The sequence below is a fragment of the Triticum aestivum genome, chromosome 5D (genome assembly GCF_018294505.1).
Source record: "Triticum aestivum cultivar Chinese Spring chromosome 5D, IWGSC CS RefSeq v2.1, whole genome shotgun sequence".
NCBI classification, from domain to species: Eukaryota; Viridiplantae; Streptophyta; class Magnoliopsida; order Poales; family Poaceae; genus Triticum; species Triticum aestivum.
The window spans coordinates 447,426,298-447,496,462 of record NC_057808.1 but is presented as its reverse complement, the minus strand read 5'-3'; the positions used below and the strand labels follow the sequence as shown (position 1 = coordinate 447,496,462).

The 70,165-nt window shown below is 47.4% G+C and overlaps 5 protein-coding genes across 7 annotated transcripts; 1 reads left to right on the top strand and 4 right to left on the bottom strand.

Annotated features, from left to right (window-relative positions):
• Positions 1 to 12,338: 12,338 nt before the first annotated feature.
• On the bottom strand, positions 12,339 to 14,047 carry LOC123122602 (hydrophobic protein OSR8). Its single transcript, XM_044542825.1, has 2 exons — positions 13,747 to 14,047; positions 12,339 to 12,791 (listed from the first exon to the last, which is right to left on the bottom strand). Exons 1-2 carry the CDS (start codon positions 13,834 to 13,836, stop codon positions 12,666 to 12,668), a joined length of 216 nt encoding a protein of 71 aa, XP_044398760.1. The 5' UTR covers positions 13,837 to 14,047; the 3' UTR covers positions 12,339 to 12,665.
• Positions 14,048 to 23,009: 8,962 nt separating this feature from the next.
• Positions 23,010 to 29,147, top strand: LOC123122600 (probable protein phosphatase 2C 70). 3 transcript variants are annotated; one of them, XM_044542822.1, is made up of 12 exons: positions 23,014 to 23,297; positions 23,457 to 23,601; positions 24,628 to 24,691; positions 25,481 to 25,589; positions 25,682 to 25,835; positions 26,418 to 26,543; positions 26,624 to 26,747; positions 26,828 to 26,904; positions 26,984 to 27,036; positions 28,357 to 28,411; positions 28,500 to 28,726; positions 28,843 to 29,147. In XM_044542822.1, exons 2-12 carry the CDS (start codon positions 23,485 to 23,487, stop codon positions 28,880 to 28,882), a joined length of 1,146 nt encoding a protein of 381 aa, XP_044398757.1. In that variant the 5' UTR covers positions 23,014 to 23,297; positions 23,457 to 23,484; the 3' UTR covers positions 28,883 to 29,147. The 3 variants fall into 3 exon arrangements, with proteins under 3 accessions (XP_044398758.1, XP_044398757.1, XP_044398756.1); XM_044542823.1 differs by having other exon boundaries at positions 23,010 to 23,601; positions 28,808 to 29,147; XM_044542821.1 differs by having other exon boundaries at positions 23,014 to 23,601.
• On the bottom strand, positions 29,015 to 30,091 carry LOC123122601 (mavicyanin). Its single transcript, XM_044542824.1, has 2 exons — positions 29,834 to 30,091; positions 29,015 to 29,689 (listed from the first exon to the last, which is right to left on the bottom strand). The coding sequence occupies exons 1-2, from the start codon at positions 30,003 to 30,005 to the stop codon at positions 29,334 to 29,336; spliced, it is 528 nt and encodes a 175-aa protein (XP_044398759.1). The 5' UTR covers positions 30,006 to 30,091; the 3' UTR covers positions 29,015 to 29,333.
• A 2,232-nt stretch (positions 30,092 to 32,323) lies between these two features.
• LOC123122598 (transmembrane 9 superfamily member 9) lies at positions 32,324 to 36,102 on the bottom strand. The gene is made up of 7 exons (XM_044542820.1): positions 35,863 to 36,102; positions 34,743 to 34,907; positions 34,539 to 34,648; positions 34,356 to 34,461; positions 34,155 to 34,267; positions 33,901 to 34,054; positions 32,324 to 33,797 (listed from the first exon to the last, which is right to left on the bottom strand). The coding sequence occupies exons 1-7, from the start codon at positions 35,983 to 35,985 to the stop codon at positions 32,640 to 32,642; spliced, it is 1,929 nt and encodes a 642-aa protein (XP_044398755.1). The 5' UTR covers positions 35,986 to 36,102; the 3' UTR covers positions 32,324 to 32,639.
• Positions 36,103 to 44,395: 8,293 nt separating this feature from the next.
• Positions 44,396 to 46,862, bottom strand: LOC100037548 (serpin 1). The gene is made up of 2 exons (NM_001405077.1): positions 46,378 to 46,862; positions 44,396 to 45,355 (listed from the first exon to the last, which is right to left on the bottom strand). Exons 1-2 carry the CDS (start codon positions 46,786 to 46,788, stop codon positions 44,567 to 44,569), a joined length of 1,200 nt encoding a protein of 399 aa, NP_001392006.1. The 5' UTR covers positions 46,789 to 46,862; the 3' UTR covers positions 44,396 to 44,566.
• Positions 46,863 to 70,165: the final 23,303 nt, after the last annotated feature.

Here is a 70,165-nt window from a genome sequence, read left to right as displayed (position 1 = left end):
GGCGCAGCTCCGAGGAGAGGGTCGCAGGCGACCTGCACCTCATCGTCCTTGTGGATCGAAATGGAACGTACGGACAAGTCCCCGAGGGAGAGGATTGCTCTTCACTCGGAGATTTTTAAACTTAGGCGAGTACAGGACTGCAGCTAAGCCTCCGAGTGAGAGGGTTGCTCTTCACTCGGTAGGATTTTTAAAACTTTGGCGAGTACGGAACTGCAGCTCAACCCCCGAGTGAGAGGGTTGCTCTTCACTCGGTAGGATTTTTTTTAAACTTAGGCGAGTACGGAACTGCAGCTAAGCCTCCGAGTGAGAGGGTTGCTCATCACTCGGTAGGATTTTTAAAACTTAGGCGAGTACGGGACTGCAGCTAAGCCCCCGAGTGAGAGGGTTGCTCTTCACTTGGTAAGATTTTTCAAACTTAGGCGAGTACGGGACTGCAGCTAAGCCCCCGAGTGAGAGGGTTGCTCTTCACTTGGTAGGATTTTTCAAACTTAGGCGAATCAGGTTCGCAGCTAAGCCCCCGACTGGGAGGATTGCTCTCCACTCGAAGTAGTTTTTGAGACTTAGGCGAATCAGGTTCGCAGCTAAGACACCCACTGGGGGATTTGGACACATGCATTGACAGGACAACAATCATTAAGATATTACAAAAATCTTGTCTTTGATAAGCAAACTGAACGATTCTTATTACAACTCGTCGACTCGAGTGTTTAAGTGTAAAAATGGCGGAGCAACTCTGCATTCCAAGCTGGTGGCTTGTCCTTCTTCTGTTCCACATTGTAGAGGTGATATGCTCCGTTGTGGAGCACCTTGGTGATGATGAAGGGACCTTCCCAAGCAGGAGCAAGCTTGTGGGGCCGTTGCTGATCCACTCGGAGCACAAGGTCTCCTTCCTGAAATGCTCGACCTCGCACGTTTCTGGCATGGAATCGACGGAGGTCTTGCTGATAAATGGTCGACCGGATCATAGCCATCTCTCTTTCTTCTTCCAGAAGGTCAAAAGCATCTTGTCGAGCTTGTTCTTGCTTCAGCTTCTGAAAAAAGTTCTACTCGGGGCGCGTTGTGAAGCAAATCACTCGGCGGCACAGCTTCAGCCCCATAGACCATGAAGAAAGGGGTCCGACCAGTCGACCAATTTGGTGTTGTTCTCAATCCCCAAAGGACTGATGGTAACTCGTCCACCCAAGCACCAGCCGCATGCTTGAGGTCACGCATCAACCGGGATTTCAGCCCCTGGAGGATCAAACCATTTGCTCTCTCTGCCTGCCCATTCGACTGTGGATGCGCGACAGACGCGTGGTCGACCCGAGTTCCTTGGCAGGCGCAGAATGCTCTGAACTCATCAGAATCAAAGTTGGAGCCATTATCCATGATAATACTGTGAGGGACTCCATATCTGAACGTCAGCTCTCTGATAAAACTGATGGCAGTGGCTAAATCGAGATTCTTGATGGGCTTGGCTTCGATCCATTTAGTGAACTTGTCAACTGCTACAAGCAAATGAGTGAAACCACTTCTACCGGTCCTCAGGGGTCCAACCATATCCAATCCCCAAACAGCAAATGGCCAGACGAGTGGAATGGTCTTCAAGGCTGATGCAGGCTTGTGGGACATGTTGGAGTAGAACTGACAACCTTCACATTTGTCGACTATATATTTTGCCATCTCGTTTGCTCGTGGCCAATAGAATTCCGCTCGGTATGCTTTGGACACGATGGTCCGAGAGGACGCATGGTGACCACAGGTCCCCGAGTGGATATCATTGAGGATCATTCGACCTTCTTCTCGCGTGATGCATTGCTGAGCAATTCCAGTAACACTCTCTCTGAAAAGTTGTCCACCTATCACGGTGAAGGCTTTGGATCGACGGACAACCTGATGGGCCTCATCTTCATCTTCCAGGAGTTCCTTTCTGAGCAGGTATGCAATATAGGGCACCGTCCAATCGGGGGTGACGACCAATACCTCCATGATGAGGTCGACCACGGCTGGATTTCAACTTCAGTCGGATCAGTAGAACTTTTTGGTTGCGGGGGCTCTTCTGTGAAAGGATCCTCTTGAACTGACGGTGTGTGAAGATGCTCCAAGAACACATTGCTGGGAATGGGCTCCCGCTTAGAACCTATTTTTGCTAAGTCATCAGCTGCTTGATTCTTCAGTCGGGGTATATGGTGGAGCTCTAACCCTTCAAACTTCTTTCTAACTTTCTCACTGCATTGCAATAGCCAGTCATAGCTGGGGTCCTGATGTCCCACTCTTTCATCACTTGATTGACCACTAAATCTGAGTCGTCGTAAACCATTAGGCGATGGACGCCGAGTGAAATGGCCATACGCAACCCATACAGAAGTGCCTCATATTCAACTTCATTGTTGGAGGAATCAAAGTGAATCTGGAGAACGTAACTGAGCTGTTCACCTCGTGGGGATACCAGGACTACCCCAGCACCAGAACCATTCAGCATCTTGGATCCATCAAAGAACATAGTCCAATGCTCCGAGTGAATCTGAGTTGGTTGTTGCTGCTCAACCCACTCCACGAGGAAATCTGCTATTGCTTGGGACATGATTGCTTTCTTTGCCTCAAACTTGATATCCGACGGAAGGAGTTCAATCGCCCATTTTGCCACTCGACCAGTTGCATCTCTGTTGTTCAGAATTTCTGACAATGGAGCGTCGCTGACGACTATAATCGAATGATCTGAGAAGTAATGTGCAACCTTCTTTGTGGTCAAGTAAATTCCATAAACAAGCTTTTGATAATGCCGATATCTCTGCTTGGATGGAGTCAAGACTTCAGAAATATAGTACACTGGGCGCTGAACCTTGTAGGCTTTACCTTCTTCTTCCCGCTCGACCGTGAGTACTGTACTAACAACTTGTCCAGTGGCTACAATATAAAGCAGTAAAGGCTCTTTGCTGATTGGGGCAGCGAGCACCGGCTGGGTGGAAAGCAGGGCTTTGAGCTCTACAAACGTTGCGTCAGCTTCAGGGGTCCACTCGAACTTATCAGATTTCTTCATCAGTCAGTAAAGAGGCAATGCCTTTTCACCGAGACGAGAGATGAATCGACTCAAAGTGGACAAACAACCAGTAAGCTTCTAAACGTATTGCACACGCATAGGGCGTTTCATTCGGAGGACTGCACCAACTTTCTCTGGGTTTGCATCGACCCCTCGTTCGGAAACGAGGAAACCGGGTAACTTTCCACCTGGGACTCCGAATGTGCACTTTGACAGATTAAGCTTGATATCATATCTTCTCAAATTGGCAAAGGTTTCAGCGAGGTCAGTCAGCAGGTCAGAACCTTTACGTGACTTGACCACGATGTCATCTGATACGTCTCCAACGTATCTATAATTTTTGATTGTTCCATGCTATGTTATATTCTGTTTTGGATGTTTAATGGGCTTTATTACAGACTTTTATATTATTTTTGGGACTAACCTATTAACCAAAGGCCCAGTGCAAATTGCTGTTTTTTTGCCTATTTCAGTGTTTCGCAAAAAAGGAATATCAAACGGAATCCAAACGGAATGAAACCTTCGCGAGGATCTTTCTTGGAACAAACGCAACCCAGGAGACTTGGAGTGGAAGTCTGGAACTCCGCGAGGAAGCCACGAGGCAGGAGGGCGCCCCCCCCCCCCACCCTCGTGGGCCCCTCGTAGCCCCACCGACCTACTTCTTTCGCCCATATATACTCTTATACCCTGAAAACATCCAGGGGAGCCACGAAACCACTTTTCCACCGCCGCAACCTTCTGTACCCGTGAGATTCCATCTTGGGGCCTTTTCCGGCGCTCCGCCGAAGGGGGAATCGATCACGGAGGGCTTCTACATCAACACCATAGCCTCTCCGATGATGTGTGAGTAGTTTACCACAGACCTTCGGGTCCATAGTTATTAGCTAGATGGCTTCTTCTCTCTCTTTGGTTCTCAATACAAAGTTCTCCTCGATGTTCTTGGAGATCTATTCGATGTAATACTTTTTGCGGTGTGTTTGTCGAGATCCGATGAATTGTGGGTTTATGATCAAGATTATCTATGAACAATATTTGATTCTTCTCTAAATTCTTATATGTATGATTTGATATCTTTGCAAGTCTCTTCGAATTATTAATTTGGTTTGGCCTACTAGATTGATCTTTCTTGCAATGGGAGAAGTGCTTAGCTTTGGGTTCAATCTTGCGGTGTCCTTTCCCAGTGACAGTAGGGGCAGCAAGGCACGTATTGTATTGTTGCCATCATGGATAAAAAGATGGGGTTTCTATCATATTGCTTGAGTTTATCCCTCTACATCATGTCATCTTGTCTAATGCGTTACTCTGTTCTTATGAACTTAATACTCTAGATGCATGCTGGATAGCGGTCAATGCGTGGAGTAATAGTAGTAGATGCAGAATCGTTTCGGTCTACTTGACACAAACGTGATACCTATATTCATGATCATGCCTAGATATTCTCATAACTATGCGCTTTTCTATCAATTGCTCGGCAGTAATTTGTTCACCCACCGTAATGTATGCTATCATGAGAGAAGCCACTAGTGAAACCTATGGCCCCCGGGTCTATTTTACATCATATTAGTTTCCCGTCAACTAGCTATTTCTGTCGCCGTTTATTTTGCAATCTTTACTTTTCAATCTATACAACAAAAATACCAAAAATATTTATCTTATTATCTTTATCAGATCTCACTTTTGCAAGTGGCCGTGAAGGGATTGACAACCCCTTTATCGCATTGGTTGCAAGGTTCTTGATTGTTTGTGCAGGTACTAGGCGATTTGCGTGTAGTCTCCTACTGGATTGATACCTTGGTTCTCAAAAACTGAGGGAAATACTTACGCTACTTTGCTGCATCACCCTTTCCTCTTCAAGGGAAAACCAACGCATGCTCAAGAGGTAGCATCATCCATGTATGCTTCCACATTCCGACTGATTTGAGTGAGCATGCACTTCTGTATCATGCGCATGAATGTGGCGCCAGCATTCTTGAGACCAAAAGGCATGGTAACATAGCAAAAACACCCGAATGGGGTGATGAAAGCTATTTTTATTTCGTCGGGTCCATACAGTCGGATCTGATGGTACCCGGAATAAGTGTGTAAAAAGGACAAGCACTCGCATCCCGCAGTCGAGTCGACAATTTGATCGATGCGGGGTAGAGGGAAATGATCTTTCGGGCAGGCCCGATTGATATGCTTGAAGTCGATGCACATAGGAACTGAATCATCTTTCTTGGGGACCATGACAACATTGGCGAGCCGCTCGGAGTGGTATATCTCGTGGATAAACTCAGCTGCTAGAAGCCGAGCCTCCTCTTCACCAATTGCCTTCCTCTTCTCCACGGCGGACCGACGGAGATGCTCTTTGACAGGTTTTGCTTTCAGGTCGACTCACAAACGGTGCTCAGCCAGTCCCCTGGGTACACCTGACATGTCAGAAGGCTTCCATGCAAAGATGTCTCAGTTCTCACGGAGGAACTGGATGAGCGCTTCTTCCTATTTGCTGTCGAGTGTTGTTGAAATATGAGTCGGAGCAACATTGGGATCGGTCGGGTGAATGTGAACTGGCTTCGTTTCACCAGACGACGGAAATGCAAATTCTGAAGCAGGCTTCTTGGCACATAACAAATCACTCGGATTTGAGTTCTTCTGATATTCTTGCATTTCCACTGTTGCCATCTGTTCATCAGCGATCTTTGAGCCCCTCTGGAGGCACTCTTCCGCTCTCTGCCGATTACCAGTGACTGTGATTACGCCCTTGGGACCATGCATCTTTAGCTTGAGGTATAAGTAACATGGTCGAGCCATGAAACGGGCATATGCAGGTCTGCCCAGAATAGCATGATAGGCACTGTGAAAATCCACAACTTCAAATGTCAACTTTTCTTTGCGGTAATTTTTTGAATCACCGAAAGCCACGTCAAGAGTGATCTGGCGGAGTGAATCGGCTTTCTTCCCAGGGATGACACAGTGGAACCGCATGTTGCTCTCACTGAGCTTGGACATCGGAATGCACATCCCCCTGAGGATCTCAGCATACAAAATATTCAAACTGCTGCCACCATCCATCAGTACTTTGGTCAGTCGGGTGCCCCCAACGACTGGGTCGACCACCAACGCTTGCCTCCCGGGGGTGGCTACGTGTGCTGGGTGATCGGACTGCTCAAATGTGATAGGAGTCTTTGACCACTTCAAATATGTCATTGTTGCCGGAGCAACCATGTCCACCTCTCTATTTATGACTTTCAGTCGACTTTTGCTCTCGACGTCAGCAAAAATCACTAAGGTGGAATTGACATTGGGGAAACCATCATCCTCCTCTTTGTCTTCATCCTTATCGGATTCTTTTTCTTTCTCACTGGGTTGTTTCTCTCGAAACTGCTGGATAAGGAGTCGACATTGTCGAGTGGTATGCTTGGGATAAATCAGATTTCCCTCTTCATCTTTCTTGGTGTGAATGTGACATGGCAAATCCAACACATCATTTCCTGCTTGATCTTTTACCTTCTTGGGGATCCAGGGCCCCTTAGGCTTTCCCTTGAATTTTCCTTGGGTCACAACTGCAGCCTCTCCAGGACCCGCGGGCTTGGCTTTGCGCTTCTGCTTCCGATTGGAATTATCTCCTCCGGTATCCTGGCCGACTGGTTTGCTCTTGCCACTGCGGAGTCGGTCTTCTTCTTCGCCGTTAGCGTACCGAGTGGCTATTTCTATCATTCGGGTCAGGGTCATGTCTCCTGTCCGACCGAATTTCAGGTTAAGCTCTCTATACCGAACGCCCTCCTTCAAGGCGCAAACTGCTTGGTGCTGAGACACATTCTCCACTGTGTGATGCAAAGTGGTCCACCTCTGGATGTAATCCCTCAAAGTTTCATTCGGTTTTTGTACGCAATGCTGTAGTTCTGCCAACCCTGCAGCTCGTTTGCATGTGCCCTCAAATGTCCTGACAAACACTCGGGCCAACTCTTCCCAACCGAATATACTGCCTGGAGTCAACTGATTCAGCCATGCTCTGGCCGAACCCTCTAACATAAGGGGAAGATGCTTCATGGCTACCTCATCATTATCACCACCGATTTGTACGGCCACTCGGTAATCCTCCAGCCAAGTGTCAGGCTTCGACTCACCGGTGAACTTGCTCACTCCCGTTGCCAACCTGAAATTGGGAGGAATCTCAGCGGCTCTAATAGCTCTGCTGAAACACTCAGGTTCGGAGACATGAACTCTGCTGCCAGTCGGGCGGTCTCTGTCGAGTCCTTCCCTGTGTGCTCTGTTCCTGTCGACCAGACCTTGAACGAGGATCGACCCCGCATCAAACCCTGGCTCTCTTGGGTCGACTAGGACCCTTCTCTCATCGCTGTACGAGCGCCTGTCATCATATTTCCGGGGCACATACGGTCCGCCCCTCGGAGGGGCGTAGGCACTCGGGGGCGGTCATCACGGCCGAGTCGATGATCATACTGCTCGTGATTCCGACCCAAATACTGCTCTTGGCGATGCCCATGTCCCTCACACCGCGGGGCGATCTTGGGTTGTGAGCCGACTGAACTGTGTCAGCCACCACAGATCTGCTATGGATCCTGTTGCGAGACTAAGAAACGGCTGTGTTTTGCTCTCCTGCTGCCCGGAGCAGTGCCCGGATCTGCATCAAACCTCTTCCAGCCTCTGATTGGGACGGCTGAATCGACTCTGCTATTCGGGCTGCAGCTGTAAGGTTCTGAATCGGAGTGCGGTATACCTGAGGTTCGGGCGGGAACAGTTGTCGTTGTCGTCGACTGGACTCAGGGATCTGCCGTCGAGCGCGTTCGTCGAGTGCATGCCGAAGGCTCTCCAGCCGAGTGCGCTCAGCCAAAGTGGCCAGGCGCGCAGACTCCAAGGCCCGAGCCTCAAAGGTCTCTCCGATGATGGGAGTGTGGAGCGCCTCCACGTTGCGGCGGTGTAGTTCCTCCCTCTGCTGCGAAGAGAGGGCTTCGGGATGGTATTCCTCGTGAACACGCGACGGATCGCCGTCGCCGCGACGGAAACCAGGCGGGCTGCGCGGCGTGTCGACCATCAGAACTTCCGCCGCAGGGTCGCTGCCGTCGCACTCGGACAGGGTCTCGACGGAGCCACTCGACATGTCAAATAGCCCGTAGAGAGATTCGTCGGGCTCGATTGCCGCGACTTGAGGGGTGGCCGTCCGACGAGCCACTGCATGCTTCACCCACCGCTGAAGCCGCGATCTACCAGATCGCTTGCGACGACGAATAGCGGGGAACGAAGATGCCGCGGGAGCCGATCGATACTGAGTCGATGGCTGCCGCAGAAGGACGCCGCGGACGCATGCACGAAAGTGCGTCGCCCCACAGACGGGGAGCGCCTCGACGTCGAGGGGGGGCTCCTGGGGCCAGCGGAGTCGTCGGCGACGAAAACGAGCGCGCCGAGACGGATCTCGCGGCCCTCAGCCAATCCACCGCCGGAAACCATGATGATGGGAATCGGAAAAATCGAAACCTCACCGGAAAGTCGCTAAGACACCTGCCCCAAGGTGGGCGCCAACTGTCGTGGTTCTAAGTCTGACAGTAGAATAGGGGGTACGTAGGAGGAGGCAAGATTCTAGCTACGATGAGGTTGTGCACGCAAGATTTACGAGTTCAGGCCCTTCTCGGAGGAAGTAATAGCCCTATGTCTCGGTGCCCGGAGGCGGTCCACTGGATTATGCGTGAAGTTACAGGGGGTGCGAACCCTTGTGCTAGTGGAGGGGGGTGGCTTATATAGAGTGTGCCAGGACCCCAGCCAGCCCATGTTACAAGAGGTTCAATGTACATAAAGGGGAGACGTTACTGGTAACGCCAATAATAAAGGCATATAAATGATCATTAAGACTAGGAGTGAACGCCTGACCGTTGCCATCCTGACTGACTTTAGATCTTCTGTACTCCGAGTGATTTCTGATGTGGTCGAGTGAGTATATCCTGGTCGAATGGAATTGGGTTATCCGAGTGAAATGCTTCTGGTCGAGTGGGTTGCACTCTGAGGTGACTACAGTCGGTAGATGCTGTTGTGCTTTGAATGTCTTTGACTTTTAGGGCAGTGTCCTTGGGAAGGGTGTTTCGGTCAAGCCCATTACCCTACCCTAGGTACATGTCAAAGTCACCACCTTCCTTGGCGCGGGAACGTCACCGTCCGCGCCAATCTTGGTCACGCTGTCGGGTTGCTCGCCTACTTCGAGCATCTCCATCGTGCTCCTAACCTAGACGCCGCCACTGCCATCAGCCGCTGTCGCCACTCTTCTTTGGACGTCGTCGCTACCCTTGTAGCCGCCGCCGCCCATCCACCTCCTTCGTCTTCATCCAGCACCAGCTCGTCGCCAGCGTCGCCGTCATCTACCTTGACCACTTCATCTAGTCCGACAACCGCGGGCGACATTGGCCCCGTGCCGATTGGCGCCGCCATCGTCGTCGAGTCCTTCTTTGCTGGCCTCTCCGACTTCTCCGACATGGCGTACAGCTCGTGCAGGTCCCAGTCTACGGATGCCCGGTGTTGGCAACACCGATGCGTGCCTTCGTCCACGACGTGTCCCCGGGCCTCGCAAGCCTAGTGCGGCGCTTTGTCAACTTCGTCTTCGTCCGTCTACGCATGCCCAGTGCTGGAAACACCGATGCGTGCCTTCATCCACGATGTGTCCCCGGGCTTGGCAAACACGGCGCGACGCGTCGCCAACGACGTCTTCTTCCCGGCGCACCACCACTTCAACACCACTGCGCCCATGACTGACTCGGCGCCTCCTTGCGCCCGCGGCTCCACGGCGACTTCCCCGACACCGGCCGCCCCGACTCGACATTCTTCGCACGGCTACCTCGACCATGGCTCCACCACACACGCTCTCGGCTACCTCGACAAACGGCACAAAGGGCTACCGCCTTGCTTGAGCAACCTCGTCGGTTCCCACTCCAGCCACACCTTCCGCGATGCGTCGACCGTTACGACTGTGGGAGGGTGTCCGTCGGCTTGCCTTCGGATTCTTCTTCAGTCTCACCTTCTGCGTCGCTACCGTTATGACTGCGGGGGGATGTTGAGTATATTGATTCATTAGGAAACATAAGATAGACTAGGATTTGTTCCTGCCTTGTATTGTACTTTAAGTTGATCATGTATTTTTATATATATTTCCATGAGGCTCAAGCAATATAACAACTATTCCACCAAAATCCCTCTCTCTCCCTTCTAGCAGGAGGGATATACAGATATAAGAGCATCTCCAATAGATGGTCCAAATGTAAAAGTAACTAACTTTTGGACCGTTTGAGGCCAAAAACGCAGCTCCAACAGACGGTCCATATGTAAAAAAAATTGGACCGCGGCCTCCTCCTGATGTAAAATACAACACCTCGCGGTGCAAATTTACATCACGAGGTGCATCTGGTCCAAAACCAGCCGCCGCCCGCGAACGACCAACCGTCACTTCATTTCCTTTCCCGCCCGGCCGCCCGCGACCTCCCGCCCGTTCGCCGCCGCCCCGCCGCAGGCCGCCCGCATCAGATCCGGCGCCGCCTCGCGCTCGCTCGCTGCGGCCGCCCGTCCCGCTCGCCTCCTGCCCAGCCACCGCAGCCCCGCCTCCCCTGCCTCGCGTGGCCGTGCCTGTCGCGAGCTCCTGGCCGCTCAGCCGCGCCCGCCTTCGCCAGCTCGCGCAGTCCGCGGGCGCGACACCGCGCCCCTGCTGCGCTCCAGCCGCTCCCAGGCTGCAGCTGCTGCGCTCCAGCCGCTCCCGCCCGGCCACTTCGCCGCCTCCGCTGCCTCGCCCGCGCCGCACTGGCCTCTGGCATCGCCGGCCTCCCGCCGACGCAACCCCTGCAGCCACCCATACGCCATGGTCGGCCCCTGCCTACTGCTGCTGCTGCCTTTCTACTGCTGCCGCTAGCCGTTGCCGCCGGCTGCTGCTACTGCTGGCTATGGCTGTGGCCATGGCCGAGCGGCCGTGCGTGTGTGTATGTGTGTTGTGCGTGCGTGCAGTGTGTGTGTGCGGTGTGCGCGTGCAGTGTGTGTGTGTGTGCGCGGTGCGTGCGTGCAGTGTGTGTGTGCGCTGAGTGTGTGGCCGCGCCCACCTCCGGCCTCGCTGCGCCACCACCGCCGCTCTGCCCGCTGCACTCTGCTGCTGCATCTCTGCTACAGCAATGTTCAGTTGCTGTAGCAGTAGCCAGCTTTGCAACTATTACATTGACTAGCCCTCTTGACAGCCCCTAAACTGTGGTTAAATAGTTGTTAACATGAGTGAAAATAATATGAGTAGAAAGTATACATGACAAAGTCCATTTTATCCCACTGGGCCAAATTCTTTTGATGCATGGATTAAATCCTACAAAAATCACAAAATGCTAAGTTCTGTTAAGTGAAAAGCAGAAAACAGCTTTATTTTCATAGCTACTTTAGTGCTGCTGATAACCAAGCAAATGAGTTCTAATATGGATGTAATTGGTACTAACATGTAGATCACAGAAAAATGCTCCAAATTGATATAAGGCACAAAATCATAGAAGGTACAGAACAATAGTTGTAGCATTTTGAAAACAGCTAAGTGATGTTTAAAACTGGCGAATTCTCAGACTTAACAAAATTTCAGGAATTTCAGGAATTTACATCTTCATTTTGGACCATCTATTGGAGTTGCTCTTTTGGACCATCAATTTGGACCATCTGTTGGAGTTGAGCTTTTTTCGAAGCTCCAAAACGCACTTTTTGGCGGTCCAAATTTTGCATCTTCGGTTTTGGACCGCCAAATTTTGGACCATTTATTGGAGATGCTCTAGCAAGGCCCGCCGCAAACAAGCCGTCCGGGTCCGGCCGTGGTCGTCCCGCCATCACCCACGGCCCCATGCCCGGCGCCGGCTGCAGCAGGTGAACCTGACCTGCTGCTCCTGCTCTAGTCTGGTCTCTTCGTCCGGCGTGGCGATGTTTCAGGCTGTCAGCATGCCGAAACAAAGCACGTCTCAGATGTTTTGGACATGAGATGAGAGAGCTGATTGCAGCATCTACCCCGCAAAAAAAAAAAAGACAGCATCTGCTGCCGCGTTTGGTGCCCATGCACAAGAACACCACACCGACTCACCTAATCCTGCTGATGCAGCGTAAGTTGCCCACTTGAGTTAGTTTGGGAATGGTCCTTTTCAGAAAACTCTGCCTGTCTCTCAAACATAAAAACGACAGTGATGGTTCTAAAACTTCTACAGCTTGATGTCTGGCCCAATGCTAGGCGGCATATATGTATGTAAGACTGACCTAGCTTTTTGAAAACAGCACATTTGCACCATCAATCAAAAGAAAGAAAAAAGAAACACATTTGACATATGGGTGGTGCGGCTCCTATCAGCAATGAAGTATATATAGCACACAAAATTAAGTCCGACTGAACAAAGATCACCACGCAACAACGGTGGCGGGAATTCCTCGGATCGTAACTCCTGTTACATAACCCTCTCATGTAAACCACTGGCATAAATCTTCGAAGCTGCTGAAATTGATTCGGTTGTATCAGAATTACAGGACGGCAAAACCGAAAGGGGGGATGGTTTAAGCATTTACAGGCTGACAGAAATAAGGCAAGCTACACAGTCCAGATGGAAACACACGACGTCGATTCACAACAACCAGGCGAGAGGTTCATCACACAATACGAGTTGCTGCAGGATTATTAAGCAAGGGTGTCGTAGTCCCGATCACGCTCCTCTGAGCCGAGCGCAACGAGCACGTAGACCGCGTAGATGATGCCGGGGATGTAGCCCAGGATGGTGAGCAACAGGCAGATGCAGAACTCCATCTGTTCAAGACAGAAAGGAAGACCAATACTGTTAGTTGCTATCAGGATTGAGAAAAAACAATAGCATTGAACTGCTCCTTCTGTGCCACACAGAAGGCGCTTGCGCATCACCTATCCATTCAGGATCCAAAATTAATCCAGTGAATCATCGGAGCAACTTGCTCTGCCGACGAGGAACAGATTGTGGTACTTAGACAGATTTACCACACCGGCTATGCACATAAACTTCTACGTAGTATAAATGAACAAAACTTTTGCTAAAGCACCCAATAAACAATTGGTCGAATATAACCACTTGAAGCGCAATACAGTGGTAGTAAGAACCGAGAGAGGGTAATCCCAGGCCCCCAGCAGATGGCGTGGTTTTGCTTTCTATATAATGCGGGGCTGAGAGGAGAGGCCTTTTCTCTAAACAAAATTCAGACATTATCGACATTGCACCATACATGTTATCATCCCACTTAGACGACGACGAACCCCACGGATGGTCTGATTGTCTTCTTGATACTCAACAAACGTGTAAAAAGGCTTCAATCTGCTTTCATTGGCATGGCAGCAACCAGCAGGGCCTGCATAATTCCATAGCTAGAGCAATAGCAAACTACTGAACCATACAGTAGTATGTTGCCTGCAATACTAGGCGTCACCTACAGGTCATTTGCAGGTCTAAAGACTGAGGAAACCGCAAGCCCAAGCTAGAGCAATGCTATACTACGCGTCACCGACAGGACATCGCGCGAGATCAGGGGAGACTCCGGACCTCGCGACTGTAGCCAAGGGGGAACCGCCGCCCGAATATCTCTCTCGAACCACCGGTCGCCTCGCCTGCCACTCGGCCGGCGGCTGCCAGCGCGCAAGCCCGCCCGACCGCATGGTTCGCGTTCGGGAACCTACCGGGTCGCGTGGATCCAGCCAGCCGAGGAGGGGGGGGGGGGGGGGGGGGTGAATTGCTTACGCTGCAGCAGCCGTAGTGGAGGAAGACGCCGAGCGGCGGCAGGATGATGGCGAGCAGGATCTCGAGGAAGGTGCAGCTCCGGGACGCCATCGGTGATGCGGATCTCGGATCGGATCGGGGGAAAACTCTCTCTCTTGCTCTGGTCCGGGGAATTCAGGTCGGGGGAGGAAGGACGGAGGGAGAGGATGATGTGATTACTTCGCGCGGAGACTTTACAGACTTGTGGCGCTGGCCGGGCCGACACGCCACCCACGCGGCTCCACGGGGAAACGCCGCAGCGGCCTCAGGTAGTCAGGTGCCGCACGCGGTTTATCCTGGGGAAAACGTTCGCCAGGGAGAAACCGACAGCGAACACACCCTAACTGCTACACGATCTTGATCCTATGGACGCCATACATTCGCCACATATGCCAACTATTATCCTATGGAGTACAGTAGAAAACAAAAACTGGATTTTTTTTTCACAAACGCGCAAAAGATTTGTGCATCATTGCATTCATAGAAGGGGGGAGTACAAGTACAAATGTCCACCCAAATGGCGCGTACACACTCGAATGGCGTGCACAGAAGCACCCTAATGGTCACCCTATATTACACAAGGCTACAGCTCAAGAAGGATGGAGTCCAGGCCGCTGGCGCCAACGCAATCTCTCGGCAAATATTTTATCTGCCGTTTAGTTGTTTCTGTGTTTAGAGGTGTAGCGCCGGATGCTTACTATATTCGGGGTACTTTATGTAATGATGATGTGTTATGATCTATCTAGTGTTGTTTTCTCTCAATAAAAATAAGTTATATTGTATATGTAAATTGTGGCACCCCCAAAACTAAGATCCTTGGCGCCCTATTGTGTGGGTGCGAGATCTTTGTGACTATGGCTAAAAGATGTGATGTCACACGTGTAACCGCTGTCGAGGCGACGGATAGCTCACAGCAATCAGTTGGCTGATAACATCTAACTGCTAGCCGACTAATTCCTAGCAGCTTCACCTGAAATTTCAAACATTATAATATATGTGAAATTATATGAAGTAAGCATCTCTTCCAAGTTTATGCCTGCCCAATCTCTTGTGTCTCATAGGTGGATCTCCACATGTATCATCCATTGTTACTTGTTGCGCCGTTCCTTCAACGGTGAACGGCCATTGTATACGCACATGTGGCAGAGACCCACCCTTCAGCCATTGTATACGCACCAGAAAATTAAGGGGCATTTCCTAAACGCCCCTTATGCGCCTGCTACTAGTGTTCCTACAATCGAGCGCACACCACTGTCCCCGCGCTGGGCCGGCCCACTGGGCTTATTTTTTCCCCTGTGAAACTACGAAAAACGTGGCGCGAGAGAGATTCGAACCAGTGATCTCTTTATTCGCGATAATCTACACTAACCACCTAGGCCGATGCATTTTTCTTACTCTTTTTTCCTGCTTTTGTTCATTTCTTTTTTATTTTTTATTTTATTTTATTTTTTATTTCTTTTCTTTTCTTACTTTTGTGTTTTTTTAAATCAATGAACTTTTTTCAAATTTATGAACTTATCATAGAATTGATTTTTTTTCAAAATTGATGAATTTTTTCAATTTTGTGAACTGTTTTCCAAACTTGATAAACTTTTTTTTAAAAGCCGACGATTTTTTGTCAAACTGGATGAACTTTTTTAAAACTGAAGTTTTGTTAATTGTATGATTTTTTCAAAATCGATGAACTTTTTGATTTTGTGATTTTTTTAAATCCATGAACTATTTTTTTGTATTCTTGGATTTTTTTTTCCGTATAAGTCAACTCAGCTCACCCTGAGCGAGCAAACCATAAATGGTTCCAGGACGAGCGACGTAGCCACCATATAATTGGGCCAGCCCATAAGGCAGGCGCGTGGGTGCGGTTCCTCCTAGTGGTGCTCAAGGCGCCACATAGGAGCTCTCCAATTAAGGGCAAGTTCTTTTGTGGCTATTTGGGGTTGTAGAAATAATCTGTCCTCTACCTAGCTTATTTTAGAAGCCCGGCCTTAAATTTTATTTTAGAAACCTACTAATTAGCTCTTAATTAGTAGGCTTCTAAAATAAAATTTTAAGTACGGCTTTTCTAGAATAAGTTGGGTAGGGGCAGCTTATTTTCACATCCTAAATTTATACCTACTGATAAAGTAAGGTGATATTATGACTTCATCCCATCTATATATTTTAATCTGACAAGTTTTATAAATTGCCAATGTGGTACTAACAAACAGTTTGCTTTTGCCTCCCTAGGTAGTGGAGTAATGCTACATGTAGGGGTCATTACCGGAGTTTTATGGGGTGGACCCACTTGGCAGTTTGTGGTTGGTCATTTGGGAAAATTAGCCCACACCCTCCTCAAAGTTGGCAGGGGGGGCTGGTTTAGTTAGTTGGAAAGGCCCCATAATGGCATGTAAAGGTCCGTGAGTCTACCATTTTGCTAGGTAGTACATCCACGCTCGTTGCATTGGGCCTACTTTAGTCTAGCATCAATGTGCAACTTCCGTGTAACTTCCAGGTCCGTGAGTCTACCATCAATGTGCAACTTCCAAGTCCGTCACTTCTGACGCGTGCTAGCCTAAAGTTGCTAGCCCACCCTACACACACCGAACACCTGAATGTTGGCATTTCCTAAACGGCGCCTGTAGCGCCCGTTTTAGGCTTACTGGTACACGTCGCACACCCCTTTCACCCCGCTGGGCCGGCCCATCTCCTTTTTCCTAAGCGCTAAAAAAACATGTCCCGGCAGAGGATCAAACCAGCGACATCCCTGTCGAGCAAAGCATCGCTAACCATCACGCCAACTCGCTTATATGTGAACTACAATCTTTTTCCTCTATTTCCATTCTATTCTTTCCTCTTTTCCTTTTTTTCCTTTTTTCGTTTTTGTTTTCTGTTTTTCCTTTTTTTTGTTCTTCCTAGTTTGATGTTTTTGCTTGAAATTCGTGATTTTTTTTCTTAAAAATCAACGAACTTTTTTCAAATCCGATGAACTCTTTTTCCAATTTCGATGAACTTTTTTCAAATTTGATGAACTTTTTTCAAATCCGATGACCTCTTTCCAAATCCGATAAACTTTTTTCAAATTTGATGAACTCTTTTCCAAATCAGATGAACTTTTTTCAAATTTGATGAACTTTTTTCAAATCCGATGAACTTTTTTCCAAATTCGATGAACTTTTTTCAAATTAATGAACTTTTCTTGAAAAATTATTAACTTTTTTCAATTTCGATGAACATTTTTCAAATTTGATGAACTTTTTTTCAAATTCGCTGAACTATTTTTCAAGTTTGATGAACATTAAATGAAAATGCATTAATTTTGTTTTTTGATTTTGATGAACGTTTTTCAAAACCAATAGGTTTTTTCAAATTTGATGTACCTTTTTTGAAAACCAATGAACTTTTTCAGGTTTGTGTAATTTTCCTCCAAAATGAAGAACAATTTTCAAAATCCATGAACTATTTCAATGTCACGATCTTTTTGCAAAAAAAATCTATGAAATAAAATAGCGCAGCGACATTATTTATTATGCCTTTGCCGCTGTTACTAGTCACTAACGATAGATCGAGTGGCTAGCGGACTCGTACCTAAACTGGAAGGTTGTGTGTTCCATACCTAGAGATGTCTTTTTCCGAAAAAAGAAATCGCGAGCTTTTGTGTTCGCTGCTGAGCGCGATTCGTGGGCCGGCCCAACTGGGCGTCGTAGCGAGCGCCAGGGAGAGGTTCGGGCGCCTGAAGCGCCCGATAGGAGCTCCCCTGAATGTTGACGCCTTTCTCAAAAACAAAAAACTAAATGTCGACGCCAAAGGGAAAACGGTAGAACCGTAGAAGCTGCACTCAGGAAAAGAAGATGATGATGATTCTTTTTCTTGTGAGAAAAGAGAAATATTTTCAGAAAGGAAAAAACTCACGGATGATGCATGTATAGTGTATCCCCCTAATGCCTGTTCATGTCAGAAGATAATATACAGAGCGTATCCCGCACCCCATGGTGGGCGATCTCTACCTTGGTCCGTCTCCTCCCGTCCTCTGCGGCCAGTTGCTAGATATTGTTCCCATGCACGCACGTAAGCAACGCCGTCACTACATTTTAAAATACAAATGAGCAGATTGTTAATCCGCCCGGAGGATCCTTCTAAATCCGTCGCCCAGGTCCAGACATCCCGCACCCACCACACCACACCACAGCAGGGGGACCAGCTAGCTAATCGACCCTAACACCGTTGTCAAAGCCACCATCATCGTTAATTAGTGACGAACAGCTGCCGGTGCGAGGCCACCGTACGCGCGCGATCTTGCAGATTAAGGGCGGGGAAATCCGACAGGTTCGCATGGGCGATTAGCTTAGTGGCCATGCTCAGGGTCGGCAGCTAGCGCGATTGTTAATTTGGCCGGGGCGGGTGGCACACACATGGCGACAGGATCCCCCAGATATGATCTCGCATGCAGAAGCACACCACGAAGGAGCCCCAAAAGGATTTCCAACCCACTAAATAATTATATAAGGGGCAGAAAACTAAGGAGGGCTAAACATGCATGCATGAGACATCGGATTGTTTCTAGATTTGTCATGCGATCGAGAGCGTCTCCAAAGCAGGCAGAAGAGCTTGTGATAAACGGGTTCTGAAAAAGATTACTGCAACGTGTGGGATCCCAAAGATCATCTCCGTACGAACAGTTCAAGGGGCCAGTTTGCGAGATCAGATGATTAGGGTTCGTTGTGGTGGCATCAACCATCAGGGTTCAAGTTCTAGACTTGTCGCTAGTGTTTGTGTTTTACTGGATGTGAGCATTTGTGCATTCATAGAAAATGAGTACACGTACGTGTATGTGGCCGTTTGTGACTATATATTGTGTTAAAAAAAATTAAAGAGGCCCTCCCTACTACCTAATTTTCGGTTTCTGGGGTGGCGGGTAATTTAAAGAGAAATTCAAGTTTATTCTCAAAAACTTTTAAAACATTTTGAATTTTTTTAATTATTATTTTTTTTCCATGTCAGGGGTATATACATCTAGGAACCAAAGGCATTTTCCATGTATACTTTTTTATACAAAGGGCCAAAGGGGGCCAATAAGGCCGGCCAGTGAAAGTACTTGTACATGCAGAGAGACCAGCATGAGAGCATCTCCAACAGCCGCGCAACGCGCCGCGCGCCGTTCGCCTGGTTTGGCGCGGCCGGCAGCGCTGGCTCCAGCAGACGCATCAAAATTGAGCGCACGCGCGTACCTCCAGCGGCCGCGCTAAACAGTGCGTACATTTTTTTTAATTAAAATTCATAGATAGAAAAAACGATACATAGATATTTTACATAGTTCCATAGCATAGATAGATAAAAACTATTTAAGATAGTGCAAGGACATAGATAAAAACTACTAGATAGTGCAACTATAGTCTACTCCCAGTCGTCGCCGTCATCGTCATCGTCGCCATCCTCGCTGGTCTGGTCCGAGGTATCGAGCCACATGTCTTCCCAACGATCATCATCAGACGCAAAGATCGTCTCATCACCATTCTCAACGATTTCGCACTGTGATAGCGCCAGGGCCTTCCGCCGACGCCTGTCCAACCGCTCAGCGCGGCGCCTTTGCGTCTCCTCCTCGCGGCGCCTTGCCCAGTAGGCTTGCTCATAGGTGACGTCCTCCGGGTGGCGCTGGCGCCACTCCGCCATGACCCGCTCGTCCTCATGGGCGACGAGGAGGCGGTTCTGCCGCTCAGCGTGATACGCACGAGGCGGCGGGGCGACATCCAGCGCCTGCTGCAGCGTGTGGACGTCGTGGAAGTTCATCTGCTGGTGCGGCCTGCCTAGGCGCCACAGCGCCGCGTCGTACGCGCGGCCGGCCTCGTGCGCCGTCTCAAAGGTGCCGAGGCCGAGCCGGAGTTGGCCGGACCGTATCTCGGAGTAGAACCCGCCGTTGGGGCGCTGGCGGACGCCGCGGTAGCCCGACGCTCCTCGGCGGCGCGGCGGCATGATGGCGGGGCGCTGGAGCGGTGGCGCGCGTGGCAGCGGAAGCAACCGAGAAAGCGGTGGAGGCGCGCGCGGCAGCGGAAGAGGAAAAGAATTGTGTGGAATAGGCGTGTGGCGAGCGCCGCATTTTACAGGCGCGGAAGCGGTACATCCAAAAAAACGCGCGACCTGCCGCCTTTTCCCGCGCGCGCAAACCATTCCCGCGCGCGCGACTTTCCCACTACCGCTGAAGCGCCGAAACATCCCGCGCGCGCAAAAGACTCGGTTTATCACGCGCGCGCCTTTTGACGCGGCGGTTGGAGATGCTTTGAGCTTCTTTCTCGTGAAATTAACAACCAGTCGATGTCAGGTATACTACTCAGGTTGGGGAACGTAGGATAGGATGTTGGAATTTTGGTTCTCATTAAAAAGGGCATTGCTTGAATCATTGCGCCAGACACCTAGTCCTGATGGGATGCCACTGCCAGGTGTAAGCAAGCGCTCCGTACGCACGTAACTATCCTCGAACTCACCATTGGTGCTGTTCGTTCACCAACCACTAACGCCTGCCGGGTCGACAGATGGAATTGCTATCGACGACACGTGTCAACCAGCCAAGCGGCCCGGCGTAGCATCAGTTCTTTTGCTAGCTTTTTTGGCCTTTCAGAATAAGCTACCCCTATCCAGCTTATTTTAAAGGTCCAACCAAAATTTTCTTTATTTAAAAGCTTACTAGTTAAGTTTTAACTACCAGCTTCTAAAAATAAATTTGGTTGGGCTTTTAGAAGCCACAAAAAAATTGCCCCTTGGCTTAGCTAGCTAGCTGACGAGGATTGCCTGCGAGTATGGGAGTTTGGAGAGTCCTTTTCAGCTCAAATGTCTGCTGATAAGTATTTCTTTCAGTTTCATTAGATAGGTTTTTTCTTTTTGACCTTTTGGCCAGGAAGATAAATCCATGAGACCGATGTGCTGGTCGGCAGCGGCTACCGACGTGGGTGGCATGGGTTGGACGGCGACGAGACAGAATGAGAATGATGCGGGTGTCCTGATCAGAGGTGTGGCAGTTGCTATTAGTAGAGAGAAAAAAGAGCTTCCAAATGTATAAAATGTACTGGTCGGCACTATGGAACCGTCCTTTCATTCACAGAGCTAACTACTGGTACGGGGAGGATTTTCATATGAATTCCGCGGGATTCTTCTCTATTTAATCCGTGCTAAAAGACTATTTTCTGCGGATTTAAACCTTTCATAAAGAATCCTTTGCCCTTTTGTAAATAAAATCTGACGAAGTAGCACACACATTTCTGCATAATTGAAGTGGTCGTGCCACTGTATTTTCACATCTTGAGAATCCTATGAATCAAAGAGCCATTAATAATATGACGATTGTGCTGGCGAGTATTTGAGAGTCATGCTGACTTGGTCAACCGACGCTGCTCCTACATATCCCATCCCGCCGGTATCTATAATTTTATACATCCTATGTTTCTAAATATAAGATGCTTTGACGGTTTAATTTAAACTGCAAAACATTTTACCTTTAGAAATAGGGGCAGTACTGTTTTAGTGTATGAAAATTCTGAATGGAGGACGAGTTCCATGGAGGCTAAATTTGATAAATGCAAATTTCATATCTTTTACATTTTATTTATTTATTGGAGAGAATACGTATATACCTAGAGGCATAATGTATATGTGTGTAAATTTTCTAGACGAAATACATTAAATATGTGGTTTTTTCAACACATACACTGTTCATTCTCAGTGTCTATGATGTTTTTCACAACTTGCATTTCAAGGTATTTCATCCAGAAATTTTATAGACATATACTATATTCATGTATATTTTTCGGAATTTATCAAAACTAAAAAGTTTGAATTACAATTCTTTTAAAAAATTGGACTCCATGGAGCTCGACCTTCAAAATGCCCTACTTCTTAGTGGACGGCTTATATGGTTGTTATGTGTGGCATTTCATCTAAATGCAATAATCTTGGATGAGTGTGTGCCTTCTTCCACAACATCTGCCCTCTACCCCTTAGCCTCCCTACTTGATCCAATCGGTTGTCTTCCCCATATGCGGCCAGTATCGCTATAGCGTCGCCTCATCCGATCACTGACGCCACTCATCATGCACCTTTCTAACCCCCACCACACCGTGCTAATTTCCTCAACGACGGTGTCCCTACCTGCACCGCGAACAATCAACCATGTTACCATGTCTGACTAGGTCAAGGCACCAACGCCATCATCGTCGGCTTGAGCGGAACTTAAATGAAAAACAAAGAATTACTTACCTACATGGCATCTACAATGATTGGGTGATATGAAACGAAGAAATCATTTCCGCTTTCCCTGCTCCGTGACCTAGGTGTCCAGGCAAGCGACCATCTACCTTCTTCGCCAGTGAGTCCACGGATCCCCTCTTCCTCCGTACGTCACTCTGTTGACGGGAGGAGGCGGGGAATCCCAAAGCATTGGTCTGATGGTTGTATGATTAGGAATAGAGTTAGGTTTCGTCTATGATTGGCGGTCAAGAGACGTTGGCGTGGAACAAGGTCTGCCCCTCCCGCCCTCGTTCCGGTGGTGCTTTCACTGAGAGGCATGTCCCCGGATCTGCTTCTTTGGCCTGGATTTTTCTTCCGCATGTTTGTCTCGGTGGCATTGTTCTACGGAGCGGATATTGTCGTTGTGCTTTTTAGCCGTTCGACTCCAGTTCCGATCGACGAAGGTTAACCAGTTTCGGCCTTGTTGGAGAGCGTGTGAGATTTGTGTTCCTCAACTCCCTCTGGCCAGACCAGGGGCGTTCTACAAGCCCTCTATGATGTTTTCTTCTCCGGAGCGGCGATTTTCTACATAGATCGTAGGTACCAACATCTTTTGGTCTACATCAATGATTTTTACATACCTTTTTATAGGGGATTCGATTACTACTTCTACGAGCTCTTGTGTTTAACAAGTTTGCTCTACTGGAATAGAGATCCAGAGGCAGCAACGAGCTTTAGTCACGGCATGCTGCCGATGGATGCGGCAGGGAGAAGACTTTGACACCTCAAGGAATGGGACGTATTTTTCAGTCTTTATGATATATTTCATAATCATGAGAATGTATTTTTTTTAAATGAATCATGAGAATGTATTTGAAGGGTATGTGATACTTGATATATCATGCCTTTAAAAAAAGAGAAGGCATGGTTGAACTTATCCCCGCTGGGCACGGGCCACTAGGTCCAAAAGTAACCGCATACCACAACTAGCATGTCGGTTTTTATTTTACTACTAGTCCGGGGAGGCGTGGCCGGAGGGAGAGGCAGAGGGATCAGAACCGTCCACGACAGAGAGAGAGAGAGAGAGAGAGAGAGAGAGAGAGGGGGGCGAAGCCCGAAGCCGGCCGGCAGGGAGGCGATCCGGGGAGCTGGCGGTGAATAGAAAAGGCGGAGAGTAGATACGCAACATCTTCCCCGAATCCCCCACCCCACCCCGTCTCCCTCCCCCGCCCCCGCGCCGCGGCGACGGAAAGCCACCTCCATACAAATACGGAGGAGAGACGTCTCCTCCTCCTCCGCATCCGCTCCACCGCCCGCCCGCCGCAACCGCAACCGCAACCGCAGTGAGTCCCTCCCCACCCCCCACCTCCTCCGCCGAATCGCGTCCCCGCTCCCACCGCGGGGCTGGAATTGCCGCAGTCGCGCGGGCCGGGGTCGCAGTCGCGGTCGCGGCCGAGACGGGCTGTAGCAGTGACGGCGAGGGTGTTTGCTGGTTGACGCAGGTGCGCCGGGCTCGAGGGCTAGGGCGCCATGGGGACGTACCTCAGCACGCCCAAGACGGAGAAGCAGACCGCCGACGCTGAGGGCGCCCGCGTCCGCTACGGCCTCGCCTCCATGCAGGGATGGCGGACCACCATGGAGGACGCCGTGAGTTCCTCCTTCCCCCACTTCCCCTGCTCTCTCTGTTTTGCGTTCTGTGCGCGCCGCTCGGTACGGTACGGCACGGCACGGCCTAGGGTGCGCAGGCAGCGCGTGGGCCTCGACGCGCCAGCGCGGGAGGAATCCGCGGCGGCTCGGTGAGTCCCGGGGTGGCGCCTCTTGCGTGCATAGATTCGCTCGCCCGCGTCGTGACGAGTCAGTTGGTCGGCGGGGGTGCGATGAATTCCCGTTAGCGATTCCCCGCAATGGCGTTTCCCGTACTACTCCACGCAGCGGTTTGGTTCGCATCGGGAGTTCGCTGTTCGCGATTCCGTCATGCCCTGTTCATTTGCGTGACGACTTTATCTGCTGATGAATTGGTCCATTCCTGCTGTCTGGGAACAGCCTGAATATGTTAGTTAAATTCCTTGTGACTCACCCCCTGGCGGTTCCAATGTTAGATGCTTATATACGGCGTGTCACTTGCATTGGGAGTTCGATGTTTCTGATTCTGTTATTCATTTGCATCATGTGATTTGGTCTCTTCCTGTTATTTGGGAACCTAGAATAAATGTTGTTGTGATTCACCCAATGGCAGCATTTTACGTGCAAGTGGAACGGCTCGGTTAGCGCTTTGTTGGTTGCCATTTGCATTGGTAGCTTTCTATCCGTTTGTTCACCCGCCCAATCGCCTTTCCTCTATAAGGTGTAAAGTTTGAGATGCGGTTTGTCGGCTTGCGACTTGCGCTGGAAATTCCATTGGTTCGCTCGATGGCGCCAGCGCTTCTCTATAGGCGAAATGCTTGAGACAGCGGTTTTTCGGCTTGCTGACTTGCATTTGGGAGTTCACTGCTAGCTCATGTAAATGGATTCTGATTCTGACGTATGACTAAAGTTGGAGATGTAGAGTGCTGCATCATATCTGAAGCTATATTGTCGAGGATAAGAGTTGTTTGCTTGTGATACTTAAGTTTGAGTGTATCTGCATGTTTATTACTCGTTAGAAGCTGACTTGGCACCTGTTTACCCTTGTAGCATACAGCTATGCCACAGCTTGATGAACGCACATCCTTTTTTGCCGTTTTTGATGGGCATGGAGGTAAATACTGGCTGTTTTCTCTTCTCGTTTAACTTTATACCATACCATCTATTCAGTCGTACCTGTACTGTTTGTTTCACAATGGTTTGTACCTATTTTGGTTTAAGCTGGTCACATCTTGCTTTGAGTGGATTAGTATAATCTAACCCTTTAAAACCTTCCATAGAACGAAATTCTGTATTGTTACCTTACACTAAATCATGTATTGCACATCACTATGTCGTTTGCTGTTATTCTGTTCAACATAATATAATTAGCACTATTTTATCATGCTGGGGCTTTCATACAGTATTGGATGTGTATATAAGTAGCTACTGACAGGACTGCAATGTTCATGTTAACTGGCAGGACTTGTTATTTGATCATCATTTTTGCTTACTGTGTTGTCCTCTCCTGAAGGTTCATGGCCGTTTGACTCCCTCATTGGATTTTATTTTTTTGAAACCAAAAAGATTGCTTCAACAACAAAATGTGTTCACTGGCTTTATTAACTCTGAGAATTGAACATTTGTAGCATTGACTAGTTGTTGTGTGTACGCTGTGGAGATTAGCTATGTTGAGTTTGGCTTTACAGCATGGCAGTATCCTAACATGGCAATAGCTAATCAAATGACTCAGTAGTTACATGTTTCCATTTAACCATTGGATGTAAGAGATAGAAGCACATATTTGGAAAATGTCAGTTCAAAATCTACACGTGCTTTCGCTTTTAGTGAAAAAAATAGCTGCATTATGTGTTTTCTTATGTGTGACATGAATTTATTAGCCAATACAAAATACAATTTACAGGGAAAGCGGTCGCTAAATTCTGCGCCAAACATCTACACATGCAATTCTTAAGAAGTGCAGCATATTGTTCTGGTGATTTAGCTTCTTCTGCTCGGAAAGCCTTTTTGAGGTATCTACCATGTTCTTTCTTTGCACTGTGGTATGCTTTTTTGCTTGAAACTGACATGTTTGATGTTCAATGAATCTGTATTGCTCTTTCAGAATGGACGAGATGATGAAAGGGCAAAGGGGATGGAGAGAACTGGCTGAGCTGGGAGAAAAGGGGCCAAAGTTCACTGGAATGTTGGAGAGTATAATTTGGTCTCCCAAAGCTGGAGATGCAGATAAACTTGGGGACGGATGGCACTCGGAGGAGGTAAAATTGCTTCCTCCTCCTCTCTCTGCTCAATCCCTTTTGCTGGATATGGAATCGAACAGGTTACTTTTCATGGCACAGCTCATCTCTTATTTGAGAATAAATTTGATGGATAAAACTGCTTGGATTGTGGGCATTTCTCAACCCATATCTAAAGAGGGGTTTGCTTCAAATTGGTGATGTTGTTAAGAAAGTGGGTTGGGTAGGAGGCTTGTGCCCTGCTTTAGAAAGGGGGGCGGATGGAGTTTCTGCAGGGATGGGTGGGAACTGGACCGGTGGATTGCTCAGATGAGATTAGTGAATCTCCTAATACTGACCAGTCCTAAAACAGACTGCAGATTGTTCCATACCCCTGTATTGAAATCCCTGATTGAAATACGAGAACATATCTGCAGTAATTACCTAACATCATTGTTTCTAAAACATTGGTCCGTCATGTTACTTGCAGTACAACAATGTTGGGGTGTTATATTTATATGTGCCCTTGTTTCTTATACAGTAAACTCACAAAAACTAGTTTTATGATGTTCTAGTGAATATTAAGTTTACCTGACCCTTTTTTTAACTATGCTACTGTACCAGGGTCCTCATTCAGATTTTTCTGGGCCAACATGTGGAAGCACAGCGTGTGTGGCTATCATAAGAAATGATCAACTGGTTGTTGCAAATGCCGGGGATTCCCGGTGTGTTATCTCAAGGAAGGGTCGGGTATGCCAGTTGTAACTATCTTTAGTTGTAATTGAAGTATATTTGCTAGCTTATGTTTTCCTAACTCATCTACTGTTAAGGCTCACGATTTGTCAAGAGATCACAAGCCAGAACTTCAGTCAGAAAAAGAGAGGATTGAGAATGCTGGTGGTTACATTGTTGCTGGGCGGGTCAATGGAAGTTTGAACTTGACAAGAGCAATTGGTAGCACACACTCCTATCAACTAAAACATTTATATATTGGATGTATTATTTGTACTCATTTTTGTAAATCTAATCCCCAGGGGATATGGAAATGAAGGAAAATAAGCTTTTACCAGCCGAGAAACAGACTGTCTCAGCTGAACCTGAAGTGAACACAGTGAGTTTTGCTGCCTCTTCTCTGTCAGTTTTGTTTGAACAAAATTACTCAAACTCAGGATTGCATTACTGTTGGTCAGGTTACACTTTCTGAGGATGATGAATTCATTGTTTTGGCCTGTGATGGTATATGGTATGAATTTTTGGCTGTAATAATTATTCATTCTGAGGGTTGAGACTTATCGTGATACCTGCTTTGCCTGCTTTTTTTCTTGTTGTTCATGATTTATATCATAGTAAAGCTTCCCAATTGTACCTTTCGTATCAAAGTCGTGAAACTTGAAGAGGATATAACACGATTATTTTCCTTGATTTCCATGTACTATAACTACTGTCCGAAAGCATAGAGGGAAAGAAAAACTTGCCACCACCGGGCATGCCATTGTTTGATCTGGGCACTACATATGATGCATGTTAATCAAGAACACACGGCTATGTTGGCAAGTTGACATAGTACAGGAGCTTATTGTCATCATTCATCAACATAATTGACATGGAACACATTTATTAGCTTTACAAGTTGCTGCTAAATTTTCAAAATTTTGCTGAGGTACTGTAGTATGTTTGCAGTTCTGAACCTTAAATAACAAATACGCAATAGTTTGTGTTAAGGATAGACCGAAAGCATAACATGGTGTTTTCCCAGTGTAACATTCTGGACGCTTAGAGCCCATTGACACACAATTCTCCTGAGATGTTATGTTGTCTCTTGAAGATTGAGAGCACAATGGTCGCTCAACAGAACTGGTGCCTTTTTTCAGATGCCACGTACATCCAGACAAATTATATACTCCCTCCGTCCCAAAATAAGAGTCACTTATTTTGGGACGTAGTACAAAGTTGAGTCACTTATTTTGGGACGGAGGGAGTACAGTACTAAATTTGAATTGGAGAATGCCAACGTGTCTTTAGAGAGCTTAGTTATTTCAGCATGTCCTTGGATCTGTAGAGACCAGTATTGCACAAATAATGTTGATCACACTCTTCTCTTATGCATCATATTGTGATTGTTAAGGGGTTAGATTTTGTGCATTTAGCAAGCGGTGTCAGACATGGTTAGACTGGTACTTGTGGAAGCTCAGTTGCAACCAGTTTTGCAGATACTACGAGACTTGGTTAGTTCCATGCCATGGAGTCAACACCTTTGATCTGGATCAGGCCAGAGTTTTTGATCTTTTAGGCTGTGGAATGTTCTGTTTTATCCACGTCATCTTAAATGCTATCACTGAAATGTTTGATCGGATGAATTACACATCGAAGGCAATAGAGGTTCCATACTAGAATCTGAGGCCACTTTCATACTCTTAGCGTGCTACTTTTGTCATGTGATCTGATGATGTATCAACTTATTACTCGTGTGACCTGATTGATGAGCTTTACAATGCACACATGCATTCATAATTACACTTTCCATGGCGACTTGGTTTTCATTAACTCCCTTATTGTATGACAGGGACTGCATGTCAAGTCAACAAGTAGTGGACTTTGTGCATGAAAAGTTGAAGACTGTAAGCACCTCTGTTTCGTCAAACATAGATTATATTGATATCATGTAGTGTTATGGTATTCATATACCAGGGGGTTGGAAATCTGCAGGAGGATAGTCTATCTGCCGTGTGTGAGAAGGTGCTCGACCGGTGCTTGGCGCCTGAGAGTGGTGGGGAGGGTTGTGACAACATGACGATGATCTTGGTTGTGCTCAAGAAGCCTACCGACTCGGCTGCTACTTCTAGCTCAGAGCAATCTCCTGTCACGCCTACCAAGTCGGCTGCTACTGCTAGCTCGGAGCAATCTGCGGTCACCGACGAAGAGATGCGGCCCAGGTAAGCAAGATTCCTCTGCTGAAGCAACACATATTACAGATTTTGAAATCCCACATTGTAAAACCTGAGCTACTCTTTCAGAATCTGAGCCCCTCCCCTGTCCCCTTTGTGAACAGCGAGCCTGATGCCCCAAAGACCCCGTCGTCGTCGAAGTAGCGCTCCGAGGCAAAGCGATGGTCAGAAGGTCGTGACCCGGTCGAAACAGCAGCGCTCCAAGGCCAAGCCACATGGTTCAGAAAGGGTCTAATCGGTGATAGACAAAATCAGATAGCAGTAAGTGAAGTGGTGTATATAACAGAGGGATTCTATTCAACAATTCCCATAGGGTTTGTTCTTGTAGCCTTTTGTCCAATATACATAGCTGTCGATCTTGGTTGGTGGATATGGGTTGTGGATAAATTGCAGAGCTTTTTTTTTCCCAGCGTTTTGGATCTATCTTGATGAATTGCAACTGCCGTGGTCATCCATGAGTACATTCTACTGATACTCGAAATGCAGATGCGGTTACATTACATCAGGAAAGCTAGCTAGTTAAATGCGCCCCAACTAGTTATACTAGATTAGAGACCACGTCTCGGTCAATTGCTGCAGATGATACTCCTAGGAACTAAAGGGCAATGATGGCAGCAGCTCCCAGCGCGGTGGCCGCCGCTGCCGCTGCCGGCCACGCCCCTGCGGCGAAGGAGGAGGAGGAGGAGGAGGAGGAGGGGGGATTGTCGGCGCCGGGGGCGGGCGGGGGGTAGATCTCTGGGCCGAGATCGAAGATGCGGACGGTGATGGCGACCTTCATGCCGGCCTGGCAGAAGCCGTTGCCGCAGATGAAGAAGTAGGTGCCGGGGTGCGGGAGCGGGATGAAGTCCTTGCCGGAGGTCCAGTTGCCGGTGACCCCGTCCATGGTGCAGTTGTCGTAGCCGGTCTCGTTCACCGCGAACACGTTGTGCGTCCCCTTCTGGTACCGGAACGCTGCAAATCAGGAATGAGTGAGGCGGCAGGGAAGTAGTAGTAGATCTGGTGGAGCTGGAGCTAGGGGAGGGGAGAGGGGAGGGGAGGCCGAGGTGAAGAAAAGAGAGAGAGAGAGAGAGGGTGAGGGTTTTTCTTTGGGCATACAGATGAGGTCGCCGACGTAGAAGGTCTGGTTGGCGGACCAGCTGGAGTAGTTGATGTTGGGGTTCCACCCGCGGTTGGCCCCCACGATGTGGTCCGTCGCGCCGGAGAGCCCCACCGCGCACCCCGCCACCACCACCCCGGCCACGGCGAGCAACAGCGCCCTGGACGCCATTGCTCAGCTCTCACCTCTAGAGAGAGTGAGCAGAGGAGGAGAGTGGCGAGCAGAGTGAGCAGTGAATGGGGAAAGCAAGCAGAGCACGGGGGCATCAGTGGCATATAAGTAAATTGCTCGTGCCAGGGCGCACTCATTGGTGGTCTCGTGCACATGACATCCTGGCCCACTCCTGGCCGGCGCAGCAGGAAGCGAGCGAGTTTTTCTCCTGCAGATTCGTCCGAGATTTTGAGTTTGAAACTTTTTTGAATCCCTACGCGCCAACCGAGGCAAGTCGCCCGCAAAAGTTTGCCGGTGGGGCAGTTCAAACATAAAAAAAGTTTGCCTCTTGCGCTCCGTGGTCGCCTTCTGTGCTAAGCAACGCATACACATGCCACAAATGCCGGAGCAATTCCATGGCGATGCCGAAAGCGCACTCTAGGAGGGAGAGTTACAATGATAGTAATGAAATTACAGGAAAGGCAGCAGTAGACTGATAGAGGCGTGAAGCTCTAGAGAGCACAAGAATATATTCTCATAATGGTGCTGGCTGAAAGCTTTTACAACCTTACAAGCAATTTCAGGATTGGATTGCCACGTTACTTTCCTCTTCCTCTTTGCGATTCCTCCTCAACGGGTTGCCCGTGCCTTCTATCAAACATGGCCGAGGGCTTTGATAAGGGGACCCCCATTCTCCGCCTTGCGATTGACCCTCTCCCTCAAATCCTCGACCTTGCAACTAGTAAAGGCATTAGACATAAGATTCGAGGACGTGGCGCCATGGTGTGTACATTCCTCTATGCGGACGACACGACCATTTTTATGGCTCCAATTAAGAGGGGCATGGAAAACCTCTCGGCCATCTTAAGGGTTTGGCGATGTGACAGGCCTTTGCACCAACTTCCGTAAAAGTTCGGTGGTGCTCATTTGATGCAATCATCTTGATTCGGGGCATATCCTCCACAGCGCTCCGACAACTAGAGCTTATTTCCCTATGGAATACTTGGGCCTCCAAGTCTTGGTTTGGCAACTTAGGAAGGTTGACTTCCAATATCTTGAAGACAAAGCAGCCAAAAAATTGCTAGCTTGGGAGGGCAAAACATCACCATCATTCGGCGCATGACCCTCGTCAAATCGGTTATCACCTCCAAAGCGGTGTACTCATCATGCCCCTTATTGTGCCGCAGGGCTCTCTTCATAACCTCAACAAGATGAGAGGGCTTTCCTTTGGTCTAGCTCAGACAAGACGACGAGGGCCAAGTGCAAGGTCAATAAAGAGGTGGTTTTTCGTCCTTCGAAATACCGAGGCCTTGGGGTCCTGAAACCGACAAATTTGCACGTGGTTGCCGCTGAGATGGCCTTGGTATGAATGGAATGAGCCAAACAAGCTTTGGGTTGGGTTGGGTAACCCATGCAACGAGGAAGGCCTTGATTTCTTTTATGCCTCCACCGCTATCACTGTTGGCAATGATGCCAAAACACCTTTCTGGGATTCCCCTTGGCTACTTGGGCGTAGGCCCGAGGATATTGCTCTGCTAATTTTTTAGGCCTCGAGGAGAAAGAGTTGAAAAGTGCGTGAGGCTCTCAATGGGTTGGATGCTAAAGATCAACCACGACACCGTCTTCTTCGGAGACCACATATGAGAATTCTTCACCCTTCGAATGCTTGTGCATGACTACCACCATGACGAAGAAAATGAAGATGACATTGTTTGGGAGTATTCTATGGATGGAATTTACGCTACCCCCATGGACTTCATGGTTTGAGAAGTTTGGACCCCTCCAAAAGTTAGATTCTTCGCATTGCGAAGTTAGACTTGGACTGCCGGTCGGTTGGAGAGGCGTGATTGGGCAAATTGTGGTCTTTGCCCTCTTTGCAAAAGGGAGCAAAAAAACAGGCACCCGCCTCTTCTTCAATAAGTTTGAGCTTCACTTAGAGGAATCCTTCGAGGATTGGTGGGATAAGAGAACCGACGTGCAAAACCCCCAATAGATGCAAAACTCCAAATAAACGAGCTATGACCTCCCACACCATGCTGTGTTTACCACACCACAATTTGAAACAAGAGAAATTCTGTGTTTACCACACCACAAGTGCACCGCCGCCAATTCTTCTTAAAATTGTTGTCAACGAGGCTAGGCTTTGGGTTTCTGCAGGTGCTAAGAAACTAGGGCATATTGTCTTGCACGAGTAGTTGTCATGCCGTGTATGTGAGCCACTTGTAAATCTCTATTTCCCTTCTTATTTAACAGGTAAGGCAAATCTTATACCTCCAATTCGAAAGAAAACAAAACTTACAAGCAGCAAACCGATCCAGCAGCACAAGAATTACAGGTCATGAAATATAAATTGAATTTTATACGCTGATCCATTAAATTCTGCCAAAACAGACAACTCCATCACAGTGTATTGTATTCTACCCTTGTAACTCCAACATTTATCACTAACAAGTATCATCACTTGTGACCACAACAATAAACATAAATCATCAGTTCATAAACTAATCCCAAAATGTAACTTTTCCCTCAAAAGAGTAACAAACACGGGGATGATCCCCACCTTCACCTTAATCATACAATTATCACCTCTGACCGCGAAAGCTGAAAACATATGCTATGCTTTGTCTCTGTCTCTGCCTGCTGTGCTTCCAGCGACTAATCGATCTTCACGGACGAGTAGATCATCCTCGTGAACCAGAAGCAGGCGCAGAAGCCAATGGTTCCGGTGAGCACAAAGAAGGAGAAGGAGGCGAGCAGCATGTACCCGAAGTAGAGGATGCCCGACACCAGCTTGCTGATCTGCAGCTTGGTCCAGAAGTAGAACCCAGCGTACAGGAAGAGGTACAGCGCCGACGACCCCGAGGTGAGGTACGACCTCCACCACCAGTTGTAGTCTTCGCTGCACAGCTGGAAGTAGCAGAGCACGATTGTGATCTCCGCGCACGTGATGATGAGGATCACAAACACCAGGAAGAGGAACCCGAAGATGTAGTAGAACTGGTGCAGCCAGATCGAGGTGAGGATGAAGAAGAGCTCGATGAAGACCGCGCCGAACGGCAGGATGCCGCCGATCAGGATGGTGAAGAGCGGGTTCATGTACCAGGCTTGCTCAGGGATCTGACGCGGGATCTTGTTGGTCTTCACTGGAGGCTCCATGGCGGGCTTCTTGAACCCGAGGTAGCTCCCAACAAACACGAGGGGCACTGAGATGCCGAACCAGAGGAGGACCAGGGCAAACATGGTGGTGAATGGGACAGCACCGGATGACTTCTCCCCCCATATAAGGGCATTCAAGATGAAGAAGATAACAAAGGCAATCCCTGGAAACAGGAAAGCCGTGCGCAGGGTTATCTGCTTCCACTCTGCACCCTTGAACATCTTGTAGAGTCGTGAAGAAGAATAGCCAGCAATCAACCCCATCAGGACCCAGACGAGAAGCATTGCAGTCATCAATCCTCCACGGTTCGATGGAGAGAGGAAACCCAGAACAGCAAAGATCATCGTAACCAGCAGCATGCCAAAGAATTGGACTCCAGTGCCAACAAAGACGCAGAGCAAATCAGAGTTGACTGGAGGGCGGAAAACATCTCCGTGGACAAGCTTCCAGCCAGTTTCCTCCTGTGCCTCCTCTTGAGTTTCAAGCTGGTTGTACCTAGATATATCTCTGTACAGGGTGCGCATCATGATCATGGCCACCATACCAGATAGGAAAAGCACGATCATGAGAGAGTTAACGATAGAGAACCAGTGAATCTGATCATCAGACATCAACAGATAGGTGTCCCATCGAGATGCCCACTTAATTTCACTCTCCTGCAGAAGTAACAAATTCCATGAATTTTTCGGTAAAGCAGATCTAACATTAAAGGTTAAGAAACTATCATGTCGTAGGAGACAACAATAAAAAAAATAGTACCTCAAAGCGAACATCATAGGTGAATATGATATCTTTGCCGACCTCAACCTCCTGAGGAGTTTCAGAATTTACTACAAACTTGCTGTTATGAGGATCACATGTGGTCAAACGAGTGATTGCGTCATTCCAATTCCCATCAAACTGATGCTTGATGCTGGTGCAAACATACAAGACAGAACACAAAAATTAGGTACGTACATTCCATTTAGGTATGGCAAAAGTTATTAACACAACAAGCAAAGTTGAAAGAAAACCTGAATGGTTTGACCTCAAATCCCACTATCCTAGAAAGTTCTGAATCCTCATCCTTGTGAAACTTAACCGAAAATGACAAATGGTTGTGGATGAAGTGCTTCTCATCCTTGCTCTGGAAATATATTTATATACGTGAATTAGTTAGTCCCGATCATACATGTAAAGACAAGGGTAAGCATGAACAGGCTATATGAACTTACTCCAGCATACTGGCCCTTGACACCAACATGATATCCACCTTGGTAGGCCACAGTGTTCCTATCTGGCCTTTGAACTGGAACAACCAGTGGCAGATTGTCAAGAACCCTGCAAAGAAAACCCAGTCAATTTCAAAAAATACCATGCAAAGTAAAGCGCGACAACACCTACTATATTGCCCTTACATGTTCACACGATATTCATCCTCAATCTTCTCCTTGAGCTCCTTTGCTTCTTTCTCAGTAACAGTTATTTTGCAGATAATCTGGCACATCTTGGGCTCTCTCATTTGAAACTGCAGTTCAGACAAGGAGCATGTTAAACTAAAAACCAGGCACATTTTCCTCCCAGGTACATAAATTATTGATTATTCTTTACCGAATACTTACCACGTAAGGGGAGTTCTCAATTCGATCACCACGGAGAACCTCACCAAGGTTTTCAGCGCTGTCAACTATGGTATTCGGCTTGCAGAAAGGAAGGGAATAATATGTGTAGGGTAGCTGAGTCTTTATTGATGTCAGCTTGTTCACCTTCACCAACAGTTCATCTCCCTGTAGACGGATAAACCGAGAGATAAATCAAGGACATATTTTAGAAGCAAAAAGAAAAGCTATATGCAGATAGCTGTTCATAGAAATATCAGATACAGTCATAACTCAGCAGAAAAGATATCTGGCCCAACCAGTACAATTTCAGTTGAGGCAGATCCGGTGATCAGTTTGGTTTTCGAAACTATGTTTCAACCATCCCACACAATATTCTATACTGCTCTTCAGAGCATTTAGTTTCCTAGGAACATGTACTAAACCCCGGTGTATCAAACAGAACTTTTTTCTAAGATTATGACATAAAAGATCCAAACAAGAAAACTATCTTTGACAAACGGCGCAGCCTTTTAAACAGTAATAATAAACATAAAAAAGCAAGTCCTTGCAGGACGCGCAATTACTGCGAATTGGGCATTTTAAAACTATGAGATCAGATTTGTGCTTGGCTGAGACGTCTATTCTACTCAATCAGCCGATCGAGCCCTAGCTGTGGATCAAACTAAGAACAAGATGAGATCTAAATTGCCATAAGCGTCTGCTTCCAATTCTCAGTGTCTTAGAACCACTAGCACTACAAGTGTACAAGGACACGCATGTAACAAAACCAACTGTGAGCCAGCACCATGGGTGAATCTAAGGAGCACGTTCGGGATCAGAACGGGGCGCGCGGGGAGGCAGTAGGCAACGCGCGAATCATGGCGCAACCAAGGATGCATGCGGATCCCGCATCCTAGTGCGCCCCTGGCTGCGATCGCGGCGAAGGTAATTGGACCATCAGCACTTGTGCGTACGAGTCTGTCCTGAGATCCGCGGATCCCGGGAGCCTGCGCGCGGGGAAGCGCCGCCCGTTGACCGGATCTAGCCGGCGAGCCCGGGCGCGAGCTACTCATTCCCTCGGCCGGCGGGGACGGAGGGGTTCTGGTGCGTGGCACCAGGGGGGGAGGAAGCGAGTTCTCACCTTGCCGAAGTCGGTGGGGGCGACGCCGGGGAGGTAGAAGGCGGCGGCGGGGGGCGCGGCGGCGAGGAGCGCGACGAGGGCGAGCCCGGCGGCGGCCCACCGGAGCATCGCCGGCGCCCGCATCGGGGATCCGCGCGGTGGCGTGGATCTGGGAGGGGCGGGTGGATCGGCGAGGGGGAGGAGGAGGAGGCGACGACCAAACCGCGCGCTGGCTGGGAAGGCGGGTGGGGGTGGGGCGGAGGGAAGTAGAGAAGCTTCGGGTGCGCGGATCTCAGCGCCGGGGGTTTTATCGGATAACCGGCTCTCGCGCCCAGGCCCCCCAGGAAATGCGTAATTCGGCGGAGGGTGTCGGCCATCCGCCGGACTTGACCGCACGTCCCCACGTGCCGCGCGCGTGCTCGTCTCGTTTGACCTGGCGGCGATCGATGCTGCTGATCCGGCTTGCGTGCGGAAGCAGCGAGGCAGGCCCCTCTTGTCATTTTCAGGCAAAGGTAGATTGGTTGGGGACTTGAATCATAATAGTAGTAGATGAAACTAGTGGCAATGTTTGATTTATCAAATTGCACTGAGGTGTTGGGATTTTAACCAACACACTCGTGAGTCCAAGTTGATTCGGGCCTTGAAAGTAAGACTATAGACCTTAGAAAAAAGTTTACTGCTAGCACTAAAACACATGGACTCGTGTGTCGCCTGCACCGGCGCGACCCGGGAGGAGCACCCCGCCGCCATTATCGGCTCCCCATCTCCCTTCCCTTCTTTTGCCGCCGGCCTCTGTTGCAGCATGGTGGCCCGCTGTTGAAGGTTTGTGGGGTTGTCTCGGTGCGGATGTTGTGTTGCAAGACATTACATGGTGGAAGGGCCCGGACATTGTATCTGACCGGCGATGGTAACCTCATACCTCGATTCTGACCGTCGACGTGCGTCAACGGCCCTTCCTTGACGCTCGTTGCCTCCTCGCGCTAGAAGGCACACGGCTTGCCCCTATGCGGGCGGGACTCCTCCAATTCCAGGCGCGACTCGTAGTCGTCCGTCGATAGGAGGCCTTGGTTATCGTTTTTGCGCCAGAGACGGCTCTGTGGTGCCTTGTCGGAGCTAGTAAGCACGCGATGCCGAGGGCAGAGGCTGGTGAGGTCCGGTGCTCTAGGCCATCAGACTTAGAAGCGGTGCGGTTTAGTATGGGCATCGAGGTGTGATGCTACTGTTGGAAATATGCCCTAGAGGCAATAATAAAATGGTTATTATTATATTTCCTTGTTCATGATAATTGTCTATTGTTCATGCTATAATTGTGTTATCCAGAAATCGTAATACATGTGTGAATACATAGACCACAACATGTCCCTAGTGAGCCTCTAGTTGACTAGCTCGTTGATCAACAGATAGTCATGATTTCCTGACTATGGACATTGGATGTCATTGATAACGGGATCACATCATTAGGAGAATGATGTGATGGACAAGACCCAATCCTAAGCATAGCACAAGATCGTGTAGTTTGTTTGCTAGAGCTTTTCCAAATGTCAAGTATCATTTCCTTAGACCATGAGATTGTGCAACTTCCGGATACCATAGGAGTGCTTTGGGTGTGCCAAACGTCACAACGTAACTGGGTGGCTATAAAGGTGCACTACGGGTATCTCCGAAAGTGTCTGTTGGGTTGGCACGAATCGAGACTGGGATTTGTCACTCCGTATGACGGAGAGGTATCTCTGGGCCCACTCGGTAATGCATCATCATAATGAGCTCAATGTGACCAAGTTTTTGGTCACGGGATCATGCATTACGGTACGAGTAAAGTGACTTGCCGGTAACGAGATTGAACAAGGTATTGGGATACCGACGATCGAATCTCGGGCAAGTAACGTACCGATTGACAAAGGGAATTGTATACGGGATTGATTGAATCCTCGACATCGTGGTTCATCCGATGAGATCATCGTGGAACATGTGGGAGCCAACATGGGTATCCAGATCCCGCTGTTGGTTATTGACCGGAGAGTCGTCTCGGTCATGTCTGCATGTCTCCCGAACCCGTAGGGTCTACACACTTAAGGTTCGGTGACGCTAGGGTTGTAGAGATATTAGTATGCGGAAATCCGAAAGTTGTTCGGAGTCCCGGATGAGATCCCGGACGTCACGAGGAGTTCCGGAATGGTCCGGAGGTGAAGAATTGTATATAGGAAGTCCAGTTTCGGCCACCGGGAAAGTTTCGGGTGTCACCGGTATTGTATCGGGACCACCGGAAGGGTCCCGGGGGGTCCACCGGGTGGAGCCACCTATCCCGGAGGGCCCCATGGGCTGAAGTGGGAGGGGAACCAGCCCCTGTTGGGCTGGTGCGCCCCCCTTGGGCCTCCCCCTGCGCCTAGGGTTGGAAACCCTAAGGGTGGGGGGCGCCCCACTTGGCTTGGGGGGCAAGCCATCCCCTTGGCCGCCGCCCCCCCTTGGAGATTGGATCTCCTAGGGCTGGCGCCCCCCCAGGGGCACTATATAAAGAGGGGGGGAGGGCAGCCGCACCCAAGCCCCTGGTGCCTCCCTCTCCCTCCCGTGACACCTCTCCCTCTCGCTGAGCTTGGCGAAGCCCTGCCAAGATCCCCGCTGCTTCCACCACCACGCCGTCGTGCTGCTGGATCTCCATCAACCTCTCCCTCCCCCTTGCTGGATCAAGAAGGAGGAGACGTCTTCCCCAACCGTACGTGTGTTGAACGCGGAGGTGCCGTCCATTCGGCGCTCGGTCATCGATGATTTGGATCACGACGAGTACGACTCCATCACCCCCGTTCACTTGAACGCTTCCGCTCGCGATCTACAAGGGTATGTAGATGCACTCTTTTCCCTCTCGTTTCTAGAAGACTCCATAGATTGTTCTTGGTGATGCGTAGAAATTTTTTAATTTCTGCAACGATCTTCAACAGCTACAAGAGAAGCACGTGTCGATTTTGTTAGCAATGATGAGGACAACGTTTGGGCATTGTCTTCTTCCTTTTAGGCATCTTCACGAAGCTCGGACACCTTGCCTCCTTGGTGCTCTCTAGGCGAAAGCCTTAGATCCATCTTCTGGACCGGACGATGCCGTCCTTGATGTCGTAATATCCTTGGAGGCGGCGTCTTAGAGTCACTGACCCATCATTGGTTGTTTATTGTTCTGGTTGGCTGGTTTAAGGTCCATGGCCACGGGCGGCAACTAGATTAGTGGTGGCTACTCCCGCTTCCTCCCCGTTTCATGTGGTGTTTTATTGCCACGGTGTGCACATCGGTCTCGCCTCTTCGACCAAGTTTGTGGAAGAGCCTGATGCTCTCATCTGAAGCCGGGTTAGCGAGCCCGCGATTCGCCTTGGGCCCCCCTCCCTTTGAACCCTTCCCTCTTTGAGGCGTGTTGTCAGGTGGCAACGAGACGACCAAGATCAAAGCCTCGCCCTTCCTTGGTCAGATGAAGATGGAAGCTGAAGTGCTCCTCCATGTTGGTTCTGTCGATGCGATCAGTGGTTACAAGTGGCATTCTTTCCATCCTTTGTAGTTCCCTCGTTCTTTCCCCTCTCTACTATCTTGTTGTAGCATGTAACCCTAGTTGTTCTCGTGTGCTGTGTTCTCACCCTTGTCTTCCCTTGTAATTTCCTAACTCTCCCTTCTTAAAGAAGGGAACGTAGCGCTGCTACTTCTCATAAAAAAAGATTAAACCTGAAAGGATATGTAGGTTGAAAATCGAAAAGCTTCACTGCCTCGACTTATTGTCGTGCACCTGGGCGCCTGTGCCACATGCCACTGGATGCCTTGCTGGTTCCGATAGGGGCTTTGCTGCCTGCCTCTGTATGCTTGCGTCACTTGACAGAGCGAAATACCGTCAGATCCCTCGGTAGGGGTCCAAGCGCAGCTGGAAGTCATGGATCGGAGGTCACATGAGGGGTTTATCTAGGTTCGGGCATTCGGAGAGTAATACCCTACGTCCTGCTGGTTTTGATGATTCATAATGGAGTGATACCTCGTGCAACCGGTTACAATGGTGTATGAGATATTGAGATTGCTACTGATAGTTGTGGATAGATGATGAATGGGTACCCTAGACCTCCCTTTATATAGGCAGGAGATGTCTAAGGTTTACATGGCAGATGTGATCTAGGTTGCGGCCGCGCTCTAGTCTTGGGGGTCACGAAGGCCGTCTTTGCCTCCATAGAGTTTCTCCTCGAGTTGGGCCTAGCAGGGCCCTTATAGTTGATGAGGCCGGGCTCCTTGGTGTTATCCATCCTCGGTACAGGACCCCGTCACCACCGCTCGCTAGCGTTCACTCGAGGAGCAATCGGGAAGGACGAACATGCCCCTATTTTGTAACTTAAGTAGAGCAGGGAACTGATGGCATGATCCTTGCATTATGCGACAATTCAAGGACACGACCATGCATCGTTAGAGTGCTTTCAGTTTTCTCCAATATTTCAATACAATTTGGCCAATATTGATTGTTTTGGCCAAAGTTTCGAAACAAATTGAAGACCATATGCTAACGTTGGTCACACACTCTTGAATGAGAGATCCAAGATACTGTGGTTGGTACCTGATACGTCTCAAACGCATCTAAATTTTTGATTGTTAAATGCTATTATATTATCACTTTTGTATACTTTATATATTATTTTATATTATTTTTCTTGACTAACCTATTAATTTAGTTCTCAGTGACAGTTTCTGTTTTTTTCATGTTTTTTGTTTTACATAAAATCGATACCTCCCGAAGTCTAAACACGACAAAACTTTTTGACGATTTTTTCTGAAACATAAGAGACCCTAGAAACTTGGGGGAGAGGCCCGAAGATCAACATGGGCCCCATAAGCTAGGATGCCAGAAGACCCACATCCAAACAGATCCACCGAAGACTAGTACCGACCGAATCACACGAGATCCACGGAGACCAGCACCTCCACACGCCCTCTGACGATGCTAGGCGCACCATCGTGACGGGGATGGAGTGTGGGAGACATTATTCCTACTAAGAGCATCTCTAGCAGACCCCGCAAAATCCCGACCCGCATAAGTCTTTTGCAGTTCGCGAAAAGGGTATATGCAGGCCGGCGCGGGCGAGGACAGACTCAGACCCCGTATAATTAACCCATAAAAAAGAATATTCTCCGAATATACCGAACAGACTGAGCTAGCTCTTTTTTTTTGTCGTCCTCTTCCTCGCGTCAATCCGGCGAACAGGCGAACAAGGGAAAATAAGAGGCGAGCGCGGCGCGGGCGGAGGCCAAGGCGGCCGGGGCGAGCGCGGTGCGCGCGGAGACCAGGGCTGCCGGGGCGGCGCGAGCGGCGGCGGGATCCAACGGCTGGCGCATCGAGCTAGCTAGCTAGCTCTTCGAATCCATTGAGCTGCTAGCGAGCTAGCTCCGTTCGAATGGATTGAGCTAGCTAGCTAGCTCCGTTCGAGAGCCACGGAGCCACGCGCGAGCGCAGCGGCCGGGACGGAGGGCCGGCCGACTATCGGACGGCCGGCGAGCGAGCGCGGTGGCCGGGGCGGACGGGCGCGGCAGCCGGGCGGCCGGGAGGCGGCCGGGCACGGCGGCCGGGCGAGCTTCATGGCGTTGGCGGAAGCAAAGATTCCTCAACCACCAACGTTGACCGGTATGCAGGGTCCTGGTAAAGTTGCCCTCAAAACTGTATATATGAGGGTTTCGCGTTCGCGTTTACAGGGCCCCTTAAAAAATTTTAAGGGTCGGACGATTTTGCGGGGTCTGTTCGGGCTCGTTTTTTTTACTAGAACTGCAAAAAACGGTTATTTTGCGGGTTTGACCATTTATACGGGGTCTGCTAGAGATGCTCTAAAAGACATCACCGCCACCATACAACCCCAACCAAGACGTTGAATCTAACAAGAACGAGAACAGGGGCCGAGATCCTTCGCGGCTCCATGGCCCAGAGGCCATCGGATATGGGGCGGACCAACGACGGCGCCGACGGGAGGAGAAGGGACTTTTCTTGTGAAGGAGGAAAGAGCTTTCGTCGTGGACTTCTTATTGTATTGCGGAAGAATGAAACACACACATTTTTTTCGATAAATACTTTCGACCTTTGCTGTACATATTTATAGTGGTGACATCAGAATTGGTGATACTTGCCTGAGCTTATTATAATTCAGTGCTACTGAAATCATGATTTCTTTTCCACACAGTATAAGTTTTTTCCGTGACCCAAAGCTGCCCTCTATGTTCTTCATAGTTTTGTGTAAAAACATAGGCAGCTAAATAAAAAAGATTGGCCTTTCTGGTGTGTCCAGGATCGACAGGGTGTGTACAAATCAGAAAAATGTTCAGACCTTTTTCGTCCACGGGGTCACCAATGAGGCCACCAACGCTCAACACCGGTGTGCATACATGTAAATCTTGCATGCATCTAGCAGGGCAGCGACTAGCACCCAGCACAAAGACGCAGCAGATCCAAGCGTGCTAGTCAATACCTTGCACTGCAGTCTGACCTTGAACTGCAGACCCGCACTCGCCTTTGTTTGCTGCATCACCGAGATGAGGTTAGCAGCGGCCAGGTGATCGAGCAGCCAAACACCATGAGAAGCGCACGTCGACCGTCGACTCGACAGCGCGGGAAGCGCGACGATCCAGGGAAGTTGCATGAAGGGGTGCACCGGAGGTCGGAGGAATTGCGGGAGGCGACGCAGACGACTGCTAGACGGTGAACTGAGCCCTGGATTGGGTTGGCCGGGGGGAACGTTCGGAGGCGAAAGATTGAGGCCGAGAGCGTCTACAGCCAGGCACTCTAAACCCGTCTCAAACGTCCGGACGGATGGCCTGATCATTAACCGATCATAAAAATTTGATCCAGACGAACACCTCAAACGGGTCTCAAATGCTCGATTGTCCGGCGCCCCTCATATCCAGCTCAAATCTAGGGTGTATTTGGGGTGGCCCGGGCGCATCCGCCACGTTAGCCCGGTCCACCCCAACCTCACCCCGTCCTCATAAATATTCCCAACCCGAAAAGTACCTCGCTTCGTCCCTTTTTCTTCTCCTTCGATTTCCCCGATTCGATCCAGTCAAACGAATCAGCGACCATGTCGAGCTCCGGCAACCGGTCAGACTCTGACCTCGACATCAACGAGGAGCCAGCCCTCCGCATTGCCCTCAAGATGTGGTAGGTGGACAAGGGGGGGGGGCAATTCCAGTTCTGCCGCCTCACCTCTCCCCCGACGGCGCAGTGAAGACGCCAGCCCCTCCCGGCCCGCGCGTAGCGCCACGAGGGCTGGGCAGTCCGCGCCTCCCCCATGCCGTCCCCTGCCCCCGCCGGCTGCTGCTCCCCCACATCGGTAACGGTGGATGCTTGTGCCCGCCTAGCGAGCATGGACGCGCACACCGGAACCGGAGGCGCGCGCCGCCTGCCGCGACAGGCAACGGGCAAGGGAGAGGGACGCGGCGGAGAAATCTGTCTGCCGCCATCGTGGGTTTCCGGCGGAGCCCGACAAGGACGAGCGGCTCCCCACTTGGGTCTTCCGTCGGTCGCTTATGACAACGGAGACGGACGCTCGGTGGCTCCGCGGGAAGAACGCCAAGGCGCTCCGGCTTGCCATCGAGCAGTCCGAGCGCGAGGCCAAGAAGAAATCCTTGGAGGCGGCTCGGCTGGCGAAGCTCAAGCGGCAGCAGGACCGGGCCGTCCGACGCCTCAAACGCCTCATCATCCTCTGCTCCTCCTACGACGACGGTGATGACCATGACGACTCGGACGATCCTCCACCAGCCGCCGATGCCTACAGCTGTTCCGACGATCAGAAGGTGAAAGGGCCGGCAAGGAAGTGAGGAAGATCCACTTTGTTCACTTTAATTGTAAGTTTAGTTTAAAGCTGTCTGTCATTTATGTGCATTATGTGAACTATGGCTGTCTTTTGAAGATCTGTTGGTGATCTTTTGATGAACGTATAGTGCATTTCTATGTCCATTTGATGATTTACGTAGTTTGATCAACGATGTATGGTTTAGTATGGATACAGAAGATCGGATATGAGATGAACGAATGTTGACGACATGATTTGTGAAGTGATCGGAGGACGCGCCGTGTCTGAGGCTGTAGATGCTCAGAGGCAGGGAATCAGAGAGGAGAGCGAGAAAGCGGTCGGCCGCACCAACTATAGTGCTGGAGGCGTTATCTCTACGTCGGAATAGATTCTCGGAAGGGAGAGAAACTGAGGAAGGATCCGCGGCAAGGAAGAGGGTAGCATGCAAGGTCGCGTCCGTTCATGTGGGGCCATGCAAATCGATCAACACAATTGGCTCTGGGAGCTCCAATCCCAAGGAGTTAGTGAATCTAAAGATAAGCGAGGATATGAAAAACGTAAGAAGAAGAAGAGAAATTGAAGAGCATATTCAATCACAAAAAGTGGCCATTGGCAGTTTTTTGTGTGAAAAAAATATAGATGTTAATGACGATGAGATTCATGTTGGATAGTACAGTACTAATCAAGATGACTTGGATTTTCCTTTTGGCATGAGGTAGTTCTTCCAGAAATCCGCAGCGCCGCAATGATTAATGAAAAACAGTCCAATTGGCTTTCCTTTGCGCAACAAGCAAGTCATTATTAAAAGGCAATTTATATATTGGATGTCTTAGCAGAACCATTTATTGGATTTATTGTATGGATAACATGGCTGACGGTTGAAACCCTTCCATTACATGTAATGGCTGAGGCAACCGACAACACGCACTTTCAGAGCAAACACATTACGAAGATAAGAGGGGATTGACCACATGACCCATGAATAGGACCACACCAGAGATGTCTTCCCGGAGAAGGAAGAGGAAAGGGTGATCCGCGATGAAATCCATGACCGAGGGCGGCCTTGCCTGTTGCGGGACCATTTTAATAGCAGTTGATGCTGCAGCCTCAGTTCCTTGTTCGTTCACTTCCACAAACGCTTGGTGGAAAACAGATGAGACACGAAGACCTTGTGGCATTGGGGAATCCACCATCTCCGAAAAATCCGCTTCATCACTGAATGGAAGCTGGAGGCCCAAGCATTTGAGCAAATCAGATGCTTCAATTCCAAATGATATCTTGAACTTGGGGAGCTTGAATTGCCTAATTGCAACCCTCTGCCTTGGGATATGCCGCTCCAAGAAGTCTGGTTCAGCACTCAATTTTTCGGCCAAGCTCGAGAGACCACCCGGTGCTTCTGGAAGAAGGATATACATGGAGAACTGCCTATTGTCCCCACCTTGCTTGTAAGGAAGCTTAAGTACCTTCAACCCATCAGAAGACGAAATGTATTGGTCGTCATCCATGCTGGACATGAATGGTGTTTGAACTGAGCTCCCATCAAGAAGGTAGAAGTAGTCGTTTTTTGTTCCATATGAATCAAACTGATCTGTCCAAGCTCCTTTGAAATAAAGGGCATTGGCAAGAACAAGTTTAGTGGTATTGTCAACAGATCCTGATGGGAGAATGTTCTTGATGCGACCGCTTGTGACTTTCTCTACCCATGAGTTCACTTGAGTAGTAACTTCAGCGGCCTGCGCCACGGAGAAATAAACAAAGGTCAATTACGTAACGAAAATAGATTGACAGTACTGCTGTGCCGCCAACCTTTGAACAAACAAACAGAAAATTCTTTCAAAGAACAAATTATAATAGTCGTGCTAAGAATGCAAAGCAGCATACTAGCGTTTTTATAAAGCATTTCTATAGTAAAATTTCCAAACACATAGTAAAATCATCACATACAACGACGGATGACAGAAGAACAATTCATATGAGCATACAAACTTAAATGGTCATCACAACATCTTGAAGCACCACTATGAAATACTTTTACAGAAATATTCCCGAAATTATAATCTTTAGCTGATTTTTTTGTACATCTTCTTAGGTCGGAGACAAAGACTCCAGAAAATACTCCCAAAATTATAATCTCACTATGCTGAAGAGCGTAAAGTAAAACACACCAGCAAATTCCCCAGCCTTCATATCCCAAGATAGCACAGTATGAGAATTACGCTCCATAAGATTAGATATGCTCAGAAAAGTAACAGACTAGTTATCTCCAATCATGCCGACTAACAGGATAAGCAAAATCATTCACAATTCAAGGTCGCAGGTGTGAACTATGCTCACAAAGGTGAATCATGCCGACTAACAGGATAACAACTACACTTCATAGAAATGGCAAGGGACTAATAACGGTTCCTGTCAAAGAGCTCCTGTTTATTTTACCAAGCCAACCAAAATACTAAACGTATGTACCTATAGGAAGTTAGAAACAGTGCTAAAGCTTCTAGTGCAAAAAACAGTAGTATACAATAACCACTAAATTACAAATCTAGATTGTGTATAAGATTGATACAGACCTCTATATTACATTAGCACAAAACAAGCACTTTGAGTGAAGCAATGGCATGGCAACATGTACAGGCGGCTGAAGTAGTTAGTTAAGCATGTCATTGTTTCTCTCAAATGTACATAATTATGTCCGTTAAAAAATTCTTTTACTCTGTTTTTGTTTTCTGGTAAGAACCGAGAGGGGGGGGGGGGTCACCTTAGTTTGGAAGTCCACGGATTGGGTCTCGGCCTTGTACTTGCACACTGCAAGCTCTTGGAAGGATGGCTTGAGGAGCAGCGACGCGTCCACGAAGACGCCGTTGGCGAAGGCGACACGCGGACCTCCAGCGGAGGACGCGTCGGCGAGCACGAACTGGACCACTTGCTCGGCGAGCGCGTGGAGTCCCTCGACCTCGCCTGTCCCGAGTGTGGCGACGAGTTGGTCCCGAGTGGCACTGCCCGCACCAGCGGCGAGGAGGCTAAGTGCGGAGTGGAGGGAGACCGGGGAGAAGGCGGCATTGCTGGCAGCAGACTTAGGGTTGGATGAGATGGTGGAGGCGAGACGGAGGGCGAAGCGGGTCTGGTGCGCGATGGAGAGGCGGACGTCGGTGGCGAGGGTGGTTGCCATGGCCGAGGTGGTGGTTTGTTGGGCTTTGGTTAGACCTGAGAGGAAGACAGAGTAAATGGGAACTTTGGAAGTGTTATTTTCATGGGTTCTTGTGGCTATTTAAAGGGAGCCACATGCCCATTGTGCAAAGGTCCCAAGCATCTGCATTGTGACCAACAAAACCGCAAAAGCAATTTGGGAAGGCTCTCGATCAATTGCGTCATAAAGGAAGCTAAGTGGTTTGTTGTCTCTCGTTTAATTAGTCATCGTCCAGTCATTTCGTATATATGGGAGAAACCTGAACTAATCCTTATCTATTTCTCAAAAAATATCCCATCCTATCCCGGGTAAGTGTGCGGTTTTCAGTCTTATCTTTCCGCACTTATGAATTCTGTAGAACATCAAATTCATCTGGAGATTGGTACACGCCTCGTGACATGTTCGTTTTAGAAGCATGGTGTTTTATTAACATCACACAACTAATTAGTAGTATTTCCTCTGATCCATATTAGTTGTCGCTGAAACAGATGTATCTAGATGTATTTTAGTGCTAGATACATTCATTTGAGCGACAACAAATATGGATCATAGGGAGTACTAAATGCCAAGCTTAAGATAGTGATGCCAATGTGTAAAGTTTTAAAGAAGATTTGCATTGTAAATCATGACATAACATGATTGGGATTTTCATCACTTGCCGTGGGGTGTGGGCTTGGCTTGTGGTCATGTGGATGACCCTCCCCCTCCCAAGATGACGAAACAGATAATCCATGCTTGTCATCACTTTTCCCCTAGAACAACACTTTTCATCACTTTTCCCCTGGAACAACCAATTTATTCGGAGATCACTAAGTGTCCCGTGACCTTTTAGTTGTTCATTTTAGATGTATAGCGTTTTCTTAAGATCACACAACTGATTAATGAGTAGTACTAAATTCAAAGCTTGAGATTACGATGGTAACGTGTAAAGTAATGATCTAAACGCTCTTATATTTCTTTACAGAGGGAGTACATAAGATTTGCATTGCATTGCATCACATAACAAATTTTGGATTTTCATCACTTTTCGTGTGGTGGAGGCTTAGCTTATGGTCAAATTAAAATCTTATGATCCAAAATGGAGCATGATTTCATTCCTTAACTGCTCCCTGGCATACTAAAGGATGGCGCTGCAAAAGATGACAAAACAATCTGTCTTTTCCATTGCGTCTGCTTGTTGCCATGGACCTTGCGTTCAGAGATGTGCCACCTCTTTCTTATGTCATGTACATTGGTCTGATCCTGGCAATTGTATCGCTCTTTGTCATGTGCATATCTCACTACAAACAATACATGCATACACAAAAATTCTGTTTTTCTCATTTACCTACTCGAGGACGAGCATGAATTAAGCTTGGTAATGCTGATACGTTTCCAATGTATCTATAACTTTTGATTGTTTCATGATATTATATTATTAATCTTGGATTATATGCATTTTATGCTATTTTATACCATTTTGGGACTAACCTATTAACCCATTGCCCAGTGCTAGTTCCTATTTTTTGCTTGTTTTTGGCTTTTCAGAAAATCAATACCAAACGAAGTCCAAATACGATGAAACTTTACGGTGATTTTTTCTGGACCAGAAGGGGTCCTAGAAGGTTCGGGAGGAGGCCAGAAAGGCTATGAGAGAGCCACGAGCTCACAAAGCACGCCCCCCTGAGCTCATGGGCCCACGCAACTCCGTTTGACCTAATTCCAAGCCTATAACTTCACAAATATTCCTAAACCAACAGAGAGCCATCCGAAACACTTTTTCCACCATCGCAAGCTTTTATTCTTCCGCGATTCCATCTGGAGGCATTTTCCGGTACTCCGCCGGAGGGGGAATCGATCACGGAGGGTTTCTGCATCATCCGTGCTGCCTTCCGATGATGTGTGAGTAATTCACCATAGGTCTACGAGTCCATAGCTAGTAGCTAGATGGATTCTTCTCTCTCTTTGATCTTCAATACAATGTTCTCCTCGATCTTCTTGGAGTTCTATCCGATGTAATCTTTTTTTGCAGTGTGTTTGTTGGGTTGTTGGTTACTGTGGTGAAATCTACAACAGAGGGCTGAGTAGATTGTCGCTTTAGAAGCAACAATGGAGAGTGATCAATAACACTTTCATTGAGCTTGTTATGATTTCTAGATGATTGTGCCAATGGAACACTGTACTTAATAGTGGTTCTATAGCTCAGTCCAAGGAATCATAGGTCCTTCTAGTGATTTAATGCATACAAAGTGTAAGTGCATCTAGCGCCCCTTAGTGATTTTGGTGTATTGAAGACTTATAGGTTAAGGGACTAATGCGTTTGTGAGTGTACACAGGTCTATAAGTCTATGAGGAGTTTGATATTTGCAGAGAAAGTCGACCCCTAAAAATGAATGTCTTCAACTGAAGACTTTAGCTTTCTGAAGACTTCGAAAGTGAAGAAATTGGTGTGACCGTGAAGACTTGATATTCATGCGAGGAATATGGAGCATGAAGACTTTTGTTTTCATAGTTTCAGTTTCTCTTTCTTGAGTCATAGGAAACACCGTACTATTAAAGGGGGCCGAGGTAAAACCAAGGAAAAGTTTCCAAGTGATGCTCATCTCAAAATCCTACACCTACCAATCCTTTCGAGTTAAGCCATTGGAAATCTCATACAGTTCAGTCAATTTCTTCAGTGGAAGGGACGAAGATCTTCTGGTCTCTGAGGAATTTGTATTAACTGAGGAATTAGGAATTCGCCAGTGCGGATTGCCTACAAGTGAGGAACATGATAGCCCTAAGGAATTCGATAATAAAATATCCGACCGTTGTTGTGCTATGCGCCAGCTGTCCTAAAATATCTACCCACCTAACGGTCATATCATTGAATGGCATTTATGTCTTATCATGTCAGGATGCTCCCTAGGCTATAAATAGCCCCCCTACAACCACTAGATGGTTGGCTGCTCTGAGAGAAACTAACACTTGTCATTGAGAGCATCCCATCCTCCGAGGACTTTGAGCGAAAATCATCAAGTGAGGAAAACCCAAACCCAAACACCTACAAACCCAAAGTGATTGAGCATCACTGAAGAGATTGTTCCTGTGTGGAACCGACGCTTGTTACCTTTGCTGACTGTGTATCCTCCAGACGGTTAGGCGTCATGGTCTAGAGCATCCAAGAGGAAATTGTGGATCGCTGAGTGACCGAGTCTGTGAAGGTTTGGAAGTCACCTAAAGACTTACCACGAGTGATTGGGTGAGGTCTGTGTGACCTTAGCTCAAGGAGAATACGGTGAGGACTGTGTGTCTGGGACTCTGTGTCCTCAGGTTTAAATACCTAGCCGCTCCAACCAGACGTACGACTGTCACAGTAGTTGGAACTGGTCTACCAAATCATTGTCTTCACCAAGCTACTGGTTCTATTTCCTCAACTCTTCCATTCCCTCATTCATATACTGTTGTACTTGATCGTTACTGTTTGAAGACTTTGACTTTGACTGACAACCCACAATTATAGGGGATCGCAACAGTTTTCGAGGGTAGAGTATTCAACCCAAATTTATTGATTTGACACAAGGGGAGCCAAAGAATATTCTCAAGTATTAGCAGTTGAGTTGTCAATTCAACCACACCTGGATAACTTAGTATCTGCAGCAAAGTATTTAGTAGCAAAGTAGTATGATAGTAACGGTAACAGTAGCAAAAGTAATATTTTGGGGTTTTGTAGTGATTGTAACAGTAGCAACGGAAAAGTAAATAAGTGGAGAACAATATGTGAAAAGCTCGTAGGCATTGGATCGGTGATGGAGAATTATGCCGGATGCGGTTCATCATGTAACAATCATAACATAGGGTGACACAGAACTAGCTCCAATTCATCAATATAATGTAGGCATGTGTTCCGAATATAGTCATACGTGCTTATGGAAAAGAACTTGCATGACATCTTTTGTCCTACCCTCCTGTGGCAGCGGGGTCCTATTGGAAACTAAGGGATATTAAGGCCTCCTTTTAATAGAGTACCGGACCAAAGCATTAACACATAGTGAATACATGAACTCCTCAAACTACGGTCATCACCGGGAGTGGTCCCGATTATTGTCACTTCGGGGTTGCCAGATCATAACACATAGTAGGTGACTATTGACTTGCAAGATAGGATCAAGAACTCACATATATTCATGAAAACATAATAGGTTCACATCTGAAATCTTGGCACTCGGGCCCTAGTGACAAGCATTAAGCATAGCAAAGTCATAGCAACATCAATCTTAGAACATAGTGGATACTAGGGATCAAACCCTAACAAAACTAGCTCGATTATATGATAAATCTCATCCAACCCATCACCGTCCAGCAAGCCTACGATGGAATTAGTCACGCACGGCGGTGAGCATCATGAAATTGGTGATGGAGGATGGTTGATGATGACGATGGCGACCAGATCAGCCCTCCCGAGAGAGATTAGGGCTTGGCGGCGGCTCCGTATCGTAAAACGCGATGAATCCTTCTCTCTGATTTTTTCTCCCCGAACATGAATATATAGAGTTGGAGTTGAGGTCGGTGGAGCACTAGGGGGCCCACGAGGCAGGGGGGCGCGCCCTGGGGGGCAGGCGCGCCTCCCACCCTCGTGGACAGGGTGTGGGCCCCCTGGCCTTGATTCTTTCGCCAATATTTTTTATTATTTCCAAAAATAATCTCCGTGAAGTTTCAGGTCATTCCGAGAACTTTTGTTTCTGCACAAAGATAACACCATGGCAATTCTGCTGAAAATAGCGTCAGTCCGGGTTAGTTCCATTCAAATCATGCAAGTTAGAGTCCAAAACAAGGGCAAAAGTGTTTGAAAAAGTAGATACGACGGAGACGTATCAACTCCCCCAAGCTTAAACCTTTGCTTGTCCTCAAGCAATTCAGTTGATAAACTGAAAGTGATAAAGAAAAACTTTTACAAACTCTGTTCACTACTGGAATCAGCTAATTTGCCATCTGCCAGCTCTTTGCCGTCTGCTAGCAGATGGCAAAGAAGGTCTTTGCCATCAGCTACCCAAAAGCAGACGGCAAAGAAATGGCTGACGGCAAAACAGGCCTTTGCCATCAGTCACTTCTTTGCCGTCAGCTGGCGGACGGCAAAGATTCTTTGCCATCAGCTGGCGGACGACAAAGAATCTTTGCCGTCAGCTGGCGGACGGCAAAGAGAGAGGTGGCCCCCCACTAACAAGCCGTTTACGGAAAAAAACGCCCCCAGACGGCAAAGAGACAAAACGGCGGACGGCAAACCAGATCCACACCCACCACGCCCCCTGCCCGTTATCTCTTCTCTCCCTCTCTCCTCCTCGACGCCCACCAGATCCACACCCACCGCCACCCCCGCCACCCCCGCCGCCCGGCGCCGCCCCCGCCGCCGAACCCGCCCCGCCGCCCGGCGCCGCCCCCGCCCCGCCACCCGCTGCCCGGCGCCGCCCCCGCCACCCGCTGCCCGGCGTCGCCCTGCCACCCGCCGCCCGGCGCCGTCCGGCGCCATCCCCGCCTCCCGGAGCAGCCCCCACCACCCCTCCGCCCCCACCCCACCCGCCGATGCCCCGCCACGCGCCGCCCGGCACCGTCCCCCGCCCGTTATCTCTTCTCTCCCTCTCTCCTCCCCGACGCCCACCAGATCCACACCCACCGCCGCCCCCGCCGCCCGGCGCCGCCCCCGCCACCCGCCGCCGAACCCGCCCCGCCGCCCGGCGCCGCCCCCGCCCCGCCACCCGCTGCCCGGCGCCGCCCCCGCCACCCGTTGCCCGGCGTCGCCCTGCCACCCGCCGCCCGGCGCCGTCTGGCGCCGCCCCCGCCTCCCGGAGCAGCCCCCACCACCCCTCCGCCCCACCCCACCCGCCGACGCCCCGCCACGCGCCGCCCGGCGCCGCCCGGCGCCGCCCACGTGGCCGGCCCACCCGCCCCACTGCGTCCTCCTGCGACCACGCGTGACCCTCCCCTGCGGCTAGGGTTTCGGCCACCACATCGCCGGCGTGGCTCCGGTGTTGCTCCGGTCGCCGTGAGGATCCTCCGGCGGTGCTGGATGTGCCGTGGCGCGGTGGTGCCCCTGGGTGGCGCCTCCGTGCTGCGGTGCCCCTGGTTGGCGCCTTCGTGCCCGTGCTCTCACTGGTGCCGCCGTTGTGGTGCTCTCTGGCAAGCTCCGGCTTGTTGTGCTAGTGTTGGTTGTGATGCTGGTCACACCATAGTGATGGTGTGGCTGCATCCTACTTCGGCTACAACTCCTTTTGGTGAGCTTCTCCTTGCTCCCCTCCTGATCTCTCTAATGCATAGCTCTAGCTCTTGATCTTGTTGGATGTGAGGCTCTATTAGCTGTGGTTAGCTGCTGTAGATGAGCATCAACTTGTATTGGAGCTCTCTGTGATGGATTCTTGCTGTGTCAGGGTTTTGGTCAGTGACCATCTATGTGTATTTGTGAAGTATATATACTCCTGTACTGCTCTGTTATGTTTAGTTGATCCTGGAGTTGTTACTTTGGTCAGTTACTTTACTCATGAACGGATACTCACTTGTTCTTAGTTATTTTACTTCTAATACTGATATGAACAGATACCACTTGGTTTGGCTATTCCTATTTGTCTCTTTCTAATAGCCTATGAACAGATGCTATACTTGGTTTTGGCTGTTACTTTCCTAGTTTTCTACTGATAAGACAGATACTACATCTGATTTGGGCAGTGATGCTGGTCTGAGCCCCCCTCTCTTAGGCTTAATTTACATGTGACTATCCCTGTGCTGTGATGAACTAGCCCTGGCACTTCCAGGCTGTCTGAGCACATAATCCCTCAAGTATACCTTGAGGTCTTCTGTAGCTCTCCTTAATAGTTATCTCTTCTAAGCTGCTGGTGGTTGGATGTGTTGGGAGTTGGTCTGGTTGGCTGGTTGTGATGTATATCTCCTCCTGGAGCTTTGTTTTTGGCGTTGCACAGTGACATGTACCTATTGTCACTAGACAAAACTGATTGTGGTGATGAAGTCTAATCTTTGGCTTTAATCACTAGTTTTTAGTTGGCTTAATTCCTGGAGCTAGTACTGATAGTGGTCTTTGTGTTGGCATTTAACTTACTGCTAATTGTGGTGGCTTCTTGATTGGGTCCTTGGCTGGTTCCCTCCTTTGGCTCTTTGGTATTGGTTTACTCTATTTGGCTTTATAATTAAGATCACTTTGAAAATCAGGATCTTAACTAAGATTATCTTGATCTCAAGTACTGGCTCCTACAACATTGCATTTCACCAAGTGAAATGCTACATTTCTACTCCTAACCCATTCTCTCTTTCTTAGTGTTTTTGTTACGCAGGTTGGAAGAAAAGAAGAAGATCCGGAGAAGATCTTAGTAATAAGATAGTTTTTTAGGAAAATAGATATTTAGTTTTAGATCATTCCTTGTAATATTTGTTGGATATGTGTTCATGGATATGTGTTGGATATATATGTGTTCATGACTATATATTGGTAACATGTGTTGGATATATATGTGTTCATGAGTATTGGTAATATGTGTTGGATATGCTATATTGGTCATATATATATATCCGTGTTTGATTTTCTGTGAAAATGAATTGATATAAGAAGAAACAGAATTAATGCCTATTTGGTCTCTTTGCCATCTGCCAACAGATGGCAAAGAGCCTGCAGCCTTTGCCGTCAGCTGGCGGACGACAAAGGCTGCCGTTAGCCACCTAACGGACACTAACACTACTCATTTTGCCGTCCGCGGCAGACGGCAAAGGCGCCTTTGCCGTCAGCCGCCGAAAGCAGACGGCAAAGTAGGTCTTTGCCGTAGCCTACTTTGCCGGAGCCTTTTGCCGTCCGCGGCTGACGGCAAAGGCCTTTGCCGTCCGCCGTTCATGCCTTTGCTGTCCGCCGTGGCAGACGGCAAAGTAGCTGATTCCTGTAGTGGTTTGCTCTTGTTGTTGTAAATATGTAAAGCCAGCATTCAAGTTTTCAGCAAAGATTATGAACTAACCATATTCACAATAACACTTAGGTCTCATGTTTACTCATGTTAATGCCATAATCAACTAGCGAGCAATAATAATAAATCTCGGATGACAACACTTTCTCAAAACAATCATGATATGATATAACAAGATGGTATCTCGCTAGCCCTTTCTGAGACCGCAAAACATAAATGCAGAGCACCTTTAAAGATCAAGTACTGACTAAACATTGTAATTCATGGTAAAAGAGATCCAGTCATAGTCATACCCAATATGAATTAATAGTAATGGATGCAAATGACAGCGGTGCTCTCCAGCTGGTGCTTTTAATAAGAGGGTGATGACTCAACATAAAAGTAAATAGATAAGCCCTTCGCAGAGGGAAGCAGGGATTTGTAGAGGTGCCAGAGCTCGATTTTAAAGCAGAGATAAATAATATTTTGAGCGGCATACTTTTATTGTCAACATAACAACTGAGAGATGGCGATATCTTCCATGCTACACATATTATAGGCGGTTCCCAAACAGAATGGTAAAGTTTTTACCCCCCCTCCACCAACAAGCATCAATCCATGGCTTGCTCCAAACAACGAGTGCCTCCAACTAACAACAGTCCCGGGGGAGTTTTGTTTGCAATTATTTTGATTTGACATGCATAAAGCATGGGACTGGGCATCCCGGTGACCAGCCATTTTCTCGTGAGTGAGGAGCGGAGTCCACTCCTCTTGAGAATAACCCGCCTAGCATGGAAGATACAGACAGCCCTAGTTGATACATGAGCTATTCGAGCATGCAAAACAGAATTTCATTTGAAGGTTTGGAGTTTGGCACATACAAATTTACTTGGAACGGCAGGTAGATACCGCATATAGGAAGGTATGGTGGACTCATATGGAATAACTTTGGGGTTTAAGGGATTGGATGCACAAGCAGTATTCCCGCTTAGTACAAGTGAAGGCTAGCAAAAGACTGGGAAGCGACCAACTAGAGAGCGACAACAGTCATGAACATGCATTAAAATTAATAAACATTGAGTGCAAGCATGAGTAGGATATAATCCACCATGAACATAAATATCATGAAGGCTATGTTGATTTTGTTTCAACTACATGCGTGAACATGTGCCAAGTCAAGTCACTCGAATCATTCAAAGGAGGATACCACCCTATCATACCACATCACAACCATTTTAATAGCATGTTCGCGCGCAAGGTGAACCATTATAAACTCCTAGCTAATTAAGCATGGCATAAGCAACTATAATCTCTAATTGTCATTGCAAACATGTTTATTCATAATAGGCTGAATCAGGAACGATGAACTAATCATATTTACAAAAACAAGGGAGGTCGAGTTCATACCAGCTTCTCTCATCTCAATCAGTCCATCATATATCGTCATAATTGCCTTTCACTTGCACGACCGAACGATGTGAATAATAATAATAGTGCACGTGCATTGGACTAAGCTAGAATCTGCGAGCATTCAATAAACAGGAGAAGACAAGGCAATATGGGCTCTTGGTTAAATCAACAATAATGCAGAATAGAGCCACTTCAACATTTTCATTATGGTCTTCTCCTATCGACCCCCAAAGAAAAGAAAAGAAATAAAACTATTTACACGGGAAAGCTCCCAACAAGCAAAAAAAGAACGGGAAATCTTTTTGGGTTTTCTTTTTAATTATTACTACTACAGGCAAGGAAACTAAACTAGCTAAAAACTGCTACTATTTTTTTTGGTTTTCTTAAGGTTTTTCAAACACACAAGAAGAAAGCATAAAAAGAAAAGAAAAACAAATAAACTAGCATGGATATTACAGTGAAAAAGTATGAGCACCGACATCTAGCAATGAGTGTGTAAACATGAATGTAATGTCGGTGAGAGATACGTACTCCCCCAAGCTTAGGCTTTTGGCCTAAGTTGGTCTATGGCCACGGCTGGCCTGGCGGATATCCAAAGTTATAGTTGGGGTCGTACTGAGATGCAGCGGCTATTGCATCGTGGGCTGCAGCTTGGAGGCGAGCTGCCCTCGTCCTCCTCTCGTACTCATTTGCCTCCTCCCTGGTTATGACATATCTCACCTTTGCCTCCTCACAAAGGAATCAGTGAGATAGTGGTACTGACGGCACTTATCTGCCTCGAAGCTCACAAGATCAGTGTTACACACATACGCGTTAAATTCTTCCTTGATTCCTGCTCGATCCATGAAGTCCTCTGAAGGCCATTCACAAGCCCGCACTTGAGCTTCCCTTGGTGGTTCATCGTCGGCATCGCGCATTGCGAGCCTGGGTCCTTGCTTCCTTGAAGGGCCACCTTGGTACATCTTCTAAACATATTTCTTCCTCTGAAAAATTTCTGAAAATTTTAGTAACTTCAAATGAAAGTGAACCAAACTCAACAAAATTGATAGCAACTACTCCCACAAGTGCCTAGAGACTATATCATGCATTAGAACTACTTGGGACCATATAAATTTGACATGCAAGCTCAAGAACAGGGTCACCTAGGCAGCAAAAAATTGCAATGAATAAAGCACTAGAACAAAAACTAATTGGACCATTGGAGGAGTCAGATACCAAGGAACAATCCCCCAAAGCAGTTTTGTGAGAGGTGCTTTAAGCAAGGAGATCAAAGATCGCAGCAAAATGAGCTAGAACTCGTGCTTGAGCTGGTTGGTGATTTTTTTGGGAGGAAGGAGTGTGTGGTGGCTGGAATAAGTGGAGGGGAGCCACCATGGGCCCACGAGGCAGGGGGCGCGCCCAGGGGGGTGGGCGCACCCTGGACCCTCATGGCCAGGTGCTTGCTCCCCTGCTGTGTTCTCAGTGCCAGATATTCTCAAATATTCCAGAAAAAATCATATTTCATTTTCGGGGCATCTGGAGAACTTTTATTTTCAGGGTATTTTTTATTGCACGGATAATTCAGAAAACTGACAGAATATACTATTTTTTGCTTTATTTAATCTAAATTACAGAAAGTAAAAGGAGTGTACAGAAGGTTGTGCTTTCTAACTTCATCCATCTCATGCTCATCAAAAGGAATCCATTAACATGGTTGATCAAGTCTTGTTAACAAACTCATTCCGAATAACATGGAATCGGAGAAATTTCGAATAACACTATGTTACCTCAATGGGGATATGCACATCCCCAATAATAAGAATATCATATTTTTCTTGACAGTAGGAAGAGGAAATTCAAAACCTCCAAAAATAATCGATGAAAATTTTCCAATAGAGTTTATACTATGAACTTGAGGTTGTTTCCTCGGAAAGTGTACCATATGCTCATTACCATTAACATGAAAAGTGACATTGCCTTTGTTGCAACCAATAACAGCCCCTGCAGTATTCAAAAAGGGTCTTCCAAGAATAATAGACATACTATCGTCCTCGGGAATATCAAGAATAACAAAGTCCGTTAAAATAGTAACGTTCGCAACCACAACAGGCACATCCTCACAAATACCGACAGGTATATCAGTTGATTATCAGCCATTTGCAAAGATATTTCAGTAGGTGTCAACTTATTCAAATCAAGTCTACGATATAAAGAGAGAGGCATAGCACTAACACCTGCTCCAAGATCACATAAAGCAGTTTTAACATAGTTTCTTTTAATGGAGCATGGTATAGTGGGTACTCCTGGATCTCCTAAGTTTCTTTGGTATTCCACCCTTAAAAGTATAATTAGCAAGCATGGTGGAAATTTCAGCTTCCGGTATCTTCCTCTTATTAGTAACAATTTCTTTCATATACTTAGCATAGGGATTCATTTTGAGCATATCAGTTAAATGCATACGCAAAAAGATAGGTCTAATCATTTCAGCAAAGCGCTCAAAATCCTCATCATCCTTTTTCTTGGATGGTTTGGGAGGAAAAGGCATGGGTTTCTGAACCCATGGTTCTCTTTCTTTACCGTGCTTCCTAGCAACAAAGTATCTCTTATCATAACGTTGATTTTTTGATTGTGGGTTATCAAGATCAACAGCAGGTTCAATTTCTACATCATTATTATTACTAGGTTGAGCATCAACATGAACATCATTATTAACATTATCACTAGGTTCATGTTCATTACCAGATTGTGTTTCAGCATCAGAAATAGAAATATCATTGGGATTCTCAGGTGTGTCTACAACAGGTTCACTAGAAGCATGCAAAGTCCTATCATTTTTCTTTTTCTTCTTCTTAGAAGGACTAGGTGCATCTACATTAGTTTATGAGAATCTTGCTCAATTCTCTTGGGGTGACCTTCATGATACAAAGGTTCCTGAGTCACTTTACCTCCTCTAGTTGCAACTCTAACAACATAGTCATTATTCTTACTATTCAATTCATTGAGCAAATCATTCTGATCTTTAAGTACTTGTTCTACTTGAGTGGTAACCATAGAAGCATGTTTACTAATGAGTTTAAGTTCACCTTTAACTCTAGACATATAATCACAAGTGTTCAAGCATATAAGAATTGTGTTTCAATTGTCTACCAACATAAGCATTGAAGTTTTCTTGTTCGACAATAAAATTATCAAACTCATCTAAGCATTGGCTAGCAGACTTATAACGAGGAATATCACCTTCATCAAATCTATAGAGAGAATTTACCTTTACTACCTGTGTCGGGTTATCAAGACCAGGTGTTTGTTCAATAGGTGATGAATTAAGACCATATATTTCTTCAACAGGCGGTAAATTAAGACCATGTATTTCTTCAATAGGAGGTAAATTCTTAACATCTTCAGCTTTAATACCCTTTTCTTTCATAGATTTCTTTGCCTCTTGCATATCTTCAGGACTGAGAAATAGAACACCCCTTTTCTTCGGAGTTGACTTAGGAGTTGGTTCAGGAAGTGTCCAATTGTTTTGATTGGTCAACATATTATTCAATAGAATTTCAGCTTGATCAACTGTTCTTTCCCTGAAAACACAACCAACACAACTATCCAGGTGGTCTCTGGAAGCATCGGTTAATCCATTATAAAAGATATCAAGTATTTCATTTTTCTTGAGAGGATGATCAGGCAAAGCATTAAGTAATTGGAGAAGCCTCCCCCAAGCTTGTGGGAGACTCTCTTCTTCAATTTGCACAAAATTATATATTTCCCTTAAAGCAGCTTGTTTCTTATGAGCGGGGAAATATTTAGCAGAGAAGTAATAAATCATATCCTGGGGACTACGCACACAACCAGGATCAAGAGAATTAAACCATATCTTAGCATCACCCTTTAATGAGAACAGAAATATCTTAAGGATATAATAGTAGCGAGTTTTCTCATCATTAGTGAACAGGGTGGCTATATCATTTAATTTAGTAAGATGTGCCACAACAGTTTCAGATTCATAACCATAAAAAGGATCAGATTCAACCAAAGTAATTATATTAGGGTTGACAGAGAATGCATAATCCTTATCAGTAACAAAGATAGGTGAAGTAGCATAAGCAGGGTCATATTTCATTCTAGCATTCAGAGATTTTTGTTTCAGCTTAGCTAATAATTTCTTAAGATCACTTCTATCATTGCAAGCAAGAAAGTCTCGGTTTCTTCATCCATAACATAGCCCTCAGGCACAACAGGCAATTCATATTTAGGGGGAGTATCTTCATCATCACTTTCATCAATATTACCAGTTTCAATAATTTCATTCTCTCTAGCCCTAGCAAGTTGTTCATCAAGAAATTCACCAAGTGGCACAGTAGTATCAAGCATAGAAGTAGTTTCATCATAAGTATCATGCATAGCAGAAGTGGCATCATCAATAACATGCGACATATCAGAATTAATAGCAGAAGCAGGTTTAGGTGTCGCAAGCTTACTCAAAACAGAAGGTGAATCAAGTGCAGAGCTAGATGGCAGTTCCTTACCTCCCCTCGTAGTTGAGGGATAAATTTTTGTTTTCTCGTCTTTCAAGTTCCTCAAAGTGACCACCAGATATAAATCCCAAGTGACTCAAAGAATAGGGCTATGCTCCCCGGCAACGGCGCCAGAAAATAGTCTTGATAACCCACAAGTATAGGGGATCGCAACAGTTTTCGAGGGTAGAGTATTCAACCCAAATTTATTGATTCGACACAAGGGGAGCCAAAGAATATTCTCAAGTATTAGCAGTTGAGTTGTCAATTCAACCACACCTGGATAACTTAGTATCTGCAGCAAAGTGTTTAGTAGCAAAGTAGTATGATAGTAACGGTAATAGTAGCAAAAGTAATATTTTTGGGTTTTGTAGTGATTGTAACAGTAGCAACGGAAAAGTAAATAAGCGGAGAACAATATGTGAAAAGCTCGTAGGCATTGAATCGGTGATGGAGAATTATGCCGAATGCGGTTCATCATGTAACAATCATAACATAGGGTGACACAGAACTAGCTCCAATTCATCAATATAATGTAGGCATGTATTCCGAATATAGTCAAACGTGCTTATGGAAAAGAACTTGCATGACATCTTTTGTCCTACCCTCCCGTGGCAGCGGGGTCCTATTGGAAACTAAGGGATATTAAGGCCTCCTTTTAATAGAGTACCGGATCAAAGCATTAACACATAGTGAATACATGAACTCCTCAAACTACGGTCATCACCGGGAGTGGTCCCGATTATTGTCACTTCGGGGTTGCCGGATCATAACACATAGTAGGTGACTATAGACTTGCAAGATAGGATCAAGAACTCACATATATTCATGAAAACATAATAGGTTCAGATCTGAAATCATGGCACTCGGGCCCTAGTGACAAGCATTAAGCATAGCAAAGTCATAACAACATCAATCTCAGAACATAGTGGATACTAGGGATCAAACCCTAACAAAACTAACTCGATTACATGATAAATCTCATCCGACCCATCATCGTCCAGCAAGCCTACGATGGAATTACTCACGCACGGTGGTGAGCATCATGAAATTGGTGATGGAGGATGGTTGATGATGACGATGGCGATGGATTCCCTTCTCCGGAGCCCCGAACGGACTCCAGATCAGCCCTCCCGAGAGAGATTAGGGCTTGGCGGCGGCTTCATATCGTAAAACGCGATGAATCCTTCTCTCTGATTTTTTGTCCCCGAACGTGAATATATAGAGTTGGAGTTGAGGTCGGTGGAGCACCAGGGGGCCCACGAGGCAGGGGGGCGCGCCCTGGGGGGGGGGGGGGCAGGCGCGCCTCCCACCCTCGTGGACAGGGTGTGGGCCCCTGGCCTTGATTCTTTCGCCAATATTTTTTATTATTCCCAAAAATAATCTCCGTGAAGTTTCAGGTCATTCCGAGAACTTTTGTTTCTGCACAAAGATAACACCATGGCAATTCTGCTGAAAACAGCGTCAGTCCGGGTTAGTTCCATTCAAATCATGCAAGTTAGAGTCCAGAACAAGGGCAAAAGTGTTTGGAAAAGTAGATACGACGGAGACGTATAAAAGACTTTCTTAATTTTCTCAATCCTATTTCTTCAGTCAGTTTGTCTTCAGCCTGCTTATCTTGTGTTTACGCTACTTGTACTATGTGCTTGTTTTCATTTCATCATGATGACTGTGCTACTACTCTGTTATGCTTGCATCTGAGTACTTATTCCGCTGCTAAGTAGTTTGTTGTTTAGGAATTTCCTCACCCTGAAATTCCTGAGCGATGAATTTGTAAAAATCGTCTATTCACCCCCCTCTAGTCGATATAACACACTTTCAATTGGTATCAGAGTAAGGTACTCCCTTGTTCTGTGTGATTTTTGTTTAACCGCCTGGAGTTTTAGTTATGTCGATCGCAGGAATGAAGATAGTGACATGCCCCATCTTTGACGGTCATGATTATCCCAAGTGGAAGGCCATGATGAAGAAGCACCTCATGGCGATGAATAGCGAACTGTGGTCCGTCACTGAGATTGGTCTTACCGATCTATGCAAGATGGAGGAGGCTGATGATATTCGCAAGTACACTCTACTTAACCTCACAGCGAAGGACATCATCTGCTCTTGTTCGTCCCAAAATCAGTTCAGGAACATTATGCATCTCAGCCATGCGAAGCTTATCTGGGATCGACTCTCTGAGGTCTATGAAGGTCATCGAACTCGTCATGATCCCTGGTTTGAGGATTTCTAGGAATCGCTCAAGGCGATGACTTTCGATCCGGAATCATCATCCTCTGCACCATGCCTTATGGCAAAAGGTGCCAAGGTAACTGAATGCTACCTATCTGAGTCTAGTGATGATGAATCTGGTGATGAATTTGGACCCAGCTATACCAAACTTGCTTCCCTTGCCACTAAACAACAAAGAGCTTTGGAAAAAGTTCAAAACATGCTTGATGAAAGCGATGATATGTTGGGTGAAGAAATGGATCGAACTCAAACTCTGACTGATAATCTTCAGAGACTTCAGTCTAAGTTTGACAACCTTCAAAGTCATTATAACACTCTCTTATCTGATCATGATAAGCTTTCTTATGAATTTCTTTAAAGAAAGCAAGATCTTGAAAAGCTAAGGGAGAGTTATGAAGATCTTCAGAAGGAACGTGTTTCATTGCTTGCTCAACAGATCAGTGCCGTTCAGGAAGAATTCATTCCACCATGTTTGAAATGCATTGAACGTGAATCTGCTAATTCTTCACCTGAAAGTTCAAATGCTTCTATTGCTGCAAATTCTTCAACTGTCTCTGCTATCACAAATTCCTCATCTGAGGATGCTACTATTATCACTGATAATGCAGGGCTGAAGGAATTGTATGTGACAGGCATGTACAAAAGCCTCAAAGGGCATCAGGCACTTTGTGATGTGCTTAAAAAGCAGATCCTCAACAGGAACCCTAGGAAAGAGGGTATCACCTTTGAGAGGAAACTCAATGCTGATGGGACCTACTGGAAACCTGAGCAGTATCCCAAAACCTCATGGGTTGCTGCAAAGGGACCTCCCGTCGATCCATCCACTTTATCTGGCTTTACTTGTGAATCTTCATATTCTTCTGATGAGTCATTTGACTCCAACTATAAACTGTTCAAAAATTAGAATGGTGAAGTATTTGCTAGATATGTTGGCACTACCTGCAGGAACGGTCCTCCTATGAAGAAAATCTGGGTTCCCAAAAGGTGCCTTGAAAATCTTCAGGTGAATGTCATCATGACACCACCTGTGAAGAACAGGAACCCCAGATCAAATTCTTCACATGGATCAAAGTCTTCATATGGATCCAAGACCTCTTATGGACCGAATTCCTCACGTGGATCAAATTCCTCACATGGATCAAAATCCTCATATGAAAATCATCGTGCTAACACTTCTGTTTCGCAGGGAAGATCTAAGGGCTATGAATATGTACATTATTCTTCAAATCATTATGTTCATAAGTCCTCGAAGAATTTCTCTGCTTATTCATATGCTTACTCTAACCCCTCTCCTGTGAAACAAAGTGGATTGGCGTCTATGCCACCTTTCTCTTATGGAGCTCGCAGAACGATGAACTCTTTGCCACCCCTCCAGATGTGGGTGGTGAAGAAAAAGATTTAATCTCTTATGCAGGGTTAGGTCTTCAGACGAACTTGAACGTCTGAAGAATTTGGTGGAGACCTGAATATGATTGAAAGGACGCAAGCTAATCATGAAGAAATGATTTTTCATTTCTCACGTCCTCATACTGCTATATCTATTCTATTCCTTGATGAATTTGATGTCATATTCTTCACTGATGAAGTATATGAGTTCGTAAGATGCACTAATTCATCTGCAGGATGATCAACCAAAAGCTACTGAGTGGGTCCTCGACAGTGGATGTACAAATCACATGACTGGTGACAGGAACTTATTGATGGACACTGCTTTATCTCCATCGCATCTGAAGCATATCACCTACGCTGACAAAGGCAGAAGCAAGGTATTGGGTCTAGGTAAGGTTGCGATCTCAAAGGATCGACACATGGACAAAGTCATGCTTGTCGAATCCTTAGGATTCAACCTCATGTCTGTCTCAATGCTTTGTGATCTTGATATGGTTGTTGTCTTTGGCAAGTACCGTTGTGTGGTGATCATGGAAGCTGACCATTCCAAAGTCTTCGAAGGCTTTATGAGAGGAGACTTGTATATTGTTGATTTCTCTACAGGACCACAACCTGCTACATGTCTACTTGCAAAAGCTTCAGAAGGCTGGCTATGGCATCAACGACTTGGTCATGTTGGAAGGAGGAACTTGCACACTCTCGCGAAGAAGAAGCATGTAACAGCCCCAAAATTGGGTTATCAATTTTTGTGCTGTTATTCTCTCCTGGCACTCATTTTCAAAATTTTCTCCTGAGTTTGCTAGATGACTCTGAGAAATTTTGTCATTTCCAACCTTTCAAAACCTTGCTCATGTCTTTTTCAGTGGGCAAGACCTCATTTTCACCAGCTCAAATCCTCTCAAACCCTAATTCCAAATTTTTGGAATTTGAATATGCCCTTTGTGAATACAAAGGATCTCTCATTTTCCTTGTTCTGTTGATCCTCCCAATTGACCCCAGAGATCATCCTATCTTTCTTAACCTTGGATATGCAAAAATATTGCTAAGTCCAATGCAATATTTTTGAATTATGATTTATTCCTTTTCTTGCCTTTCTGAGGAATAAAATCCAAAGGCATATCTAGCCATCTCCTAAATTCATGAGAATTGGTGGAGTTGATGCTTATGCCTAATCCAAGCTCTGGCAACTATATTGGCCATAATTAAATAAGGAAAATCGCCTTTTCCTATTTAATGCCAATATTGCATTTCTGCCAATTTCCAAAGGAACTACTATTTTTATAGCAGAGAAAATTCCCACATAAATTGTGGAGCTTGTCCTTGCTATATAATCACTAGTTCCATCCTAATATCATGATTCCACAGTTCAAAATTTGGCACATGATCCAATGCAAGTTTCTGCCTTCTCTGAAATTTTGCAAAGGAAGTGCTTTATTGCTAAGTCCAATTGAGCTGCAATTTGGCAGGGTGTTTAACATTGTTAAATAACCCATGGATACCAAAGATGAGCTCAATCCATTCACCCTAGCTCCCTGTGCAATTTTTCAAAGTTTCTGACCAGAACACAAGTTTGTGAAGGAAGTACCTTCATAGTGTTTCCAAATGGGATGAAACTTTTCCATCCTCTCAAGTATCTCAAATCATTATCCTCCACCCAAATTCAGTTCATTTCATTGAACTATGTGAGCACAGGAGCAATTCTTGTTTTCTGTCCAAATTTTCAGTTTGTGAAGCAAGTGTATTTTATCTTGCTCCATTATGGCTGATAATTTTTCCAGGCCTTCTCCTACTCATATAACCTATCTCCACAAGATTGTGGCTCATTTCACTTGACCAATTGCCCTGAGGATTTTTCTGAAGTTTTTGGACAGAAATGATAGCTGTGAAGGAAGTACCATTTTGGTGAGTCCATTTGGTATGAACTTTTTACAGCATCATGGTATGTTCAAATCATCAGGCTTTGCCAAGTTATAGCCCAATCCATCACTCCTAGTGAGTGTTTCATCATGATTAAGTTTCTGGGTCAGTTTTGGTGGTTGTACAGCAACTATGGTAAATAGTTGTCCATTTTACCTCAAAACTCCCAGGACCGTAGTCCTTTCTACCCCAAGCCTCCTGGACATCAAGTTTACCATTTACCCTCTCTGGTTTAATCTCTAGGATGTTGCCAAGTTTGCAACAGCAAACTTGTGGAGCTTGTTTCACTCATCTCCATTTGTCTCTGCCCGATCTTTCACCATGGTAACACTCCACGCTGGAAGGACTACGCGGTAGACATGAACTTACATCAGTTAAAACCCCAAAGCGTGCCATGCCAGTGGTGACCACGCGTGTAACCAGCCAAAACGGTGGTCTAGCCACTGTGGTCGTCGGCATCGCTGCCCCGACCGTCTCTGGCCTCGCCATTAATGCCCAACAGCTCCCCCTCGACGTCGTCTTCCCTCTGGACCTCTGGCCCCCTTCGTTTTATTCTCCGGCGAGCCGTGCCAACGACCGGAACAGTGCGCTCCTGTGCATCATCGCCTTCCTCCCCGATGTCCTCTTCCTCCGTTCGTCTCCGAGCACTGCTCGTCTCCGTGAGCCTCTGCTGCTCGTCTTGATCCTCCCCGTCGCCTTCCCGTGGGCCTTGGCCGCGCCTGCCGACACTGCGCCGTCGCCGACGCGCGGACACGTCGCCCGCCGCGTGCCACCTCCTCCCCTCCTTGCCCCGGCTATAAATAGCCTGCCCTCGAGCCTCTGGAGACCATCAGCAGCTCCCCCGCCCTCTTCTACGCCTCCCCAAGCCACTCACCCCTCCCCGGAGTCGCTCTTCAACCACCATCGCCGCCGTGGTCGCCGCTTCGGGCCTCCATCGATTCCGGCACTCCCGAGCCCTCCTCGCCGTTCCTCCACCACCACTGCAACCTATAGATCCCACCAAGTCTCCCCGTTGCCTCGCCCGACCGTGTCCCCCACCGGAGCCCCTAGTTCGCCGGAGGCCAAAGCCCCTCTCCGCCACGGGCCGGGTGGCTCCCTCTCCAGTGCTCGTCGCCGGCAACGGAGACTACCCCGGGGTGCGCCTCCTCCTCCTGAGCCCGTGGGTAGGTCGCCCGTCGCCTGCCGTGGCCGGACGCGCCGGCAAGCGCCGTCGGGGCTGGCGCCTCCCTCGGCCTCGCTCGATCCCGAGCGGGAGGAGGAAGAAGACAGCCAGGCAGGCCTCACCCCCTCGCGGGTCCCCCTCGTCAGTGACCCTGCGTTGACCCCGCTTCGCCACGTTAGTTAAGTGGCGGTGCCTCGGGCCGTTTTCCGCTTTCGCTACCCCGAAGGCGTATTCCGTGGAGTGCGCTTTCCCTTAGCCGAAAGCGTATTTCTTCTCCTCTTCGGGCCAGAATGCGTTTTCCTCTCTGGAAAGCGGATTCTGAGAAAGACGCGATCTGTTTTTCTGCCAGGGCTCAGTTTGTAATGATTTTCTTTACCGATAAGTCCCTAGTAGTTAAACAGTCATATCTTTTTACCCGTAGCTCCGAATCAGGTGATTCCAAAGCCCACGTCTTCGTTTCGTCGAGCCCGTTCCGTTGATGTCATTATCATAATATTTTCACACAGTGAAAATGACCATTTTGCCCTTGACCCTAAACAGTCTGCTCCAAGAGAGAACTGTTTCCGGCAAATCTTTTCGCGATCGTTTCACACTTCTTCCCGGAGTATTTGTCGACCCCCAGGAAAGCCAACGTCTTATCATGAGCCCCGAACTTGCATGTTGACTTTGCTTGCACCTTGTGTGTGTGTAGTTGTAGTTGTTTTATATCGTTTTCATCGGCAGTTATTTCTTTATGCCTATCTTGCATGCTTGTGTTTCATGATACCTTTGCCATGTTAATTAGAATGTTATTATTAATAATGCCATGCCACTACTCTACTTTAGTTGCATGTCATCGTTATAAACTGTTAGGAGGATTGTAATGCACCGTTGATATACTATTGTCGTGTCCTTTATGTTATAGTTGTGCACTTGAGGAGTTCAATATTTTGTTCGTGCATTTGTATGCGGCATGTTGCACTCATGTTAAATATGTTCATGATGATGGAGAAGGAAATAAAAGGACTTAATAATAACAAACCTCCTCCATCATCGATGGGATCGAGTCATAGTGCCGCCAAACCGAACTTTTTCAGTGCAGCCACATTTGCCTCATGGGAGGCCTTAATGCGAGCTATTGTCGTGACCTCTCGCCGGTGCCTCCCACTAGGGAAGGTTATGGGCGTGCTTACCCTGATCAGGTAAGCGGACATAACCTTGTGTGCTCGTTTTTGAGATTTTTGGTACCAGTCCTCGAGTGGGAGTGTCCCCGAGTGGGAGTTGACCACGACGGTGGTCGGGGTGTCTTTCGTAGACACGGGGCCACCCAGGACCAGCCCGTTGGGGATTGGGTCGGAGTGGCCGGGAGAGCATCATGGCAGTAGGTTGGTTTCGTCGGAATGCCGTTGGTCCACCCAAATGGGATGACGAGGCCATGGGTTCCGTGGTGTGGGTACAGTGTTCTACCTCTGCAGAGTGTATATAAAGTCTATCGATAGCAACACAGTTCGTAGTAGGTCCCACTATCAGGTCTTGGTCGAAATGGAGGACAAACCGAAATAATTAAGTTGGTAAATAAATATGTGATAACAAGAATATGGTAACTTGAACTATGAGATAGTCGTGAGGAGTCACGACGATATTTTGATGATGAGATAAGTGGTTGTGATCGCCGTAAGGATCACGGTTGGAGACCAAGTGTTGGTCGTGGTTGTGATCGCCGTAAGGATCACGAGTTGTTCTTGAGAAAGACCACTTTGGTGGTGTGTTTATGATCCAGAGATGATCACAGTTGATAAGAGAGTCCGAGGGACTCGGTGCACAAGTTTGATTGCATTGCTGGAATAATATATCACTATTTGCCTTTAAAGAACCATGATAGAACAGAAGATGATTGCATAATGTTAACATGCTATGTCTGCATTGGATATTATTGGTAGTTTATTTTCAGCATAGTTTCTTGATGCCATGCTATGCTTTGATTGACATGTTAAGTTATGCCATGATTGAGATAAAATTCTATGTTTTGCTATTACAATGTTATAATCATGTTCTGATATGCCATGTCATTGCCATGTTAGTAGATGTTATGATTTTGTTCATGCTTAGTTGATTTTTATCATGCCATGTTTAGTAATTGATATGAGATAGGGTGTTGCATGCGCTCGGTTCTTGCTTTGTCTGCAGCTTGTTTGGATGCTATGTATTTGGTTGTCTTGCAAGTACATTCAATGTACTGACCTGGCGTGTCATGCCAGTTTTGTAGGTCGTACCCGTATTGCTCGCTTGATCCGTCGTGCTAGGCCGTAATCTTGCCAGTCCTGTGAGTTGTGGAGCCCAGCCAGAGTTGTTATGCAACCAAACCAAGACTTCCGCCGCCATTTTTATCAGACTTCCGCTGTCATTTAATAGCCTTAGGGCTATGCCAGATAATTGTATTCATCAATGATGTAATCTCATATACATGTATTTGATGAATATTTTTGTACCTGGAATGCTGTATTATGGACCTCTCGTGCGTCAGGTGTTATCCTGGGCTGACGTGCGAAGGCCCCCTGCTCCATGCGGATCAGGGTGCCACAGGGCATGGTATCAGAGCAGCCAGGCTGGCATAGGTTATCCTAGCATTAGATCACCGCTACCATTAACCAGTAATGGCCCTAAGGGATTTGACCCATCCCTGCATCCGGCATGGCCACTGTTAATCAACAGGTGGCGCAGTCGGGATGGGCACGTCCTCACCCCGCTGTCCCCGCCTAGTTATCCGTGGTGCGAATAGCAACCATATCCTTTCTGGTCGGCCACACCGCTCACCCTTCGCCCTTAAGGGAAAGGGGCCACACCATGTGGGCATGTCCCACATAGCTGCCTATAAAAGCCCCCTTCCC

Excerpts from the sequence above, each read along its gene's own strand:
- LOC123122600 (XM_044542822.1), top strand. The coding sequence starts at position 23,485 with ATGGGGACGTACCTCAGCACGCCCAAGACGGAGAAGCAGACCGCCGAC. Across the intron at positions 24,692-25,480 it reads CGTTTTTGATGGGCATGGAG|GGAAAGCGGTCGCTAAATTC; the intron begins GTAAATACTGGC and ends TACAATTTACAG. Across the intron at positions 25,590-25,681 it reads GCTCGGAAAGCCTTTTTGAG|AATGGACGAGATGATGAAAG; the intron begins GTATCTACCATG and ends TTGCTCTTTCAG.
- LOC123122601 (XM_044542824.1), bottom strand. The coding sequence starts at position 30,005 with ATGGCGTCCAGGGCGCTGTTGCTCGCCGTGGCCGGGGTGGTGGTGGCG. Across the intron at positions 29,690-29,833 it reads CTACGTCGGCGACCTCATCT|CGTTCCGGTACCAGAAGGGG; the intron begins GTATGCCCAAAG and ends CCTGATTTGCAG.
- LOC123122598 (XM_044542820.1), bottom strand. The coding sequence starts at position 35,985 with ATGCGGGCGCCGGCGATGCTCCGGTGGGCCGCCGCCGGGCTCGCCCTC. Across the intron at positions 34,462-34,538 it reads GATGAATATCGTGTGAACAT|GGTTCTTGACAATCTGCCAC; the intron begins GTAAGGGCAATA and ends TTTTCTTTGCAG. Across the intron at positions 34,268-34,355 it reads TCAAGGGCCAGTATGCTGGA|AGCAAGGATGAGAAGCACTT; the intron begins GTAAGTTCATAT and ends ATATATTTCCAG.
- LOC123122602 (XM_044542825.1), bottom strand. The coding sequence starts at position 13,836 with ATGGCGTCCCGGAGCTGCACCTTCCTCGAGATCCTGCTCGCCATCATC. Across the intron at positions 12,792-13,746 it reads TCCACTACGGCTGCTGCAGC|ATGGAGTTCTGCATCTGCCT; the intron begins GTAAGCAATTCA and ends TGTCTTGAACAG.
- LOC100037548 (NM_001405077.1), bottom strand. The coding sequence starts at position 46,788 with ATGGCAACCACCCTCGCCACCGACGTCCGCCTCTCCATCGCGCACCAG. Across the intron at positions 45,356-46,377 it reads CCGTGGACTTCCAAACTAAG|GCCGCTGAAGTTACTACTCA; the intron begins GTGACCCCCCCC and ends TCCGTGGCGCAG.